Source organism: Schistocerca serialis, chromosome 5 (assembly GCF_023864345.2).
Source record: "Schistocerca serialis cubense isolate TAMUIC-IGC-003099 chromosome 5, iqSchSeri2.2, whole genome shotgun sequence".
Lineage (NCBI taxonomy): Eukaryota > Metazoa > Arthropoda > Insecta > Orthoptera > Acrididae > Schistocerca > Schistocerca serialis.
In genome coordinates, this window is record NC_064642.1 from 425,901,700 (window position 1) to 425,973,788 (window position 72,089).

The window sequence follows — 72,089 nt, forward strand, 5'->3', positions numbered from 1 at the left end:
GGGGAACAACTCATTCAGAGGAACTTCAATGTGGGAAGATTTTCAGGAAAAATGTAAGAGATATTGGTCCTAAGTACTATCATAGTTCATTAGGTACATATAAGAAGCATATTGAGTGGCGTCTGACTAGATCTAAGTATTTAGATAACCCGCTAGACAAAAAATATTTTGGTTTAGGCGTTAGTAAGGAGATTGTGTTATTTCACACATACAGAAATATTATCTTGCGGGTTGACTACTGCAGAACAGTTACTGACATTTGTAGAAAGTTTGGATGCCCTGAATAACGAAAGAGGCGATTTTAATCACTTAGAAAATTGGAATACAGGAAATGAAAATACAGGAAATGAGGGTGAACGTTACGCATCTAAATTTTACAGGAAAAAATAATTGTTGTTGGAGGGATAGGAGATCAAATATTGGTCGCATTAGAAAGCGAAAGGAGCAATTCACAGATTTATTTAACCAGTGAGCCAAGCGCCATTGACACTGCCGTAGAACAGAATGCATCCTATTTCAAACAAAGTAGAGATACAAATAATTATCCAATAATACTGTAGTATCGGAAAACCGGCCACATCCTAGGACGTGGCCAAGATCCAGGATGTAACAAAACTGTCGTAAGCCCATATACAACAAAATTAATTGCATTCACACATATGATACCTACAAGAGAATGGTTATTACAAGAAAATAATATAGAAGAGGAGGAGCAATTAAAACCAGTAATCAGGGGAAAGATATTACAGATAAATGTAGATATTTATATAGATTCAGGAAGCAAAATTTCACTAATTTCACAAGAATACCTTCGCACTCTCAGATATAAGAATAAATTCCCATATTACCGGTGAGAGGAGTATATATCATAGGAATAGCGGTTAGTAGAGGAAAACAAATTAAAGAGAAAATTAGGCCTCCACTGTTAATAAGTGATATTGAATTTATTCAGACTGTTTTAGTAGTACCCAATGTGAACCTACAGATATTCTTAGGCCTAGAATGGTTATTAAAATATAAAGTAAAGCTTGACTTTGTTATTAAATTGTTATGCTGGACCAAGCAAGGCTCTAATTATATTACTCTATTTAAAAAAGTAAGCTGTTAATTATTGGAGATTTATTACTTGTTGCCACTGCTCGGTTAGTGAACGGTGAAAAAGAAACAGAAAATCTGAAGGGGTGGCAGGAACAAATAAAGTTAAATCTCAGATATCTAACCTGTTAACTGAAGAGCAACAACACGATTTGTATACGATCTTAATTAGATACGAGGGCGTATGTTGTGAAAAACCAGGATTGACTGACGATTGTTTGTCAATTTAAGGTCAAAAATAAGGAACCACTTTTTTGCAAACCTAACTTAAGACCAGCAGTATATAATGAAATGTAGAAATTGTAGAAAATAAGATACCAGAAAGAAGTGTAATTGGACATAACAACCTCTTGCTTGTTGTAAAGAAACCAGCGGGAAGAGTGCGATTAGTCTTAGATGCACAAATTTTAAACAAACATATAGAGACAGAAAGAGACAGTCCTATATCTATTGATAATTTGTTAACGAAATTCGAACAAGAAAGGTATTTTAGTTCAGTTGATTTGACCGCCGGGTCAGCACGTCCGGAGAACACTGTGTATTATTAACTAAAATGCTAGAAAACTTTCAGGAAAAGCGTATCACAATTAAGTTAGCAAAATCGCATTGTGGAAGGGAAAAACTGATATTTCTAAGATATTTAGTATAGACGACACGAATAAGACCAGATCCCGAAAGAACAGAGACCATAAAAAACTGTCCAGAACCATGAAATGTGAAACAATTACGCTCTTTTGTGGGATTCGGATTCTATCGTCGCTATATTCAAGGCCAATCCACTAATGATCCAAGATTATTGTCATTACTGAATCAAAGAACAGAATGGATATGGGATGAAGAAGCATCCAAAGCATTCTGTAATATTTAGCAGGAATTTGTACATGCACCAAATTTGCGATATCCGGTAACGACTGAAGCCTTTCAGTTAGCAACCGATGCTTCTGAACATGGTATCGGTGTGAATTGTTCCAGTGAATAGAATCCTGAGTTAGGAGATCATAGAACAATAGCGTTCGCTAGCAGAAGTCTTGATAGACGTGAAATAAATTATACAGCGACAAAAAAAGGAATTATTAGCAATTGTGTGAAGCATAAAAAAGTTTGATACGCTATTTGGGGGCTAAGGAACATAATATATTCCGATCATCAGGCGTTATCTTTCCTTATGGAATGTAATTTATTGAGATGGGGATTATTCCTACACGGATACCAAATAGAAATTAAATACGTAAAGGTTTCGGAAGATATAGTAGCAGTTGCATTACTTTTAAATTTGAATGACGTAACAATAACTAAAGGACCAGGAATACTACTCGGCATTAATTACTTGACAATAAGTTATTCAAACTATGAGGTAAAGAGGTTAGTGTTAAGAATAAAACAAGATATAAGGACAAATATATATTTTAAGGAAAACTTACAAAAATGTGAAAAAACACCCTTGTTGTTAAAAGATAAATGTAACTGGACGATAAGCGAAGAAGCATTATTTTGGAAGTTATGTAGTAATAATGAACAGTGGAAGCTATGTGTTATACAACTCCTAGAGAATGAATTAATAAAATTCCTGATAAAGGACATGGAAATTTTGGAATGCACAGATTATTAAGCATATGAGTAAATTTTTATTATTTTAAGAAATTAACTCGAAAAATAAGAAAAATAATTAGAACAATTGAGATATGCCAGAAAGTTAAAGACGACAGCAACCATTTATCTTATAAGATTTATCCTGTAATACTAAAAGCTCTATATGATCTTACATCAGCAGAAATTTTTTTTGGAGGACTATCAATAGGAAGAGGAGGAGTGACATAATTTATTGTCTTAGTGGAATGTTGGTTAAAATATGTAAAATTATATCCTATAAGGATGGCGACCATACACACTGTAATAAACTGCTTGAAATAATATTTTATAGCTATAAGGAAATTGACTGATAATGGATCACAGTTTACAAGTAACAATTTTAAAGAACTTTTAGCTTGGGAGGGAGTGGAACACGTGTGTATGTCGAAATACTAACCAAGCTAGAACCTATGTGAGAGGATTATGAAGGAAACTAGATTCATGTAGTACATGTTGCTCTGAAAAACATATAACTTGGTTCCAATGATTCCAGAGTTCCAATTAATATTTCAAATGTCAACAGAATTGTCCCCTGTAGAAGTTTTAAACAAGAATTTTATTGGAGAACCTCTGCTAAAGATATTTAAATGGCCACCATTAAGAAATATACATTCTCAGGAAGTTAATAAGATAGTAAATGACAATTTGAGTAGGCAGGAAGAACTAAGAGTACACAAATACAACGAGAGGACACAATACCATCATTTAATATAAATGATTCAGTACTAATAAAAGAGTCTTGCCAGAGTTCATATATAAAGAAATAAATGAATAGCTTTGTCCCAAAATAAGCTGGACCTTTCAAGATAACAGGGATACCACATTCCAAAGCAATATTTCTGATCGATCCCAAAATGGGATGCGAAAAAGAACTTTATAACATTGTACAATGAAAACGTTTAAGTCCTCAGGATAATTGCTTCACTTTTTCTGCTTTAGTTTCTTATGAGGCAGTTTCTTCCTCTTTAACTATTCTATTTTCTTTCAACTTTCTCCACTATCTTAGAGAGATTTTGTCAACATGAAGGGTATCTGTTAATAATATTCATAAGTCGTTAGAGGAAGGTAATGATTTACTATAATAATTGAAGAAAATATTAGAGTACAATAAAATGAAGCATTTGTTTGTACAGTCTTTATAAAAAATAATCCAAATAATTTTATACATTTAGTGTATGGCATTTTATGTTTTTTCGTTCCATATTAACAATAGGTTGTAGAAAACGTAACTACTGTAGTGAGTAATATATTTTTGTAAGTTAATTAGTACCTGTCAAATGTGGGTACCCACACAGTTGTTAAGATCGACAAAAGTGGTTGACAAAGACGTTAGCACAAATGACAATATCTAAATTTGCGAACAACGTTTGACTACCAGATCTCTACTGGCTATCCATAGGGGTGGGTTAGAATCAATTTTGAGGGTCTGTGACGGTGAAGCTGTAACAGTCCACCGTGTAGGGAATGCCAACGATTTCCTCCCTCTGGCGTCGCAGTCAAGAACCTTAGCAGAAGGACAACCTTGGGTGGGTCATGGGAAGGGAATCTGTCTTTGGGATCCTAATGCACTTATTCTTATACTCCCTTTCCTTTCTTCTTCACTCTCCGTAGCATAGCTGTAGCGTTTCCGCCTGTCACGTAGGGGGCCCGGCTTCGATTCCCAGGAAGGGACTGGGTGTTGTGTGCCCTTCATCATCATTTTCATCATCATTGACCCACAAGTCGCCGAAATGGTGTCAGCTAAATGACTTGCAATACGGTGGCCGAACTCCCCCGCATGGGGCTCCCAGCCAACAATGCCATACGCTCATTTCATTTCATTTCATTAGGAGTGTCAATTCTGTCCTTCCTCTTTCCATATGAATATGTTACTATCGCTATAAGCTTCCTCTTATCCGGACCATATAGCGGTAATGACATCCTGTTTTCACAGGAAAAGCCGAGAGACCATGACAAAAATGACACAGTGACACGGACTAATGTTTTTTTCTCGTTAAGATATTCAGTTTTCTCTAGTAAGCTGAATGGTTGTAGCTCAAATTAGTGGCGTCGCCTGAACGGGGGGATGGGGGGAGATAAGATACAAGGAGGTATAAGTTAAGAAATACAAAGTGACACACTAATAGAAGCTAGGTTATTCAGAGGCACTTATATAACACATAAATTGTAACAGATTGAGAAATACAAGTGATAAGAGAAAAGGAGGAAGGAAGAAACTAACATTTTATATAAATTTTGGGTAAGATCACTATGCTGAGGAGAAATCTTCAGTATCAGAAATAGTAAAAGCTGTATGTTCAGAGACTAGGTATATGGTTGTAAGCATGAAAGTGGAGTGTATCCGGATTTGTAGAGAGATAGGAGGATGAGATGGTAGATTTACCTAGGAAAAGGGAACCTATAACTGAGGTGAGGTGAATCCAAAGAGGAAGGATTTGAATCAATTTTGTAGGAGTGAGAGGGTAGGATTGCCTATGAAAGAGGGAACCTATACCTAAGGTCAAGTGGGTACAAGACAAGAAGGACATGAACTGCTTTAAAAAAAACAGTGAAGACAATGAAGGAACACTTACCTTGCAATGGCAGCACAGCATGTTCAATGTATCTGTCCAGAGACTTACATGAGAATGCAGCGAATATAAAAACACACAACTAAGAAAGTGAACTAAATGGAAACAGGAAAGTTACCTTCAAAATAATTCAAGCATAACGACTTTCCGGAATCCGACTGATTCCTTAAGACTTTTCTTTGTTGATTACATGTAGATATAAGGGGAAACTGCATCTTGTTTCGTTAAGTTTAATTTTGCGATACTAGCAACCTTTCGAAAATACAAAGACAGAAATCTGAACATGGTCAGGAAACAAGTGGATTTTAAATCATGGTGACTAATGTAAGAAAATTGAAGACGACTGTATGCATCAATTTTATGTTCAAAGACATGCCTTGAATTGTGGTCACATGAGACCTCAACATGCAAGTGAAATTAATTTATGGGTTGCTTATAAGGTAAACCACACTGTCTCTAGGTGTGGTACATGTTGCTATAAAGCATAGCAACATTTCTCACTTTCCTTTTACTAGACTGATGAAAGATTGGCATGTGACAAACGTGACTTTATGTAGCAGCGTAAACAGTATCTACTGTGCTCAGATTTGTTGTAATTTATGTGCAGATGTGAGAAAGAAAATTGCAGGCGCAGCACAGAAAGCGACGACGGACGTTTAATTTGGACTGGCCAGGAAGGCATTACTTGAACTTTGCAGTGGTGATTTCGGGGTGCGGTGGATTGCAAAGATCCTGACGACAATAGACAAGCACTAAAGAAAATGAATGTTGTTATGTAGACTCTGTCCTATGCTATCTTGAGTTAAGTACGAATTTTTGGTTTTGGTCAAGCACTGAAGCATCATATATGAACATGTTGTCTGAAAGCTTTGTTAATTATCAGTTGTTGTGAGTTGAGAACTTATTTGAATATATAAGACTTATGGAAACCGTGTTTTGTGATTTCGTAGTGAGTTGTTTAAATGTAGAAGCTCTGTTATAGCCTTCACCCCTCTGCAGTCGGAAAAGAAATAGCGGTCCAACACATGGCACTGCATAGCAGGACCACAACATCAAGAGAAAACAAGACGACTCGGAAATTCGGAAAAGAAGGTAGCTGTTAGTACAGGGAACAAGTAAAGACTTGGCATCTCGCAATATATCGATCACTTAAAATTAAACCGCAGCATGAAAAACACTTCAAAATGTTTAGGAGTAAGATTCCATAAATGATTTTTGAGATTTTTGTAGGTACGCTAGAAGTTTCACAGTCGAAAGAACCATGTCAAACAATCTTCGAAAGAGACGTGAAACCCCAACACAATACTTTTATCTACATCTACATCTACATCTACATGATTACTCTGCAATTCACATTTAAGTGCTTGGCAGAGGGTTCATCGAACCACAATCATACTATCTCTCTACCATTCCACTCCCGAACAGCGCGCGGGAAAAACGAACACCTAAACCTTTCTGTTCGAGCTCTGATTTCTCTTATTTTATTTTGATGATCATTCCCACCTATGTAGGTTGGGCTCAACAAAATATTTTCGCATTCGGAAGAGAAAGTTGGTGACTGAAATTTCGTTAATAGATCTCGCCGCGACGAAAAACGTCTTTGCTTTAATGACTTCCATCCCAACTCGCGTATCATATCTGCCACACTCTCTCCCCTATTACGTGATAGTACAAAACGAGCTGCCCTTTTTTGCACCCTTTCGATGTCCTCCGTCAATCCCACCTGGTAAGGATCCCACGCCGCGCAGCAAAATTCTAACAGAGGACGAACGAGTGAAGTGTAAGCTGTCTCTTTAGTGGACTTGTTGCATCTTCTAAGTGTCCTGCCAATGAAACGCAACCTTTGGCTCGCCTTCCCCACAATATTATCTATGTGGTCTTTCCAAATGAAGTTGTTCGTAATTTTAACACCCAGGTACTTAGTTGAATTGACAGCCTTGAGAATTGTACTATTTATCGAGTAATCGAATTCCAACGGATTTCTTTTGGAACTCATGTGGATCACCTAACACTTTTCGTTATTTAGCGTCAACTGCCACCTGCCACACCATACAACAATCTTTTCTAAATCGCTTTGCAACTGATACTGGTCTTCGGATGACCTTACTAGACGGTAAATTACAGCACCATCTGCGAACAACCTAAGAGAACCGCTCAGATTGCCACCCAGTTCATTTATATAGATCAGAAACAGCAGAGGTCCCAGGAGGCTTCCCTAAGGGAACACCTGGTATCACTTCAGTTTTACTCGATGATTTGCCGTTTATTACTACGAACTGCTACCTTCCTGACAGGAAATCACGAATCCAGTCGCACAACTGAGACGATACCCCATAGGCCCCCAGCTTGATTAGAAGTTGCTTGTGAGGAACGGTGTCAAAAGCTTTCCGGAAATCTAGAATTACGGAATCAACTTGAGATCCCCTGTCGATAGCGGCCATTACTTCGTGCGAATAAAGAGCTTGCTGCGTTGCACAAGAACGATGTTTTCTGAAACCATGCTGATTACGTATCAATAGATGGTTCCCTTCGAGGTGATTCGTAATGTTTGAATACAGTATTTGCTCCAAAACCGTACCGCAAACCGACGTCAATGATATAGGTCTGTAGTTCGATGGATTACTCCTACTACGCTTCTTAAACACTGGTGCGACCTGCGCAATTTTCCAATCTGTAGGTACAGATCTATCGGTGAGCGAGCGGTTATATATCATTGCTAAGTAGGGAGCTATTGTATCAGCGTAATCTGAAAGGAACCTGGAAAAATGGAAATGAGCGTTTGGCGTCATTGGCCGGGAGGCCCCTCGCGGGGCAGGTCCGGCCGCCATATCGCAGGTCTTATCACATTCGGCGCCACATTGGGCGACCTGCACGCCGGATGGGGATGAAATGATGATGAACACAACACAACACCCAGTCCCTGAGCGGAGAAAATCTCCGACCCAGCCGGGAATCGAACCCGGGCCCAGAGGACGGCAATCCGTCACGCTGACCACTCAGCTACTGGGGCGGACAAAGGAACCTAATCGGTATACAATCTGGACCTGAAGACTTGCCTGTATCAAGCGATTTGAGTTGCTTCGCAACCCCTAAGGTATCTACTTCTAAGAAACTCATGCTAGCAGCTATTCGTGTTTCAAATTCTGGAATATTCCATTCGTCTTCCCTGGTGAAGGAATTTCGGAAAACTGCTTTCAATAACTCCGCTTTAGCGGCACAGTCGTCGGTAACAGTACCATCGGCACTGCGCAGAGAAGGTATTGACTGCGTCTTGCCGCTTGTATACTTTACATACGAAGAGAATTTCTTCGGATTTTCTACCAAATTTCGAGACAATGTTTCGTTGTGGAACCTATTAAAGGCATCTCGTATTGAAGTCCGTGCCAAATTTCGCGCGTTTGTAAATTTTAGCCAATCTTCGGGATTTCACGTTCTTCTGAACTTCGCATGCTTTTTCCGTGGCCTCTGCAACAGCGTTCGGACCTGTTTTGTGTACCATGGGGGATCAGTTACATCTCTTACCAGTTTATGAGGTATGAATCTGTCAATTGCTGTTGCTACTATATCTTCGAATTTGAGCCACATCTCGTCTACATTTGCATAGTCAGTTCGGAAGGAATGGAGATTGTCTCTTAGGAAGGCTTCTAGTGACACTTTATACGATTTTTTAAATAAAATTATTTTGCTTTGTTTCTGGTGAATTTGGAAGAAACGGCATTGAGCCTAGCTACAACGACCTTGTGATCACTAATCCCTGTATCAGTCATGATGCTCTCTATTAGCTCTGGATTGTTTGTGGCTAAGAGGTCAAGTGTGTTTTCGCAACCATTTACAATTCGCGTGAGTTCGTGGACTAACTGCTCGAAATAATTTTCGGAGAAAGCATTTAGGACAATCTCGGAAGATGTTTTCTGCCTACCACCGGTTTTGAACAAGTATTTTTGCCAAAATATCCAGGGAAGGTTGAAGTCCCCACCAACTATAACCGTATGGGTGGGGTATTTATTTGTTACGAGACTCAAATTTTCTCTGAACTGTTCAGCAACTATATCATCGGAGTCTGGGGGTCGGTAGAAGAAGCCAATTATTAACTTAGTTCGGCTGTTAAGTATAACCTCCACCCATACCAATTCGCACGGAGTATCTACTTCGACTTCACTACAAGATAAACCATTACTGACAGACACAAACACTCCACCACCAATTCTGCCTAATCTATCTTTCCTGAACACCGTATGAGACTTCCGTAAAAATTTCTGCAGAACTTATTTCAGGCTTTAGCCAGCTTTCTGTACCTATAACGATTTCAGCTTCTGTGCTTTCTATTAGCGCTTGAAGCTCAGGGACTTTCCCAGTACAACTACAACAATTTACAACTACATTTCAGACTGTTCCTTGATCTAAGCACGTCCTGTACTTGCCATGCACCCTTTGAGATTGCAGCCCACCCCGTACTTTCCTGAGGCCTTCTAACCTAAAAACCACCCAGTCCACGCCACACAGCCTCCGCTACCCGTGTAGCCGCCAACTGAGTGTAGTGAACTACTGACCTATTCAGCGGAACCCGAAACCCCACCACCCTATGGCGCAAGTCGAGGAATATGCAGCCAACACGGTCGCAAAAGCGTCTGAGCCTCTGATTCAGACCCTCCACCCAGCTCTGCACCAAAGGTCCGCAGTCGGTTCTGTCAACGATGCTGCAGATGGTAAGCTCTGCCTTCATCTCGTAAGCAAGAGCGGCAGCATTCACCAAATCAGATAGCCGCTGGAATCCAGAGAGAATTTCCTCAGATCCAAAGCGACACACGTCATTAGTGCCGACATGTGCCACCACCTGCAGCTGGCTGCACCCTGTGCTCTTCATGGCATCCGGAAGGACCCTTTCCACATCAGGAATGACTCCACCTGAAAGGCACACGGAGTGCACACCTGATTTCTTCCCCTCCTTAGCCACCATATCCCTAAGGGTCCCCGTTACGCACCTAAGATTGGAGCTCCCAACTACCAATAAGCCCACCATATGCGATTGCCCGGAGCTTGAAGGCTGAGAATCATCTTCTGAAACAGGGCCGGCAGCTGCATCTGGCTCAGCCAGAGACATTACCTGAAACCTGTTTGTCAGACGCACCGGGGAGGCTTTCTGATCAGCCTCCGGGGACGTCTTTCGCTGCCTGCCACGCCTTGGAACGACCTCCCTATCAACCACAGGCGAGGGCTCAGCCCCACTGCGGGCAGCAACCGGGGCAACCACAGTGGCAGACCGATCTGGGGACAGACGGGACGAGGTTGACATCCCCGTGATACCCAAGTCCGGCTCCCCACAGTGGTGCCCATTGGCAACAGCCTTAAGCTGCGTGATCGAAGTCAGCGCCGCCTGCAGCTGTGAGCGAAAGGATGTCAACTCAGCCCTCATCCGAACACAGCAATCGCTATTAACCTGGAAGACTGAGTGATCCAAGTATAAAGAGCCCTTTTGTTATACCACGTTGTTTCTGATATTCTAAGACAAATACAGTATGCTTACTCCTTGTTCTTGCATTTTAAATATAGTATGCTTACTTTTCCTTGTCTGAAAAATGTTGAAGGTTGTGCACAACAGAATATATAAACATTTATGCTATTGAATCTGACTGTGTTTTTGATAGGAATCTGATTGCGTTTCTGAATTGATTCTGACTGCAAACGAAAGTTATTTGTCGTTTTTGCGACTTGCATACAACACTGACACTAGCAAATATCTGGAATAGTTGTCTTCTTTGACTGGAGAGTCCTACTGCGACTCCTGTTAAGTAAGCACTCTGTTCTTTGAACTTAAAAATGAACTGGAACTGTGATTTGTCGCATCGATTATTTATTGATGTAAATTTGCTGTCGTAGGATTTAATTGACATGAGAAATATCAATAATCACTCCTTTTCCATTAGTTGTATTTCACTGCAGTTGTGGCACCAACTGTTATTAGACACTGTTATCTTGCAGCACGTTCACGATGTTACATCCGGTCAAAATAAACTTGTTCACGGTAATTTATGTTCCCTCGTCAGTTCTCTCTTACGCACTCCTTATCTTGTCTTCGCACTGTTAATGAACTCACTTAATGAACTCACTTGTTCTTCACAAGTCGATCACGCTTTGCTACAGTCACCAGTTCGTCCGCATCTGTCGTCTCCACCGATCTTCCGTCACTGTTTCTTGCCACCGTGTGATGATTTGAACTTACTACAATGTGTCTGTTCATCTGCTCTAACGATGTATTCAATACTCTTAGCTCATGATTGAGAAGCTCATTTCCAAAAGGTACCAAATTCGAAAAACTGAAAAATGAGATAACAGGCGGCAGCACTACTTAGAACAATTACCTATGTAGTAGGAACTGTTATATATGCCACAAAGTACTATGTCTATTGTATATTCCCCCTCAAGACTTGCTGTTCGTGAGGAAGAGTACCAAATCCAGTCTTATTTCCTTTGCAAAATGCACCAAATCCCAGCACCCAATCGGTGCTCTTCTCGGTAATGACGTCACACATTGTATTATGGCGTCTGATACATCAGATGAATACTGTGAATCACCAACAGAGACTCCAGAACAACACTTACCGAACCTAGCTCAATACTCAGTCAAAATGTACCAAAACCATTTTTTTTATGCAGTGACAATTAAACAAATAAACATTTAACAGGGATACTTGGCGTAATGTATGTCAACATCTGTCTGAATATAACAAAACTACAAAATATATTCTGATGCTATTGTGATTGTGCAAACATTTTTTTCTTTCCTATTAAAGTACATTTTATGGATTTGGTACCTTTTGTAAATGAGCTTCTCAACTGTCTTTTCTGTGTGATGCATTTTTCCAACCAACTTCTACATACTCTGGGGTTTGAGTTCAGATTTACTTAACTGTACTATAAGGAATAAAAATATCTGAAAACTGCACTGTCTTCTTGTGGTGATAATTCAAACTGACCACAAAATACAGACAATACCGTGGAATAATTAGCATCCTCCAACCAGCCTATACGATGAATAGCTTTTAGACGACAGAAAAATACCACACATAAAAAAGATGATACTACGCAGTTCATTTTAAAAATTCAACATGTTTTGGTAGTTGCATCCGTTTTTGCTACAAAGTTTCTAATACTAGTATGCAGTTCCTCTGTTCCCCCGTCAAAATTCGAGCTTTTTCCAAAGAATGTATCACTTCTCTCCCAGCTAAGGTGACATTTGGCCCCAGATTGTATAACAAAACCGTAAAAATTTGTTTGAAGGATGGAATTTGCTTGCAGTTATTGTACGTGATTAGTACTCTTTTTTTTTAGTTTTTGGGTTTTGATGGCCTCGGGGTACCCATCTCCCTATCCTACTAAGACCAAATTTCACACAGCTCATTTTTAGGCGAAATGGAACCAATCTGGCGGGTAGCCCAAAAATATTCGAAAACATCGTTGGTTTCCCTTTATCGTTCCGCAACTTCCCATTTGCTTGCACGAAAAGCTGAATCAGCACCTGTCAACACTGAGCGAGATGCTGAGCTCAGGAAGAGGATAAGATGTTAGTATTATTGGAGTAAAAAGAAAATAAATAAAAAAATAATGCAGTGAGAAAAGTGTGGTGTTAAGTGACAGAAATTTTTTATTATTATTTACATACGTTATCAAATCGCTGCTTTTTATTACCTGAGTAATCATTGATTGTACATACTGTATTGCTTAACAGGTACTTTTTAACTGTCTTTTTAATTGAGTTTGTTTCAGTAATGTCTTTAATCCCCTTGCACATTTTATCGTACAATTTACACTGAGGTGACAAAAGTCATGGGATACAACCTAATATCGTATCGGACCTTCTTTTGCCCAGCCTAGAACAGCAGCTCGACGCGAAATGAATGATGTCCCCTGCAGAAATATTGAGCCCCAGTGCCTCCATAGCCATCCATAACTGTGAAAGTGCTGCTGGTGCAGGTTCAAGTGGTTCAAATGAGTCTGAGCACTATGGGACTTAACATCGGAGGTCGTCAGTCCCCTAGAACTTAGAACTGCTTAAACCTAACTAACCTAAGGACATCACACACATCCATGCCCGAGGCAGGATTCGAACCTGCGACCGTAGCAGTCGCGCGGTTCCGGACTGAAGCGCCTAGAACCGCTCGGCCACCGCGGCCGGCTGCTGGTGCAGGGTTTTCTGCACGAACTGACCTCTCGATTATAGCCCATAAATGTACTTTGGGTTCATGTTGGGCAATCTGGGTGGCCAAATCATTTGCTCCAATTGTCTAGTACGTTCTTCAAACCAGTCGCCAACAGTTATGCCCCTGTGCCAATTCTGTCGTCGTTTGGGAACTTGAAGTCCATGAATGGCTTAAAATTGTCTACAAATAGTCGAAAATAACCATTTAAAGCCAATGATCGGCTCTATCGGCTCTAATGGACCAAGAACCCAGTCCATTAAACGTACACAGCCCATATCATTAACGGAGCCGCCAGCAGCTTGCACAGTGCCTTGTTGACAATCTGGGTCCATAGGTTTGTGGGATATGCACCACACTCGAGCCCTGCCATAGGCTTTACCAACTGAAATCGGGACTCATTTGACGAGGTATGGTTTTCCAGTCGTTTAGGGTCTAGTCGATATGGTCACGAGCCCGAAGAGGCGCTGCAGCCGACGTCCTGTTAGCAAAGGCACTCGCGTCGGCGGTCTCCTGCTACAGCCCATTTTGTCGAATTCCGCCTCACTGTCATAACGCATACGTTGATTTCTAATGTTATTTCAGGCAGTGTTGCTTGTCTGCTAGCACTGACAATTCTACGCAAACACTTCTGCTCTCGGTCTTTAAGTGAAGACCGTGGGGCATTGCGTTGTCCCTGGTGAGAGGTAATACCTGAAATGTGGTATTCTCAGCACACTCTTGGCACTGGATCTTGGAACATTGAATTCCCTAAGGGCTCCCGAAATGAAATGTCCCATGCCTCTAGGTCCAACTGTCATTCCGATCTTAAAGTCTGTTAATTCCCATCGTGCTGCCATAATCATATCGGAAACCTTGTCACATGGAGGACAGCTCCGCCAACTCCATCCATGACTTTGGTCACCTCAGTTTAATTCCTTGGAAGAAAAAGCTGTTTTGAGTTTCATGTTTTTTCTTTCTTTGTAAATGTGCTAGGGGCGTTCAGTATGTAATGCAACACATTTCTTTCTGAAAGCAGGTTGGTTTTATTCAGGATTCGAATACACTATTTTATTCCCCATTCTGCTGGCTACAGACTATATTTTTCTATATAATCTCCGGTCAATGCGACGGGTCCTGCTACGCCTTACGCCACCTCACTGGGAGGACCTGTATACCCACATGCTACCATTCTACTGGTCGATGTCGGAGCCAATATCTTCCTGCATCAATGACCTCCCCATCATCCACGTACTTCTTCCCGCGGAATGTGTCCTTAATTGGGCCAGGCAGATGGAAGTCGGAAGGTGCGAGTTCCGGATTTTAGGGTGGATGAGGAAGAACAGTCCAACGAAGTTTTCTGAGCTGGTCTTGGTTACGCAGACTGGTGTGAGGCTTTCCGTTGTCCTTGAGAAGGAGAAGTTCGTTTGCATTTTTGCGGGGACAAACACGCTGAAGCCGCTTCTTCAATTCATGACAAAAAATAAAAACACCCACAGCCGTTCTTATGATTTTAATTTATTTTGTCGCTATCAGTTTCAACGCTTCATTGCATCATCTTCAGGCCTGTATGCATAAAACATTAAAGATAGCATTATCAGTTTATCCATCAAGTTACATAGAACCAGATTAAAACAGAATGAGAACAATGGTAAGACTCTACAATGAATTTACATCGTACATCTGACAGAAAGAACAGAGACATCCATTGTCACATACCTAAAATGTACCATCGCGAATTTCCACTCAATACATTGTACAATTATACTATCTATTAAAACTTCTTTCAATACTATTCATATTTTTTTTATTTCACAGTCGGACATGCATTATCCGCACAATCCTGGAATAACTTACTGTAAGACAAAATAACTGTAAAAGGTGATGAATGGAAGGAAACAATACCTCACAAAGAAGTAAAAAGAAGGAACATGACCTATGTATCAAAGTATAAAATGCTTATATATACACAGATCAGGGGCATACACTATGTCATATCTATAAAATGAACGCCCAAGACGTGTGGTATAAACTGGATGCAGGACCCACATATTACACGTCCTTGTTTCGCACTGGAGGAAGCCCATAGAATGGAATGGAGATTACGAGGAATAATAGGCTGTGTAGATAAAGCAGCATTCTTTCGTGTGTATAATTCTCATTATGTTCAGTAAAGAGTCGTTGAAGAAAAAAATGCGGTGGATTACTTTCTGTACAACACTTGCAAAAAGACACTAATCGCGTTTGTGAAGGAAGCGACAGATACGAGGTAACGCCTGATAGATATGCAGCACATCCAACGTACAGGTAACGCAGGTACAACATTAGCTGACAAAAGGAACTAGTTTTCAATTACTTATGCTAATTTAAGCAGCCTACAGTAACTTTATAACTGCCAGCCCATGTGCCCGAGAGGTTCTAGGCGCTTCAGTCTGGAACCGCGCGACCGCTACGGTCGCAGGTTCGAATCCTGTCTCGAGCATGGGTGTGTGTGATGTCCTTAGGTTAGTTAGGTTTAAGTAGTTCTAAGTTCTAGGGGACTGATGAGCTCCGGTGTTAAGTTCCATAGTGTTCAGAGCCATTTGAACCATTTTTTTAACTTTATAACTATTAATTAGCATCACAAACAGCTCGAATAGAACGTATGAAAGACGCCCACAAGGAAACTGTTCATGATGCAAACATTCATATGCGAATGCATCATATACCGTGTACTACCATTAAACAATCACACACAGGGATATTAAGTAGCCCGCAAGGATGCAGTGTATCATGAAGCATGACAATGCTACCTTTAATGTTTTATACATACGGGCCTGAAGATTTCGCAAAGAAGCGTTGAAACTGTTAGCGACAAAATAAATTAAAATCATAAGGACGACTGTAGGTGTTTTTATTTTTTGTCACGACAGTAAACGGCCGTCGTCCCAGAGACCTCCTGCTAAAAGGATGGACATACAAAAGGTTCTTCAATTTCCTGAGGGTAGTGCAACACACTTCCCAACTGATCGTTGCGCCATGAGGGAGGACATCAAACAGAATAACTTTCTCGGAGTCCCAGAAGACCATCCCCATCATTTTAGCGGCTGATTGTGCAGCTTTGAACTTTTTTTTCGAATGCGACGCCACTCCGTGGATTGCTGTTTGTCTTTTTTTCGCTTCAAAGTGATGAACCCATGTTTCATCGCCTGTATTGATGTTCGATAAAAAATTGTCATGATCAGCCTTGGAAGATGCAAGCAGTTCCGCACACATGGTGCTTCAGTCTTTGTTTGCTCTTTTTGGACTTCAGCTAGGCCACCTTTGAATACCGCAACTGGTGGACGAGTGTATCAGCACTGCCTCAAGAGACATTCAGTTGTGCATCGAGGTGTTTGACTGTGATCTGTCGACCACCTCCAATGAGAGTATCCGCACATTCCAAAATTGCCGGAGTCGCAACTGTGCACAGCCGGCCAGCAGGCGGGAGATGGGGCAGGTTTGCGCGACTTTGTTGCCATAATGACAGACCCGCCGTGTTTTAATTCACTGCCAGGGCTCCGCAGACATTCTGTAAACACCTATAAATATCTGGTTTCCCACCAAAAGAAACTTAATTGCAGCTTTCGGCGGCGCGGTTCCATCCGTCCCTTTACGACGAACCTGCACCTACCTGCGAACATTGTCTCAGCAGATCATCAGTAGGGAAGCCGAGCGAAACCTCCTGTACTTCGACGTGAACCAGGCTGCAATTAAAGTCACTAAATCTACGTTTCGGGAGAAAGTTTTCACACGAAATGAAAGGCTGGAAATTTTGTCCTTAATTAATATATACTGAAACTAAGGTGAACAAGTATCACTGCCAAGCCCGTGCTAGTCTTAACGCAGTCACTCACCATCCCTTTCACTCACGTTAGCAAGTTTACGGTATTGCATTTCCCGAAAACGTAATAGCTACAAAAATGCGTATTGTTTTTGGTTGAGAATGTTCGCCAAATATTAAGTCTGTCGGTACCTAATGCAGTCACAGTTTTTAGCCACCGACCTGCTCAATACGCCACGCGGAATATATGTCTTTTCTCGTCACAAAATTCACTTATAAACTCCGAAATTTCTACACACCCATCGGAATAATTATGCCGTCACTTTACCACACTTTTGATGTATGAAACACTGCTAGATCCGGCAACTTATTATTTCAATCGGAGCTACTACTACACACGTCCGAACTCTTTCATGGCTAGGCTCCGACTCTTCTCTAGAATATTCTAAGTCTTCTCCACCAGCAGAGAAAGGCGCGCGAAGAATATTGCTTTACCATTGGTCAGTTTACTCAACAGCCAACAGCAAAACAACCTTCTCCCGCGTCAGTCCGCGCTTTTAATCAATAACCAATCGCAAAATAGTAAACCTAACGACTGCAATTTTTAACGACATCTGCTGAAGTTTTGTTTATGCATAAAGTTATTTACTATTGTTATTTATACCTGAATTAACTTTCTCTTTACCATAAAGTTACTTTACAAATATATTCTACAAAAATCCCCTTTGTCCACATCCATACTTCTTCGAAATGTTCCCACACTAAATCCCACTACATAACTCGTTAAACAATTATCTTCATATTAAACTTAAAGCACACTCACGCATCATTAACACTGCTAAAACACATTTATAACATTTTACCTACACAAAAAGACACAATAACACTTTATGAAAATACTAGAACAGTTTATGAAAAACATTCTATTACTTTAGTGCACTCTAGTGGGCACAATCGAAACTAAATCAGTCCCCTATCCAGTATTGTCCTCTATCGGCTGATACATAAACTATGTGCGCTTCCAGTCTCGCGTCACCATCTGTCACTATCCAGCTCTGAGACACATCTCCCACTACCGCCTCGAAGGCAGGATCGGTATACGGCGCTACGCCTCTAGCTCTATGCTTGGAAGGCACCTCCATCACAGACGCCATATGAAGGCTACGCTTAGCGCCACCGCTTATCGGAGCTTCATGAATATATAGAGGAAGAAGCGGGGATATTGCAGTATGTCTCACAACAAATTCCGCTTTTGTCAACCGAAATTGGCCGAAAAGAAGTGTTGAGTTACTTATTGAACGCCCCTTGTAAGTTCAGTCTAGGCCTTTTGTGGTGTTCGTGAACAGAGCTGGTTGTGCAGTATCTGTCAAGATTATTTTCGATGTGAATAACTGATTGGTAAACGTACTTACGGCGCAGTACAGCTGCGCTGCAAGGTGCTGGGAGCCTGTGGCGAGTGTTAGCGAGTCTCAGAGGGCGGGGCGTGTGTCGTGCCGTAGGCTGGGTCCGGAGTGGCGCGACAGATGCTTCATACTGGGCTACGGCGTCGCCTCTCCCGTGCAGAACGACAGCCACGTCGCGCGCTACATGGTGCAGCGCGTCTGGACGCGGATCGGCTGCGTGGATGAGCCTCCTTATGAATCCTACTTGTGCGCCGTCAAGGACGTCTTCAACAAGGCCAGTAAAGCGGAAACGAGGTTTCTGTTCATTTGCTTGGAACTACGGGACGTTATACACTGATGAGCCAAAGCGTTATGACCACCTGCTTAATAGCGAGTTGGCCCACCTCTTGAGTGCAATGCATCTGTGATTCTATGTGCCATGGACTCGACAAGTCTTTGGTATGTTTCTGAGGGTACCGGGTGGTTATAGTCAAAGTGCAGCTACTCACGGGCTGTAATTATCGTATGGTAGTAAAACTTGGAAGATATACTGATGCGTTAATGCGGAACCGATTCACGGGGAAAAGAATTAGTTCCAATTTTGACCACCAGGCGCAGTTCTGGCGCTCTACAACATCTCGTCCACACATCTTCAGTACTCATATTGAACAAACTGTGTAAACTCTGGTTAATAATAAAATCATCATTATGACTTTCTCACTTGTTTGATCTTTGCTGCCCACACTGCATTACTAATCCACTACATATGTAAACATTTCTATACGTCTTTCGTGAATTCATAGCAACAGAGATGCTCCTGGTTGCCAAAATTGAGACTAATTTTTTTCCAGAGTAAATAGGTTCTGGATTAACACATTCGAATATGTACCGAGTTAAGCTGCCATACAATAGGAACCGGTGACCTCGCTGTTTGCCTCCCCATCCCCCACCCCTCACTCCCCAATCAGGCAACCACACAATAGCTACATCCCACACTGAACCTCTGTGAGTAACTGCACTTCAATTATAGCCATCCAGTATGTGGAAGCAGACGCCTACGCTCAGTTAACGCTATTCCCGTAAATTATGGCCCGCTATTTTGCAGGCGCAGTGCTGGCGCCCGACAGCATCACAGATGTGTAGCACCGGCTTCAGATCAGCTGAGTTTAGCTGCCAAGGCATCGATGTGAGTTCAGTTTCATTCTCCACAAACTACTGTATCACGATTCTGGCCTTCTGATACAAACTGTAGTCTTACTGGAAGACGCCATCATCGTCGGGGAAGACAGCAACCGTTGATGGAAACGGGTGGTCCGAATTATGTTCACTTACTCCACAATCGTCACGGGGCCTTCGATTACTACCACAGACCTCATTCACGTCCAGGTGAATGATCCTCATTGCATAGTACAGCCCCCACTGTTCTGTGTTTATACACTACTGGTCATTACAATTGCTACACGAAGAAGTAATGCAGATGATAAACGGGTATTCATAGGACAAATATATTATACTAGAACTGACACCAAAGTGAGTTCACCACGACGTCGCCAAACACGGATGCGACCATCATGCTGCTGTAAACAGAACCTGCATTCGTCCGAAAAAATGACGTTTTGCCATTCGTGCAGCCAGGTTCGTCGTTGAGTACACCATCGTAGGCGCTCCTGTCTGTGATGCATCGTCAAGGGTAATCGCAGCCATGGTCTCCGAGCTGATAGTCCATGCTGCTGCAAACGTCGTCGAACTGTTCGTGCAGATGGTTGTTGTCTTGCAAACGTCCCCATCTGTTGACTCATGGATCGAGACGTGGCTGCACTATCCGTTGCAGCCGTGCAGATAAGATGCCTGTCATCTCGACTGCTAGTGATACGAGGCCGTTGGGATCCAGTACGGCGTTCCGTATTACCCTCCTGAAACCACCGATTCCATATTCTGCTAACAGTCATTGGATCTCGACCAACGCGAACAGCAATGTCGCGATACGATAAACAGCAATCGCGATAGGCTACAATCCGACATTTATCAAAGTCGGAAACGTGATGGTAGGCATTTCTCCTCCTTACATGAGGCATCACAACAACATTTCACTAGGCAACGTCGGCCACCTGCTGTTTGTGTATGAGAAATCAGATGGAAACTTTCCTCATGTCAGCACGTTGTAGGTGTCGCCACCGGCGCCAACCTTGTGTGAATGCTCTGAAAAGCTAATCATTTGCATATCACAGCATCTTCTTCCTGTCGGTTAAATTTCGCGTCTGTAGCACGTCATCTCCGTGGTGTAGCAATTTTAATGGCCAGTAATGTATTTAGAGCTACTGTTAGCCTGGATGACAGTATATCCAGACGGGTTTACGTAACTCATAGAACAAGAAGCCTGATTCATATGTACAAGCGACATTTTTTCATTAATTTATGGTCCAGTTTCAATGATCCCACGTCCGCTGCTGTCGTAATCGATGCTCTTGTTGGGTCGACAAGGGAACATGTGAGGATCAACTGCTGTGAAACCATGTGTTTAGCAATGGCCGCTGACCAGTAAGTTCCTAAATGCTTTTTTTGTGACTGCACCAGTATCGCACTTTGTCACCAGATCTGCCGTGTCCCGCTGTAGTTTAGTCTCCAGCCTCCACCTTCTGTAAGGAGGCGTGGTCGCCAACACCTTGTCGTCTATTCGTGGTTTCACCGTCCTTCAGCTACTTCCCATAGATGCTCACGACAGTAGCACGCAGATAGCCGACCAACCTCGTCGCAGCCGACCAACTTCGTCGATCCAAGATGCTCTTTCTTAGGCACCGGCCATAATAATACGCTCTTTGTGAAAGTCGTATATATTAGTGAATTCTCCCACTTGTGGCCCGTATCGTCGGCGCAATGATTCCCCAGTCATCTCCACTTTACTTAAGTTCTTTCCTTAGCTCAGCATATGCCCATAACCCTATCAGGCAGTATTCGATCTCACGGTGGGCAGTGGTCATAATGTTTTAGCTCAATAATGTATCTCTCACATGAATAAATATAGAAACTTGGTGTGCATACAGGATTATATGAATATTATAAGTTGACCTGTTTATAGCCCTTGTTAGTGGTGGGTATCTTTAATTGGATACTTGAGTTAATTAAATTACTTTGAACCTATAATACTTGATACAAGTAAATCATCATTCATCAAATCAGTGATTAAACAATGCATTTGACTACTAAATCAAAACATTGATCTCAGTGAATACAATATATTGCCCGTAAGTAATCAAATTTCACAGAGAATGGATTTAACTATAACTGAAATCAGTAAACCAACAAAACTTCCTCGCACATTAACACTCTGGACTCAAACTCGGGACGTTCACCTTCCATTGGTAAGTGCTCTACTGGTTGAGTTACGCTATCCCCACAGATTCGCTTCCGCCAGTACATATCTCCTCCCTTCCAAACTTCACAGACGTTCTTCTGCGAACCTTGAAAGGCTAGCAATCCTGGAAGAAAGGGTTCTGCCGTGACACGGCTTAATCACAGAATGATGGATGTTTCCAAAATGAATCTTTGACTGTGCAGTGGAGTTGGCGCTGATATGAAACTTCCTGGCAGATTAAAACCGTTTGCTTTAGAGCAGGGCTTCCAAACGTGTGGTCCGCGGACCCCTTAGGGGTCCGCCGGCTCTTTCTAGGGGGTCCGCGGCCATCCTTCACCAAATCGTGTAAAATAATGAGTAAAATTATTAAATAAAAATGTGAAAATCAAATTCATCACTTTTTTCCCCTTGTGAAAGAAATGTGTACTTTTACTTCAGGTCGTATTCCCAAGCAGCTTTTGCGGTTCCTAAGTGAGAACGCATACACAGTTTAGTGCCGGAGAATGCGGCTTCTCTGATCGCCTGTTTCGTAACAATACGGTGGTCGTTTGTGCGCCGGCTCACGGCGGTAGATGCGCTGAAACCTTTTACGCATGCGCGGAGCGAGCTTTCTCGACCAATTACAGCACTCGCTGCCACGTATGCGGCCCCCGGCATCATTAAACGTTAAACTTGCTTTGTCAGTGCACTACCTATTTCAGAAGTCGATTTTGACCTTCAAGTTGTTTTCATTCATCTCTAAACCAAAGACTATTGATACTTCCGAGGGGGGAGGGGGGGGGGGTATCATTGGGAACATGGAACTTGTATTAAGAAGCTTTCAGTCCCCATGGATTTTCGACTGAAGAAGGGGTCCACCAGTTGAAAAGGTTGGGAAGCCCTGCTCTGGAGCACTTTCCCACGAAAGGCTAATGTACCGAGGTCGAGTCTCCGTCCAATATTTTTTAACTGCCAGGAAGTTTCATATCAACACACATGGAACTGCAATGTGAAAGATTCATTCTGAAGAAACTAACGTCTTGGCAGGCTTGGATAAAGGATCTGAAATGATAATTGAAAGTTAATCGATATCTGAACAAAACGTTTATTTTAACAGAGGTCGAATGGTGACTGCTGCAGGTTAATACAGAGAGACAGAAAATACTACAGAAGGATAAGCGTGTGCATATATTGCCACGGTTGAAAGCATGTACTTCTATCCTCAAATAAGTCTTTGAAATGAAGATTGGAATCACTGAACATCGTTGCAAAAACTTCGCCTTTCTCCACAGTTTGCTTCGCAGTTGTGGCTGGATCTCACCACACTTACAGTCAGCATGTGGCGGCTGAAATCAGTCACGGGACTGGCAACAACAACTCGTCTCTGCCTCGGTCTAAGTTCAACTCCACTGTGTGTGGGCCTCTCGTCCCTGATGAGCAGAAGTTTCGAGAACGAGGACTGGAAGTGAAGCCTAGAAGCGCAGAAGTTGAAATCTCAAAGAGATGTGACTATCTGCAGAGCGCTACCGACAAGAAAAAAATTGAGTTGTTTGTTTTTCGGCGTTGCGTAATTTTGATTGGTTGAATACCAATTATTGTGACTGCCGATCAGTAGGATTTTGTCTTGAAGATGCTTGCCTCCCTTCTTAACTCGAATTTCATGTGGTTAACCAATTAAAAAACTTGTGAGTTCTGGGGATCCAAAATGTGTACCGTTTACTCCCTCACTCTGCCCACCTTCGCTCACTGGCCAATGCGAATGGATCCCTGTAAGCACTGTTACGCTCTCTGCTTCTCCTCTTAGATTATTTATGTGAACCACTAAGAGCAGTCTTTACATTTCTTTAGTCATTCACTCTGGCGTCACCCGGGTGGATGTCAGCTTGTCGCGCACTGTAAAGAAGTCCCAACTTCCTGTTCCCGTTCCACTTATAAGATGTTATCTTAACAATCATTATTTTTCGCCGAAGTTTGACTTCCCCGCTGGTTCTCTCTACAATAGCAGTTCTTCCGGGGCTCTGGCCACTAAGCGGCACGCACCCCGTGGAAAAGGCTTGCTATAAACCTCTGTTGTGCAGCACATCCCGTAGATGTACTACATACTTCTGGCTCCATGATCGATGCCAGTGCGACTTTCTTTTCTTACACCCACTCGACTAAACATAGCCCTGGCCGACTTTTACCTGCCTCACATTTCCTGTCACGCTGGGAGGCAAGGGGCGATTCTGCGAACAGTGCTGCTGGACTGGACTCGGACTTGCTGGAGTTTTATTATTGCCTGAGTCGAGTCCCTCATCGTCAGCAGTGTTCATCCTGCTTCCAGTGGTCCCTCATTTATCTATGAATGCAATTTAACATAGGAACCCAAAATATAAGTAGTTATGTGTTGGCAATCACTACTAATAATTCAAATGTCTGATGGTCTGCTTAACAAGAACGACAAGAAACACATTTCAAATTACTTGAACAGTCAGCATAAAAATTCAGCTCTGGCACTAGCAGTTTTTAGTATCAGTGGGTAAAGTTCAAGGGCGTTGCCAATATGCTTGAAGCAAGTATTATAACACTAACGTGCCATGAAACACGCTAATGTTACCCTCTGAGAGGATTTCAAAGTACGACCGTGCGTGAGTCTATTGGAAAAGGGCATTGGACTATAATTTCGAATTTTGTGAAGTTAACAGTAAAACTAAACAGGCCTTAACCATGGGAGTTAACAGAAGTGGTAAAATTATAAGTGAATGAAAAAAAAACGAACGGTCACCAACCTAATTAAGCACATTAATTTGGAAATATGAATTTGAGAAAACTGGATATTAGTTATTGAATTTACTTTTGTTGAGATTTGCCATTGAATAGCAAACAGGATACGAACTGACACTGAGTGTAGCAGCAGTTACCATTAACATACGCACAAGTAAATTATGGGGAGCAAAATTGCACCGAGCTCATACTAATGACGGCCACAATCAATAGCATTACTTAAACTACTGAAACATCATTGCATGAAGTGTAGAACTAATTTAGGACATGTGACTGATATGAATAACACAAATAAAGATAAATAATATCTTAAATACACTGTTTAAGCTCCTCTGCATATAGCAATTTTCTTTAGTAACAGTAATAGTTAATTTTTTTCTTAATAGGAGGAGAATATGATAGGTACGCATAAACTCGTATACTTTCACTAGCCAAGATTCTTTTGTTATTGCAAAAGCAAAAAACTATCTCTAAAAGCTAATCATTCACTTAAATTATTTTGCAGGGTATTAAAGTGCATCACTGGACTTAATTAACTTCAAAAGGATCCATTCATGATGGGTACCAGAACTACACTATCTTTGATAATATGCGTAACTTTACTTCTAATAGTACTACCGCAAATCGGTTCATTAAAGATTTATATGTACTTGTACTTTAATCACCTGTGAAGCAAGTATTCGTGGCAATAATATTTACACAATCTTGCACTGTAATCGTACAAAACTATATTTTATAATAAACTAAGGATATGTTTTCAAAAGCCTAACCAACTTCATTTTTATGGTTTTAGATTTTAAATAATTAAGGTTTTTACTTTCCTATTGATTGACCCTTGAATTTTTATACTTAAACTTCCTACCTTAACAATTTCACTTGTAGTAGTCCATAAACAAAGTACCCAAATTTTACTCTTACTTTAACTATGGCACTCCTTTTACTTTAGACAAAATATCACTTTTAAACGCATGAATTGTTCATTTAAATCAGGATATTCGTTTTCCCCCCCCCCCCATGAAATATAGACCTTGCCGTTGGTGGGGAGGCTTGCGTGCCTCAGCGATACAGATAGCCATACCATAGGTGCAACCACAACGGAGGGGTATCTGTTGAGAGGACAGACAAACGCGTGGTTCCTGAAGAGGGGCAGCAGCCTTTTCAGTAGTTGCAGGGGCAACAGTCTGGATGATCGACTGATCTGGCCTTGTAACAATAAGCAAAACGGCCTTGCTGTGCTGGTACTGCGAACGGCTGAAAGCAAGGGGAAACTATGGCCGTAATTTATCCCGAGGGCACGCAGATTTACTGTATGGTTAAATGATGATGGCGTCCTCTTGGGTAAAATATTCTGGAGGTAAAATAGTCCCCCATTCGGAACTCCGGGCGGGGACTACTCAGGAGGACGTCGTTATCAGAAGAAAGAAAACTGGCGTTCTACGGATCGGAGTGTGGAATGTCAGATCCCTTAATCGGGCAGGTAGGTTAGAAAGTTTAAAAAGGGAAATGGATAGGTTAAAGTTAGGTATAGTGGGAATTAGCGAAGTTCGGTGCGGAAGGAACAAGACTTCTGGTCAGGTGTATACAGGGTTATAAATACAAAATCAAATAGGGGTAATGCAGGAGTAGGTTTAATAATGAATAAAAAATAGGAGTGCGGGTAAGCTACTACAAACAGCATAGTGAACACATTATTGTGGCCAAGATGGACACGAAGCCCACGCCTACTACAGTAGTACAAGTTTATATGCCAACTAGTTCTGCAGATGATGAAGAAATTGATGAAATGTATGATGAGGTAAAAGAAATTATTCAGGTAGTGAAGGGAGATGAAAATTTAATAGTCATGGGTGACTGGAATTCGGTAGTAGGAAAAGAAAGTGGAGGAAAAGTAGTAGGTGAATATGGATTGGGGCTAAGAAATGAAAGAGGAAGCCGCCTGGTAGAATTTTGCACAGAGCATAACTTAATCAAATCTAACACTTCGTTCAAGAATGATAAAAGAAGGTTGTATACATGGAAGAAACCTGGAGATACTGACAGGTTTGAGATAGATTATATAATGGTAAGACAGAGATTTAGGAACCAGGTTTTAAATTGTAAGACATTTCCAGGGGCAGATGTGGACTCTGAACACAATCTATTGGTTATGAACTGTAGATTAAAATTAAAGAAACTGCTAAAAGTTGGCAATTTAAGGAGATGGGACCTGGATAAACTGACTAAACCAGAGGTTGTACAGAGTTTCATGGAGAGCATAACGGAACAATTGACAATAATGGGCGAAATAAATACAGTAGAAGAAGAATGGATAGCTTTGAGGGATGAAGTAGTGTTCGCAGCAGAGGATCAAGTAGGTAAAAAGACGAGGACTAGTAGAAATCCTTGGGTAACAGAAGAAATATTGAATTTAATTGATGAAAGGAGAAAATATAAAAATGCAGTAAATGAAGCAGGCAAAAACGAATACAAACGTCTCAAAAATGAAATCGACTGGAAGTGCAAAATGGCTAAGCAGGGATGGCTAGAGGACAAATGTAAGGATGTAGAGGCTTATCTCACGAGGGGTAAGATAGATACTGCCTACAGAAAAATTAAAGAGACCTATGGAGGAAAGAGAACCACTTGTATGAATATCAAGAGCTCAGATGGAAACCCAGTTTTAAGCAAAGAAGTGAGGGCAGAAAGGTGGAAGGAGTATATAGAGGGTCTATACAAGGACAATGTTCTTGAGGGCAATATTATGGATATGGAAGAGGATGTAGATGAAGATGAAATGGGAGATGTGATACTGCGTGAAGAGTTATACAGAGCACTGAAAGACCTAAGTCGAAACAAGGCCCCGGGAGTAGACAACATTCCATTAGAACTACTGGCAGCCTTGGAGAAGCCAGTCCTGACAAAACTCTACCATCTGGTGAGGAAAATATATGAGACAGGAGAAATACTCTCAGACTTCAAGAAGAATATAATAATCCCAATCCCAAAGAAAGCAGGTGTTGACAGATGTGAAAATTACCGAACTATCAGTTTAGTAAGTCACGCCTGCAAAATACTAAGGCGAATTCTTTACAGACGAATGGAAAAACTGGCAGAAGCCGACCTCGGGGAAGATCAGTTTGGATTCCGTAGAAATGTTGCAACACGAGGCAACACTGACCCTACGGCTTATCTTAGAAGCTAGATTAAGGAAAGGCAAACCTACGTTTCTAGCATTTGTAGACTTAGAGAAAGCTTTGACAATGTTGACTGGAATACTCTCTTTCAAATTCTGAAGGTGGCAGGGGTAAAATACAGGGAGCGAAATGCTATTTACAATTTGTACAGAAACCAGATGGCAGTTATAAGAGTCGAGGGACATGAAAGAGAAGCAGTGGTTGGGAAGGGAGTGAGACAGGGTTGTAGCCTCTCCCCCATGTTATTCAATCTGTATATTGAGCAAGCAGTAAAGGAAACAAAAGAAAAATTCGGAGTAGGTATTAAAATCCATGGAGAAGAAATAAAAACTGTAAGATTTGCCGATGATATTGTAATTCTGTCAGAGACAGCAAAGGACTCGGAAGAGCAATTGAACGGAATGGACAGTGTCTTGAAAGGAGGATATAAGATGAACATCAACAAAAGCAAAACGAGGATAATGGAATATAGTCGAGTTAACTCGGGTGATGCTGAAGGAATTAGGTTAGTTTTGCTATTTGAGGAGCAAAATAACTGATGATGGTCGAAGTAGAGAGGATATAAAATGTAGACTGGCAATGGCAAGGAAAGCGTTTCTGAAGAAGAGAAATTTGTTAACATCGAGTATAGATTTAAGTGTCAGGAAGTCGTTTCTGAAAGTATTTGTATGGAGTGTAGCCATGTATGGAAGTGAAACATGGACGATAAATAGTTTGGACAAGAAGAGAATAGAATCTTTTGAAATGTGGTGCTACAGAAGAATGCTGAAGATTAAATGGATAGATCACATAGCTAATGAGGAGGTATTGAATAGAATTGGGGAAAAGAGGAGTATGTGGCACAACTTGACTAGAAGAAGGGATCGGATGGTTGGACATGTTCTGATGCATCAAGGGATCACCAATTTAGTATTGGAGGGCAGCGTGGAGCGTAAAAATCGTAGAGGGAGGCCAAGAGATGAATACACTAAGCAAATTGAGAAGGATGTAGGCTGCAGTACGTACTGGGAGACGAAGCAGCTTGCACAGGATAGAGTAGCATGGAGAGCTGCATCAAACCAGTCTCAGTTGATGATGATGATGTTTGGTTTGTAGGGCGCTCAACGGCGCGGTTATCAGCGCCCGTACAATTTCCCAACCTTTGCTCAGCCCAATTTCGCCACTTTCCTGGATGATGATGAAATGATGAGGACAACACAAACACCCAGTCATCTCGAGGCAGGTGAAAATTCCTGACCCCGCCGGGAATCGAACCCGGGACCAGTCTCAGGACTGAAGACCACAACAACAACATTCGTTTTTAGTAGCACTGAGGTGAGGACCCTGAGTAGGTTCATGATCAGGATTGAAGTTATGGTTCGAACACGAATTGACGTTTTATGTAATTATTATTGAAGCAACACACAGATTAACAGGTCCACATTACGTTACTGAAAGTATGAAGTCTGTGAAGCAGTGGTGAAGATTAGTGGCAGGCGAAATGCGGGCTAACTGTACTCACGGCTCTTGATGTGCGAGTGCTGTATAAAATCTCTTCTTGGCTTCGGATTTTTAACATATTAGAGCCATTATATAATTCCGTGAATACCAAGTAATAGCCAGATACACATCCGAGGCAAATCCCTTCTAATGCAGCTTCCAATTTCCTCTCTTAGCACCGTCGAGGTGTAACGTGCTAAGTCTAGGCACACTCTCCGTGCTGTTCACACATAGGAGCCTCTCAGTTCGACCGCCACACCCATCTTTTACATCGCGCCATGCCACTTTCGTTGCGGAGGGACTTCCCTACAGTGTTTACATGTTACAAATACAAGTGCCCTAAGCACGTAAAGCTTTGAACAAACATACGTCTTTCGTAAACATATTCACATTACAATAATTTAAAATTTCAACATATTCTTTTGCTTTTTTCAGATATACATTACAAAACACTAATTTTCTTGTCATGCCTCAAGGAGTTCAAACAAACCACACTTCATAAACTACAGATACACAGTTACTTAAAATAAACCTACTCCTAAGTACAGTATGTGCTGAGCAAACTTGTGGGCAATGGAAGAGGTGGAACGTGGTACGTCAGCCATGTTAGAAAGCTGCTATGAAAGAAAAAGAGAGCTTCAATGCAAATTTAAACGTAGACAAAGCCTCAGTGGTATTATGTTAAATCATAAAACGGATAAAAGTCAACTGTCCTGACACTCTGCTATCATAACGGCACTGAACCTGAGAGTGACAGAGAAAAGTTCGAAGTGTGAGTACTAAACGTCTTTTTCCAAAACTGTTTCACAGACGAAGATTGCAATGTAGTACCTCCTTTGAATCGTCACAGTAACAGCAAAATGGTTGATATCGAAATACGTTACCATGGGAGGAAAAGATACGGAACTCCTTCGACAGAGCAACTTCACTGGACGTAACGGGATATCAGTGCGATTCTGTATAGTCTATGCGATAGAACTTACCCCTCTTCTAGCAGCAAAGTATCGTAGGTCTCTGAAACAGCAAAGAGCTCCTAATGGTTGAAAAAAAGCGCAGGTCATTCCTGTTTTCAAGACGCACGAAACTATAGGCCTATATCTCTCATGTCGGTCTGTTATCAAATTTTGGAATACGTTTTTTGCTCGCATATTATATCTTTTCTCGAGACCAAAAATCTCATCTGTAAGAATCAAGAAGAGTTCCGAAGACAAAGATCGTGCGAAACCCAGCTCGCTGTGTTCGTCCACGACACCCAGAAAGCAGTAGATACCGACTCCAAAGTAACTGTGGCGAAACGCAGAAGGACCGTGGCGAAACGCAGAAGGACCTATGGAGGACCGACCCATGATCCATGGAGTGGCCTCAACATAAAGCAGATGTAGCGTATTGTGTGTACATGGACGGTGAAACCTACTATTGTGTGATTACACGTTTGCAGAACAATCACAGGAAGCAGTTACTTCCATAACATATTTTGTAGTATGCATACAGAGCAATTTAAAGTGAAGCGACCACATAACAGTAATCACAGGAGAGACAAATAGCAAACAGAGGTTCTTTGGAAGAATTTACGGGAAATGTAGTGTGTCAACAAAGAAGGTAGCATACAAAACCTTTGTTCGACCGATACATGTGTACTGCTTGCCAATATGGGAGCCATACCAAATAGGATTGACAGAGGAAATAGAGAAGACCCAAAGAAAAGTACTACATTTCGCTGCTGGTACATTTAGTAAGCCCGAAAGCATCACAGAGATGATCAGCCAAGTCGCTGCAAGAGAGGCATTCTGAATCAGAGTATGATATACTGTTACAGTTCTGAGAGAGTATGTTCGTAAAAGAGTCTACAAATATATTGCTTCGTGGTACGTATGTCTCGCGAAAAGACTATGAAGCAGTCTGTTTCCAGATAAATAAATTTTGGGTCTTCAAAATGCGTTTTAGCAAACTCTTAATGAAAACGGTAGCTGTGGAGTTTTGATACGTCCAGCACACGCATACTGACATAAACAGGTTTCGTGACTGTATTGCAACATTCGCAATATATAGAATGAGCCACAAAATCTTAGTGGAAGATGGTTGCTCATTTAAAACTTTGCTTGGCGATCGAGTGTCTCACTCCACGACCCCCTGTCCAATGACTGACTAATTTAGTATTGCAGAGTTTCCTGATATTTCCCATTGTCTTCTCAAAAAGCAAGTTATTCATTCATTTGTAAAAATCTTTATCTAAAGCACAGGTCAAGAATGATATTTTATGGGTATTTAAGTACATATACTCCTACATCCAAGGGCACTGGTTGAATTTAATAATGCAGTTGACTCTTCTCAGTTCGAAGACCAAACTGAGATATTGCTAGAGGTTCCTATAGTGTATGATACACCTCTATTTGGCACGTAGCATTCTCATGAGATTGTGATGGGAACCGTTTCGGAGAACTTGATACGCTGCGCATAGTGGCAGATTGAAGCGCGCATCATGTAAACTATTAGAAAATGCCAAGTCTGCTTCCAAAACATATCCTACACCACAGTCATCTGTAACATCTGAGAAACCCAAACTGTAGGATTCAGCATGTGTCAACTACCGATACCCTCCAATAGTGAAAGTTGTTGCATGACGATCCCATATAAATACTAACTTCCAAATCCAGGATGTAACTTGAATCAATGGATGTTTTGTCATGCAATACATCCATTCGTGAGTTATTTGGTTCAGTGGTCTATGAGCACTTTAACGAAGTCCTCCATGAATTCAGCACTAAAAAAACAACAGCACGTCGACGAAGGTTGAAAGTTCGAGCTCAACAACTGAGAATAACACCCGATGTCAACCCAGGTATAGTGCAGCAGGAGGCAGTATCCGACTTGTACGTTTCGATGCAAGCACCCCTTAATTACTCGAAAATGTCTGCAAGGAAGTGTACGTATGTGTCCATGCGAAATTAGAGGTATTACACTCCTGCCAAAAACGCAACATGTGCTTATGTTTGGCGTCTGTTATTGCATTACCAGTAAGCTTAGCAGAGAATTCAGAGATACCAGCCAGTGCGGTTTCGGTGAGTGCACCCTATAATCCAGATATTCAAACAGGAAGACTCCTTTCTTCGTTTCAAAGAGAAACTTTGCATCATCAGGCCGTGCAGCTCGAGGGAGATGCATATCCTCCTGATACATGGTTTCAATGCGTTTCTAATGCATTGCCCGCATGAATAATGGCGAATCCAGGAAGCACAGCATAAAATTATTAGTTGTTCTCTTCAAAAACGAGATGTGTTTTTCTGTGCTTTCACGTACGACGTGAACATGGTCATTGTACAGCCCAAAACCGACCTAGTGCTAAGTAACGAAATGAGTATCATACCCACTCAAGCTGTGGAGGGAAGTGAGTACGTGGTATGGGAGACTATAATCTTGACTGCATGAATTATTTACTGCACTCGAAATTTGCAGGTTAGATGGCAGTGATCCATAACAGGTTTTTGCGAATGGCAGCTCATAAATATAGCAGTCAATTGCTTTACTGTACTCAGATTTAACTTCCTGCAGAATAAAGGGTTGTTGATGCAATAGATATCATAAACTTCCTCTGTAAGTACATGCAGCTCAGAGAGCAACCATTTTGATGGCTCTTCCCCATCATATGATTTAAAATAAGTACGATTTGAGACATATGAATATACAACCTGATACACGCGGAAAATAGTACATTGTTCAGTGAGAGTTGTATGTCAGACAGTGGAGTCACCTCCACAGTGTCATACAGGAATGAAATTGCATTCAGGGTCAGCACATACTGCAAAAGGTGCTCGCTCTTCGTGTAAAAAATTCGTAAATTTTAATAGTTTTTGTGCGTCAGTAGGCATCTCTACACGTACTGGGTCCTAGGCAGAGCAATCTCTGAAATGCTTCACCAATTATTTCCTTGATCATGTGCATTCAGTTGAGAAGAAATTAGGTGGGACATGGTTCTGATTCAGCAATTCAGCAGTAATGTTGCTTAGCTCCTTCAGGGATAAGCGACAAATTCGCCTAATTATATTTCGCGCTGACCTGCGAATTGGGAAAAGTGAAGATCTGTGTTGGGATGTTATAACTGAATAAGCAATGTACCAGAAAATGTATTTCGTACAATAGCTTTCTACAAACTTGTAGTATATTCATGCTATCAGTATCTAAATATGTACTACTGTAATAGGATGGCGCTACGACAGATATGTAACAACAGAATTAATATATATATATATATATATATATATATATATATAATTTATTAATTATTTTTTGAATGTTCACGATAAATGTACTTAACTTTGTGATAGCTTGAGGTACGACATTTGAAGTCCTGTATCTAATACAGCTGAACGTAGCTAACTTAGTTGTCTCTGGCAATCTGTGAGTTGGCACTTCTACTGAAATTTAGTTGCAGAAAATTGTAGTTAACTGTTTCTGTTGCTCCGTAAATAGCGACTGCTAAATTGGAACTACCATCACCATAGAAGAGATGGAACTGTAGTAGCTTCTGAATGGAACTGCCACAAATGTGCTCTGTAGTGTACCGTATTTTACAGACTGTAAGGCGCACTTTTTTCTTCGAAAAATTGCCTCCAAACTTCAGGTGCATCTTATACTCGAAATTAATACAGAAATGTCCTGTGTTCGATTTAAAATTTCCACCAGTGTTAAAAATGGCCATATATTCGGCGGTGCGGGAAACCTATCTCTATCTGGCAATACTGGATTCACTTGACAAGAGCAGTGCACCAATGCTATGAAAATGAGTTGCGGGGATTCACAAGCTTGCTAACACTGTCTCCCTACCGCCCCGCTATCACGAACCCACAGCATTGCAGACTACGGTGCCAGTGAACTTGAATTGAATATGATTTGTGTTATCGGTAACAGTGAGGTATTTTTGACAGTAGTTGGTTTCGTAATGGAAAAAATAAAAGGTTTTCATATGTTGTGGGATATAAATTGTAAGTAATAGCATGTTCAGAAGAAAATGTAAACAGAGTAGGTGAGCTGCATTTCAGCCCTCCACCAACAGAAAAAAACCATTCGCAATTGTCGGGCTAGTAAAGAAAAACTAAAACAAATTAGGAAGACTAAATGTGCAAATAGAGGACTGAATGCAAAATGGCCGAAACTAGAAAATGACATATTGAAATGGATTCAAGGACACCGTCAAAATGGTATCGGAATTAATACAAAAATCGTTCAAATAACGCTCGTAAGTCAACGCTACAGTGGACCTTAACAGACTTTTAAAAATTTTCAAATGTGTGTGAATTCCTAAGGGACCAAACTGCTGAGGTCATCGGTCACTAGACTTACACTCTACTTAAACTAACTTATGCTAAGAACAACGCTCACACCCATGCCCGATGGAGGACTCGAACCTCCGGCGGGAGGGGCCGCGCAGTCCGTGACATGATGCCTCAAATCACGCGGCCAATCTGCGCGGCCAGACTTTAAAGGTGGGGTTGACTGGTGCTATAGGTTTATGAAGCGTCATAGACCTAGCATGCGAATCAAAACAAAAAGATCTCAGAAAATTCCACAAGAGCATGAATGGAAAATATAATCTTACCATCGCTACATTATTCAGCGTCGAAAGCAAAACAGTGTGGAACTAAGCCAAATAACGAATATGGACGAAACTCCTCTGACATTTGATGTGCAGAGTAAGAGAACTGCCCAAACCTTCTGGAATGCTCCCAGGTGTTGTTATTCACGTACATGACAAGGGTTGGATGGAAAAAATATTTTTTATTTAAGACAACGGGTTTAGAAACTCTTAGCTGTCATCTTCAGGTCTTAAACATTTTTTTGTAGTAAAACATGTTCAATTTACGTTTACATGCTTTACAACAAAAATGCTTAAGAGCTGAAGATGACAGCTAAGCCTGTTGAAACCGGTTGTCTTGAATTAAAAACATTTTGTGCGTTCTTGACTTTTGAATGGGTTTTAATAATTAAAACAGGTCGCCCTTCAGTGTTCTCATAATGAGAAAATTCAATCAATATTTTACCAGTTTAATTACGAGGATTCCTGGTATCCTTATCAAGCGGGCCTCTATGATTACAGACTCCACTACTGTGTCGGCTTGCTCCTCGTATATCGTTATGTAATTGCTTCACTGCGGGCAAAGTCTTCCAGGCGCTCTGACCGCGGTTGGAAGAGGAGAAATTTGCTGTCCTTTAACTGGATAAACTCACAGATCGGTGATCCCCCCCCCCCATTTATCAGTTTACGTAGGCTGTTTTAACAGCGCTTACTTTGGACCAATGAGATGATTCTCTCTCTGGAACTAGCGAGAGAGGTGTTGCGCGGCCGAGGTTTGGTCAGTATTTCATGCCATGGTTGCAGTGTAGACGTCGGCCCTATGGTTCCTGGGTCTGTAGCGCCGACAAACCCACCCAGGTTCTAGTCATTAATATCTTTTCCAGCAGTCACTGTTCCTGTGTTGTTCGCATTTTGAATCAGTTTGGTAGTAGGTTAACTGATCTTTGGAGAAAATGCTTATCGACAGATGTTTATCGATCTCTAATGTCGCGTTTTTATATCATGTAGAGAGAATGATATCGTAACCTGTGTGAGCCTATGACTATGTATGTAGGAGGTATTTATTTTTACTGCACTGTGGCCATTGCTGAGTATCATTTGTATGCGGCAAGAATTTACACACTTCGCATTATGTCCACATCTATTTAAGCCTCTTATAGTGATGTTGCACTGTAATACGGCGAGAATTATTCTCGTGTATACAATTAATATTGCAGGGTTTACTTTGTTTAGACATCGCAATTAGATCCCTTCAATCGATCTGGGAGCGCTACTGGCTAAAATGGTGTTAGCCACGCAACTTTTAAAACATGATGGTTGGGGGGAGGAGGGTGAGCTTGTTTCTGATTGGTCTAGAGAGAAAGAGGGACGGCAGCGGTGGGGATTATTTGGCGCTAAAAATGTTAGCAACGTTCACCTGAAAAAACATCGGCACGTCATGACAAGTTATGTTGTGGTGAGACGTCACCTCCTTGAATGAATGAGCATTATTTGTGCTAGCTACTGGGTCTCTCGCATTGGAGATGATTACCCATATATATATTTTTAACAATGCAAAATAATCTGCTGTTGCTGGGGAGAAGGTAAGGGGTACGTCAGGAAGACGTGTGGAGCTTCTCCGTTCACAGCCTGGTGGTCCCAACTGCTCAAGACGTTCCATAGCCTACCAGCATTATGCAGTGATTACAGGGGAGGAGTTCGTCGTAATCTATGTGTGTTTTTGAGCTCTCTTTCATACTTCCACTGACAGGTTCTGTTTGCCATTATTACCACGGGCGGAAGATCGCTCAGTCAGAACTAATATAGTGGCCATGTTATCCAGCAGCCCAGAGAGGATTATTACGTAACTTTTCCGGTCATTGCTGGATAGTGTGTCCACAACCATCCTCCAAGCAACTGTGTTCACGACTACACCCCAGCACGTCGGAGTCTGAGGGGAGGGCTATCCTGCGGGCGAAATGCTTTTCGCTCGTGGTGTTGCAGATGTGGCTTAACTCTCTAGAGGCGTATTTTGTAGGGCTGTGTTATAAATATGGTATCTTTGGTAGGAATCATCGGAATTTTACTATGATGTTACATGCTCTAATAATTTAGTGGGGGTTTATCTCTTGCAGTGTGGTAATGCCAATACATTACGTTTGGTTATAAACTGATAGTACCAAAAGAATTTTCTATGACATAACAGACATGATGTCCCTATTTCTACCAGTGTACTCTTCTCAACACTATGATGTCACACACACACTAGTAACGGAGTGGTAGCTTAGCAGTGATACATAACTCGAGATAATGGTGCATTCTGATTGGCTGAGAGCATCATGACGCCGACGTGAAGCTATTCGACATTGACGCGACGTCGTTACGCAACGTGTCGTATTAGTGATACTGCCACGTAACTCACGTAATTGGGTAACATGCGTACAATTTTGGAAAATATAGAATTATGAGAGCAATTACATATCTGTCTGGGTGTGTTGTCCGCTGGTGCATCTAATGACGAAATATTAATTTGTTATTAACAAATAGATACAACCTGCAACCTATCCATATAGTGCCCACTCAGGTGTCCTAGTTATAAAAGATGAAGTTGGAAGGGATGCTCCTCTATCAGTGATATCTAATTAGGGCATTTATTGCACTGTGATAGCCTGAGAGCATCATGACGTCGACGCGACGTCGGGAGCAGTGGGATGGATCTTGCATAGTTCGACAGAATACATAAAACAATGGAAAGTCCAGAAGAAAATACCAAAATGGGTGAGAAATACGTTAAATTGGGGAAAATACGAAAAATACTGAAAAATTCGTAAAAATGAGAGTACTTACATAATTGCCTGGGCATGACCGTTGCTAGTGCCTCAGATGACATGATATTAAGATGGCATCAACAAACAGCGATAGCCCAGAACTCAAGTTAGGTGGCTTAACGTAACTGATTATCAATAAAGACACAATGTGATCCTCTCTCTATGGTCCTCCGCTCTAGAGTAACCCCACCCGCTGAGTTATAAAAGATGAAAGTGTGGAGGGGGTGCTTGATCCTCGTTGGTCCAGGGGGAGGGGTGCAGAGGGTAGGGGAGGTGAGAGGAGTGGAGGGGAGGGGAAGGTGCTGGTATTTCCCTGGGATGACCTTGGCTAATTACCAGTGGTTCCCTGGAGGAGAAGGAGTGGTAATGACCTTGAGTATAAGTCACCCAAGTGTGTAACCTGACACAGAATGTCATTACCTTATCAGCAGTTCCCGCTATATACCAACTAGACTCTAGATTCTAGCATTTAGCAGTTAATCGCGCTGAAGACGACCTCTGTAAAGCCGGTAGAAACGTCAGTGATATAGTTGTTTGTGTTCATAATGACGCTGCTTAACATCCAAAATGATTTTACTCAAATTACGCTGGCCGCAGAAGATGTCCTACTATCCTACAAGTAATCAGTTGAAACAGCTATCAAAAAGAAAAGAAAGTGGAGTAAAAGATCATGTCATGTCTTCGAACCTTGAACGATGTGTGAATACTTGAAACACCATGAATTTAGTCCTCTTTAACGAGTAGATGTCCTAATCAAACTACTCCACATCATTATATCAGTCTTCTGCATTGCATCACAATATTACCACCGCTGGACCAATGTTCACAGCAGTAAATGACTCGAAGCTGTAATGTTCACTGTAGTATAAAACACACTCTATCAACATCCATTTCCTCACTGTGAGGTCTATAAACAGACAACACATCACCACACTGATTGCAAGCTGCACACAAGAATCATCAATCGAAAGTGCACAATCTTGGAGCTATACTCAGGCATAGTTCACTGCTGCGGATGGTTTTGCTGGTGGCATCTCGACCTGCACGGCGGCTCTCTTCGTCGATTTGCACGGCATGGTAGGTGTGTCATGGGGTGGGATTATATAGATAAATCTCTTTGCTGCATCATGTCATTAAAGAGGTCTATTACAATGGTTAACATCATGGGTTTCCTTGCAAGTGTGGTTTGGCATCACAGCCCACACATTAGACAGCAATCTCACGACACCAAAGAACGGATTGTCCACTGAGCGGTTCCAAGACGTACTCTAGAAAAGAAAGTTCTCTCACGAGAAAGGGCTTGTTGTGGACCATGCATTGCCGTTCTTCATGGCAAGTAGCACATATCATTTCCACAAGGAGAAAATTTGTCATAATTGTGGAGGCTACGCAAAAAGCTTGTTGACACACTTGCTGTGCATGGTCATATTCAGATAACGCTGTTGCTGCGAGTGCTGCATGGCTGCAAATTAGTGTCTCTACCATGAGTCTCATTTTCCCTTCTTCCCCCTTCGTTAAGGTTGTAAGTCGCGCAGTCACAAGTCGTCAGGTACACCATCTAAGCGCTGCTGCGGTGAAACATCCCGAAACAGATCACTGTCTCCATCCCTGCTGCTGCCTGTGGCTAGGATGAGAGAACTCCTGTCCATTTCACTGTTGCTCGCTCATCCCAGATATGCCGCCGGCAAATGCCACGACACTGTCTATGGTCTGTGCTGCGCATTGTTCTGTCGTGTCACTCTGTGCGTCAGTGCTCCCGCCTCCATCTGCTCCATTCATCTGCACACGCTTCTACAAACACGCTTACCATCTGTGCTACTTAGGCGTTCCCACATGTATACACGTATTCACTCGTCCAACAACTTCCACGTCCTTCGCTACCGTTATATCTTACTACACTCTTACAAAATCTTATGACCTTTGCTGAGTTTACCCAGCTGTCTGACCAAAAAAAGTCAATTGTCTTAACAAAAGAAACTTCTATACATAGCAGTGACTGAAGAGATAACACAACTGAAAAATTAAAAATTTTAAGAATGCAAATATTTTCTTCTTACGTTAGCTTGACTTAAAATCATCATTATTTATTTTACATAGGACCAACGACTTGCAGATAGGTTCTCACTCTCCCATTCACGTATTCACATGCGTGGTGGTTAACTATTAAACTCTATTACTACTTGTCAATCTATATTTATACTCACCATTTCACGCCTCGTGCAGATTCCACTGTGTTAAAAATTATTCATACAACCTGTTTCTAGTTTTTGTTAGCTACTTTGTTTGAATGTGCATCACCCATCACCATACACTAACGTTAATGTAATACGCTATACATAAGATCTCAATATGGTTACACACTCTGTCTCCATTCCACCTGTATTCTTCTCTTTCCTTTATGTTTACATGTTACTAGCCACGTCGCCTGGTACTCAGAATTTATCACGTTTTCTTCTTGGTTTCTTTCAACTAATGGTTATTTCCTTCTTTCCATTACATTCATCATTCCCTCCATCATCATCTCACCAACCCTGAAACATAAAACAAATTTAGGCGCATGGCGCGAAGTCATATTATATCATATTACATTCACTTCCTCTTTTAGATGATGTAGCTAAAACAGTCTTAAAGTGCACAATACAAAAAGTTTTACATAGAAGGCACTAGTACTTTACCAAAATGCTTCGTCAGCTTAGCTTCTCTTTGCTCGATCTGCTGCCTAATGCCCCGATTTGATCATTTCGATGGGCGCCTCGACTGCCTATTTGTTCAGCAGCATTAGAAAACTGCCTGCAAAATCTGTTCTCCTGCTGCGGGCCCATAATACTACTCGTCGCATACTGCCTAAGATTGGCGATCCCAACGCTCTCTGGAGAGTGCAGCTCATTTCAGTACTCCCTCAACCAACTACAAAATGGTCAACGCTTTCCCTGATGCAGACAGAAAACTCTCTTCTTCTCTTCCTAAAGTCAATAAGTGCCTGTCATCTCTGTCAACAATTTCCCTCTCTCTACCTCGCATTCAATTTGACCAGGCGTGTCACAGCTCAGTTGAACTCCTTAGGACAAAATAGTACCAATATTTCATATTATCTCCCTGCTTTTTCACCACATTATTATGAGGTTGCGTCCTTGCGTAGCCTCTCTAACACTCACACAATTGTTTTTTCTTGAAAAACCTTACTACTTCAATGCCCTTTCCTTTAACCATCGTCATCCACATTATGTTTCAGCCTATCTTCTGCAGCATGTTTTCAGAGTGTGGTATGACTCTTACCACCTCGCATATTATTTTTCCCAACTCAACTGCTAACTAACAACGTTACCCATTACCTAACATAAGTACCAAATTTTATCTATGGCCACAACTTTTTACCTTCCACTTAATGGAACCACTGTTACACACAAATTTTTACGCCACAACCTACTCAACCAAAACCTATCTTTCTCTCCCATACTAATTAAAAATCCTGCTGGTTTACCACATTAATACTTCCCCAAAAATTTACAGATCTCCACGTTCAACAAGGTGTGTCCTCAGATACTGCTTAATATTAATTCCCATGGTGTCTGACATACGATTTGTAGATCTTAATAAACTCTAGTTCCAACATGTTCTGGTGTTATAATTTTCCAAACCTACAATGACTCTACATGTAGTGAGAAGAATTTATTTATTTGATAGTCGGGAGGGGGGGGGGGGAGATCGTTCTAGTACCTTTTGTCCACCCTGTATACTCAAATGATAGCCTGTCAACTTGCCATCACCAAATCGAATACTGACTGGTGTTCCTTTCCTTAAAACAATCTCCCTCCTCTGACTTAAATCCAAAAATGCTCACTCTTCTAAATAAAATTCAGGTCAAAGATAACGCTTACAAATAATTTTGGTATAACTAAGAGATGTCATTCCAACCTATACCATTGACATTAGAATTCCAATTATACTTCTCAGATCACTTCTGTGTTTTTCCCGACGATTTTTCCCGTAAAGTTTGTTTTCTGCACATTACATATTGGCCAATCATGCTTTTCCAGACATATTTCTTGTGCTTTCTATAAAATCGCTGACACGTGACTCCCACTATCCCATATCACATCTACATTAATACCTCCTCAATCACGGTATGTAAATTCCTCGTTTCTATACTCTCCTTCTCTTCCAATAACTCCTTCCGCATGTTGTCATATCTGATCCATCGTACATTACTGAAGCACTGATCCTTATCCTCATCTTCATCATCGTCATCTTCCATAGTCCTGTGTTGTACTTAAATTCGTGTAGTCGATTCCTGTCATTGTGGTGGCACATTGCCAGACTCTGCTCTCATTTGGGATCAGATGACCAAAGTTCAATGATTTCAGGTCCCTGCTTTCCTTATTGTGCTATCCCATATCACTTTTCCTCTGATGTTATTGTTATTATATACTCTGAAGTTATCCCAATTCCTCCTATTTCGCTTAACTTGTCCACGGGAATGAAACCTTCATTTCTCTCTCATTATACGTTCGCTATGGCGTCAAGCCATACTGCTTATTCTTTATTCCTCAAGTACTTGCACGATTCTCATTAATAAAAATTGCAAGCCTCACAATAAGGACTTGAGCGTCTGCTCATTATCTGTACATCTCTCCACTAACATCTGTTGATAGCGATACTTTCATATCGATATTTTGCTAAACTAGCAATGGAGCCTTCACTTCAGGTGTATGGAGTTTCCTTGGCACGCAAAGAGATGATAAATTTCTGAATGTACTGGTATTACGACAGTGCACATTGTGGTGGGGAATCGAAGGGCTTGAGAAGTAAATAGGGCAGGCAGTCTGCTGACAGTAGCGCAGAACTCACGATCGCCCAGGAATGACGAATACCAACTTGGGAAGCGGCAGCTTTTCCTGTCGGAAAGTGCCTGTGTGTCGGATAGCCACACAGTCACCATTTCTTGAAGGCCTTTCCATTGCTTGTTTGGAGTGTTTCAGTGTGGTGAATGAGGTTACTCCACCAAGTGTACCTGCGGAAAGACAGCTGTGACTGTCGTCCTCATCTCGAAAGGGAGCTCCTGTATGCTGTGATACATCTTAACGGGTATCTGTTGATCCCAAGGCGAGTGAAGATACTACTATATTAGGTCAGTCTCAACAGTGCCCGTGAAAGCTCCTCTGCCCCATTATTTGCATGTTTATGTTGTAATGCTCATTGAGAAATCGGGTATCGGCATTGCTGTACAATATGTCACGTTTATGTGTTCTTTTTATTCAAGCTTCTAAACGGGTGACCAGTGATAATTTGAGTGTATTCTTGTGATTTAAGTTTATCAATAAATATTACACCTCTTGAGTAGTAACTTGCTGTAAACAGCTTTTGTGTTGAACTGCCTGAATCGACGCTGGGCTTAAGTGTGTGTACCTTTGCGAAGGGGACCATGGAGTTAACTGTTTATTGGAAAACTTATTCAATAAATTCATTTATGCTGTTAAATTGAAGGAAAGGGGCAAATCTGGCGCTTTATCTTAAATTGTATGTAAGTGTTTCATGGTGTTTTGCTATGTGTGGTAATATTGTTCTTTACCCTGTTTCAGAGCTCTAAGACCTAATTGTTGTATTGTATTTGTTTAAATCTGGTGGGCAGCCTATTGGGACCTTTCCCAGATGTAAATGTGTTCATACCAGCTTCTGAACGAGATTCTTTGACACCTGTCACAACCATGCCTTTTGGTATAGTAAATAATGCCTGGCTCGTAATTTATCTCTTGTTATTCGAACTCTGACAGTTGTTAAATTTACCGACTTGCTCATAGGCACTCGTACACTATTTTGCTGTTTTATTTATTGACACATTCAAATGTGTTATATATATATATATGTGTGTCTTATATATATATATATATATATATATATATATATATATATATGTGTTATATATATATATATATATATGTGTGTGTGTGTGTGTGTGTTATATATATATATATATATATATATATATATATATATATATATATATATATATATATATAATCTAATTGGCACCCTCGAACTATTTTGATTTTTCTGTTTTAATTTTTTGGCGCCTTTAAAGAATTTTTTGATATTGTATGGTCTGGTTGTCTCGTTTCCTTGTCACTGCCTGTAAATTATTTTCATGTTATAGTATTTGATTAATTGTTGGAACTTCCAGACAAGTTAACAAGTAGCTAATGCGTGCTTAAATGTACTCAGATGACCAGTGTGTGCCTTTTGTAAACTATTTACTAAAATAAAATTTCTAAAATTTTTCTGCTGAGTTATGACTCAGTCATATACCACATCCTTACCATTTCAGTGGCAGGAGACTGTGGTTATTCGGTGGATGGGCAGTTGCACATGGTGGTAGTGGACGAATGGTGTTTTTGGTAACTATTGTTGTCATTGATTTTGCAGAGTATATGCCATACGAGCAAAAGATGCGATGTGACTGGCTTATTTAAGAAAGAACTGCCTACAGTATGAATTAAAGGAATCAGAGGAGGAAGTATCACTCAGTTAGGTCAATGTGTGCAGATTGCATTAAGTTGTCTGGTAAACTTCACTGCAGAGATATTTGGGGAGGCAAGTGCTGCCTGCTTCGCTTGTAGGAAGTTGGTTTCTCATGTGCAGAAAAATTTTACGCTGCTAGTTGGCGCGTCTTCCTTTCAGATGCAAATTTTTCGTTTAGAGGCACTATTAGATCATGTCAGTAATAGGGTTTGTGATGTGTGTTGGTTGATGTGGGTCCCATGTTCTTGCCAGATATTCAGGTACTGCAAACACGAATTTCGTTTCTCACCCTGCAGACCGAGGTAAAAGCAATTAGTGCTGATGGTTAACAAAGTGTAGATACGATTGAGGGTCCAGACATGAGGAAGGACTTCAGTAAACTACCGAATTCACTGATTATAGTTCTCCAAAATATTCATATGTTACTATTAAAAGTACTAATCAAACGTTGAAGTTATTATGGTTAAATATTAGATCGCAAAAACAGGCCAGATTCGCCACAGCATTGTGTTTCAAATGATTTATATGTTAACAGTCAGTCGATTAGTAAAGCTAATTGATGAAGTCTTTCAGGCTGATGGCTCGCTAGATGGGTTCCAGAAGAAATTTATCTTAGAAAATCTAGGAACTCGTAGATGCCAGGAACCTATTGACCAGTTTGTATATGGTGCAGGCGGCTAATGACTCTTTAGGAGATTATATTGATAGTGTACCCGTGGCAATGATGCCACTCCGCTTGAACGTTTCCCGGGGTGAAGACGTTCTTAATACCTTAGAAGGGATGGAACCAGAAGTTCGGCCGAGGGTGTTATTTACTGTTAAGCCGCATACATTTTCTAATTTAAATCAAATGGTTATTGGCATTGAGAATATCCGATTTGGTGACGAAAAGCAGGATGTTGGGGGTCAGAGCAGCGAGGGTAGTTAGGAATAGATGCTGGTTTCAGTGGCCCAGACAGAATGCAGAACTTATCCTATGGCATCTGCTTCCGATGTCGCAAGCAGGATCGTTTTGTTAAGGTCTGCGAGGACCTGTGGGACTGGCATCCGAAGAGTTGACGCTACCAAGTGGCGCCTCGGTGTGTTAGTCGCATTTTGCCGCCAAACGGCTATTGTAAAGTGTTTGCCATTGATAAGGTGTGTTTACCTTTTTTGTGCGTCACCTTCGGTTCAGAACTGATTTGTACATCGCTTGATTCTGGCAGTAACGTTTTTTTAGTTGATGTCAACTACTACTGCAATTATCGCAGAGTAGGAAAACATCCTAGTTTACAGGCTGTGTGCGGGAACTGCCATTCTGGATCGAATGGTTTATTAAATGTTTTGGGGCAAGCTCGTTTTTTAAATTCAGAATTGCAAGTTTTACGTGATCCTTAAAATTTATTGTCGCCAAAGAACTTACTACCAAGATATTGTTGGGATGTGAGTTTTTAATGTGCTGCTCACTAGGTGCCGGGTTATGTAGGGCAAGGTTTTTCCTTTAAATTACAGGTTGAAAAGAGATATAGAATTTGTAGTCACTTCAGGAGTTCAGGGGTTTCTGATGTACTTAATGTTCTGGCTGGTGATACTAATTTCAACATAGATCATTTAGTCAAACCGGAGCCCGTGCGGTTATTATGGCTCCTGGGTGAGTTTCCTGACGTCTTTATGGACAGATTAAGTGTTACCAACGAAATCTAATATCAGATTCAACTAACTGATTCAGCAGATTAAATACCGTCTTTCGACGTAAAAGATGCGGGAGTTGTGAAGAATCATCAATTACCTACTAGATGATGGCGCTATTAGACCATCTACTTCGCCTTATGCGGCTGCCATGTCTATGGTGCTGATACCGAATAATTACTTTGCATTATTTAAATTAGAAGGTGGTGTTGCAATCTGTTCTTCTTATTTACCAGTATAATTACTTCATGTGGTTTCAGGGACTCGCTTGATCTTAAGCAAGACTATTACCAATACCCCTCACTGAAGTTTCCTAGATTTTAACAGCAGGTTACAACATTTCTGAATTTAACTGAGTTCCTTTTGACCTCCCTCTGACGCGGCAGTTCTCTCGTTTTTGGGACATATCATATCAGCTAAGGTGATTAATACATATATCAGTCCCGTGCCCAAGCTGTTTGTAAGTTCCCATTGCCCAGGCACCAAAGCGGCATTGACCAGTTCATAAGCATGGTAAATTTTTTAGAAAATTGATCCCCAGTTTTGCACAACTTGAGGCCTCGCTTCATTATGTGCATTAGAAAAATGAGAAATTCCAGTGGGCAGATTCTCAACAGGCAGCCTTTGATGGCTTGAAGCAATACTTCTATTCTGGGCATTCCCGCTTTCAACTTGCCTTTGCTTATGCAGACAGACACAGAATTTTGGTGTTGCTCCCATTTTGTTGCAAGAACATGATTGAGAGCGGAGGCCTTTGATGTATGCTTCGAGAGCCAAGTCAGCTGCTGAAAAAAATTATTCTGTTTAGAAGCTGGAAACGTTGGCCGTCCTCTTCGACCTAAGAAAGTTTAAGTTTTACCTGGAGGATAATAAATTTGGACGAAAATTGATAACGTGGTGCTGAGTTTTACTCCAGATAGGCTCAATTCGCTTATAGAAATTGCAACATGAGCACTAGAAATATTGACCTTCTGGTCTGAAGTTATATATATATCTGGACGGGAGGGGGTGGGGAGGCGATTCAAAACTGAATCGTGCATATGCTTAGTCACATGTCTCAGAAGAATGTTTTGGAATTTGCTGAAGAAGCAAAGGTACTGGATTTCACGGTAGCTGCAGCATTTCTCTCTGAGATTCTTTCAGTGTTCGTTCATCTTAAGGAGAGACAACAACAAGGTAGTGAGTTGGGTGAGATTTGGCGAAGGCTGGAGGCTGGTGTCCCAATGAACACCTTTTTCTTGAGAAGGGGGTGCTATGTTACCATATTCAATACAATAGGAAACTCGAGGTCTGTCTTCCTGAATACTCAATCCCTGTTGTCTTAAACTATTTGCACCATTCATTGCGTGAGGGGAATCTGGAAATTTATAAAACCAATATGCAATTTCAGGAACACCTGATCTGGAAAAGCATGAGCTTGAATATTAATAAATTAGTAGGCCAATGTCAGGAATGTAAGACAGTTAAACCTAACACTAACACTAAAGGGTTTTTTTGCAGCCCACCAGGAAAACTGGTGGAGGTTCTTAAATTATAAGAGCTTCTTATGCTCAATAGGTATATTCAAACTTATTCGTCCCTGGCTCAAACAGTCAGTGAGGTATCTTTCAAGATACTCTCTGGGTAAAAGAGGGAGACGTCTATGGCTAAAATACCTTGCACATTTCCTTGTACTCAGTTGGGCAGAAAGTAGGCGGAACATGCTTTTGATCCTCATGTCGTGTTGCTTCTGACCCTCACAGAATAGCAGTAAGTCTTTGTGCTTGGGGCGCTGACCAGCTAACATGGAAAAGTAGAGGGGTCCAGCTACTTTATGCTTCACTTCTTTGTTCTGCACAGTGTGCTTATGGCCATTATCTTCTGGATTGTCAACAACTAAGGTGTATATGTGATTTGAATAATCAGGGGCTCTGTGCCTCGAACTTTGGAAAGTCCTCGAGTTTTACGGACAATGACAAGACTCGCAAATTGTTATGCCCACAAACATCAGATATTTTTTATTTACTTGTGCGTTCTGAATGAATACCTCTTACTATCGCTAGCCAGAGATGACCACGTGAAGCAATATATATCCCTCTCATCTAGATTCTGAACATTAATAGATGCCTGTTTAGCGGCAATATCTTTCGGAAGCGAGATGCAACTGTACCGTGAAGAGGACTGTAGACATGCAAGTGTTTATCAAGATCGAGTGCAAGGCTGAGTGCCTTTCCTGACCACCTTTCCTACACGTTCGAAAAATGGCTGAATATGACACTCTTGACAGAAGTTCGAAGCACTCTGTGGTTGAATAGTCCCATGATATCACCACTGTCCTCTCCTTTCCTGTCCTGATCCTGCCCACAAAAGAGCCAGCAGCCACAGAGTAGACCAGTGTGGCTGCAGGACTTACTTGGTGATCCGTAAAAGAGCAGACAGAGGTACTACTCCTAGGTTCAGAGTGGTGCTGAAGCGACGTCCGATGTTATGTACATCCATAACGCTTGCAAGACGGTCCAGTATGCAACTGCGTCATCAAACGAACTGGTTTCATCAGCCCATAACATGTTCATGATTATGATGAGAGAGCCTGCAGCATTGGTGTTTGAGGACATGGCGAACACATCGTCTACGGACCAGCGTGGGGTGATGAACACATCATTGTCTGGTCAGTTGTCGGATCAGTAGCTGCAGGTACAAGCTACATGCATGTACGAGGTGCATTCAAGTTCTAAGGCCTCCGATTTTTTTTCTAATTAACTACTCACCCGAAATCGATGAAACTGGCGTTACTTCTAGACGTAATCGCCCTGCAGACGTACACATTTTTCACAACGCTGACGCCATGATTCCATGGCAGTGGCGAAGGCTTCTTTAGGAGTCTGTTTTGACCACTGGAAAATCGCTGAGGCAATAGCAGCACGGCTGGTGAATGTGCGGCCACGGAGAGTGTCTTTCATTGTTGGAAAAAGCCAAAAGTCACTAGGAGCCAGGTCAGGTGAGTAGGGAGCATGAGGAATCACTTCAAAGTTGTTATCACAAAGAAACTGTTGCGTAACGTTAGCTCGATGTGCGGGTGCGTTGTCTTGGTGAAACAGCACATGCGAAGCCCTTCCCGGACGTTTTTGTTGCAGTGCAGGAAGGAATTTGTTCTTCAAAACATTTTCGTAGGATGCACCTGTTACCGTAGTGCCCTTTGGTACGCAATGTCCCAGAACATGGACACCATCATTTTTTCAGCACTGGCGGTTACCCGAAATTTTTTTGGTGGCGGTGAATCTGTGTGCTTCCATTGAGCTGACTGGCGCTTTGTTTCTGGATTGAAAAATGGCATCCACGTCTCATCCATTGTGACAACCGAAGAAAAGAAAGTCCCATTCATGCTGTCATTGCGCGGCAACATTGCTTGGCAACATGCCACACGGGCAGCCATGTGGTCGTCCGTCAGCATTCGTGGCACCCACCTGGATGACACTTTTCGCATTTTCAGGACGTCATGCAGGATTGTGTGCACAGAACCCACAGAAATGCCAACTCTGGAGGCGATCTGTTCAACAGTCATTCGGCGATCCCCCAAAACAATTCTCTCCACTTTCTCGATCATGTCGTCAGACCGGCTTGTGCGAGCCCGAGGTTGTTTCGGTTTGTTGTCACACAATGTTCTGCCTTCATTAAACTGTCGCACCCACGAGCACACTTTCCACACATCCATAACTCCATCACCACATGTCTCCTTCAACTGTTGATGAATTTCAATTGGTTTCACACCACGCAAATTCAGAAAATGAATGATTGCACACTGTTCAAGTAAGGAAAACGTCGCCATTTTAAGTATTTAAGACAGCTCTCATTCTCGCCGCTGGTGGTAAAATTCCATCTGCCATACGGTGCTGCCATCTCTGGGACGTATTGACAATGCACGCGGCCTCATTTTAAAACAATGCGCATGTTTCTATCTCTTTCCAGTCCGGAGAAAAAAAATCGGAGGCCTTAGAACTTGAATGCACCTCGTACGACCTCCACAGGAGTAATTAAAAACATGATATACGCTACATTAGTAGCATCCAAATAAGCCCAAGAGTCCCGTTTCATATTATTATTTGCTGCAATGTCTTGTAATATCATATCTTGCCGATGTATCACAATAATATCATCCAGCGAGTGTATGAATGAAAGTCACTGTTGACTCCGAGATTGTCCATGGTACGACTGTGATTTCAAATGAGATGGTGTGACCACTCCGTTCCTCAATGATGGTGCCAAACCAGACTGTGATGGTGTTTGTAGGCGTGGTGAATACATCGTACATGAATCGGGCTGGGACGACAAATGCTTCATTAACTTGTCAGGTCGTGGCGTAGTTGTTGTTGCAGGTGCATCTCCAAGTCTACACACGTCCCTCATATTTGCACCAGAAGAATTAGAAGAAGAAGAAATTAAACATAGAACGCAGCTGCAACAAGCACACAAAACATAGAAAAAAAGAAAAGAAAAGAAAGTACCTGTAGGATCAATAGGATGAAGTCGGGGTCAATTATTACCTCTTGATGAAAGCTCATTTGCGTTACACCATTTCTATTCTGCTGATTCATTTGGCGCTGCTGATGTTGCTGCTAGCAAGTATCAGACTGGAATGACTTGTCACACCAAAACGACTCTCGATTACACCCGAAAACCACATTCCTTTGTTTATTTCAACCAATGAGAAACGAGTATTCGTGTCCCTGGTCATGTGGTTTTCTTAGGGATGTGACACCTGCTCATGTATGTGCATAGGTAGCGATATCTTATTCAATTTGTGCCAGTGTTTTAAATAAAGGATTATATTTCAGTGCAGGTGTGCGCACTGACCTATCACTGGCTTCATCCGTCTGTATTTCGCCAATGAGCATTCACTCTCCTCCGAGATACTGAACTGTTTGTGTGTCGAAAGCAGTAAATTTCCCGCAACTGAAACTGTCAGACAGAAGAACCGAAAAATGGTTAAAGCAAGCTAAATTGTTAAAAGAACTAGACAAAATGCCGAGCAACAGTACTAGGTTCTAACATAGGTCATGCAGAGGGAGGCAATGGCATACCACCTCAACTAGGACCTTGCCTACTTGGCGGTGCGGTTTCCCGCATCGTCCCCTATGCTCCTCGGAGTATGGGACCTCATCATAATCATAGGTCATGCATGGTACCAATGCAACTTGTCGTGATTCCATCTGTTGTAGTAACGTATCCATGACTAGAGTGTTGGAATCATATCGGTTTACATTGCACCCAAACATTTTTCGATTCCAAATGCATATGTCTGGCGACTCATATCTATTGAGGGAGAATACTACAATACTCAGAACAAAATTACCTTACCGTTTCCTCACACACACAGAACTAGTAGCAGTATAACAATTTCGTCTTACCACCATATCACCATAGAATTTGAGAATTTTGTATAGGTAGCATACATGACTTAGATTAGAACGTAATACTTTTGCGCAATTTTTTGTCTAATTTTTTAACGATTTATCTTGCTTTAAAAATTTTTTCGATTGTTTTCTCTGACAGCATCAGTTGTGGGAAATTTACTGCTTTGGAAGCACATATAATTCAATGCTTTGGAGGAGAGTGACCACACTTTGGTAAGAGAGAAACGTACGAAGATGCTGTAGCGCAGATACTTTTCATATCATGATGCAGTAGATTAGGTGTACCGCACGATAGCTCTCCCGCCCTGTATCGTTATCCGTCAGCCAGTGAGTTCCTGTCAATCTGTCAACATAAAGTGGATCTGGATGGCGCTAAAAATGATTTTCTTCCATTAGTATGAGTTTTGAGTAACACGATACATTAAAAAAAAAAACACATCCACCTTACCCTGGCCTGATGGGTAACCATGTAGCAGCACACACACACAAACACACGCACACACACACACAGTGTAATTATTACACTCAGACGATATAACCGAAAGTGCTTTCAACTGGAGCCTTTACTCATATGTTTCGCCACTGATGTGGATAATCACATAAACTTCGTTTAGCTTGTGGAGGGTCTAATGCAGAATATTATCTATGTGTCTGTATAATTTTAATTATTTAGTGTGCAAATCGATTAGATCAACTCGTGATCGTATAAAATATCACAGAACGGTTTATAAGCACGCCTCATAGAGTGCTATTGATAAAAACATTCAGGTTTTTAGCATTTTTTTTAAACACACGCCAGAGACTAGTAATACCGTTCTGTCTCCAGATGATTTCCGCCAGGCCGTAAGCATAGGCCTCCTAATGCAACTAGATGGTATTAAACGCTCTCGTGAACCATCACTGGTGGAGCAAAAAAATTATTCTCGCTGCCTTCCGTTACAACTAATTTTATTGCGGAAGCAGTGTGTTGCGGGCTCTGAACGATGCATGATGATTACATTGATGATGTGCTAGCAAATGTCTGCAAAGTGCGCATTACTAAAATAGGTATGGCATTCTTTGACAACGGCATTCGTTGCATTGGTAGTGTTACATAGACACTGGTCATGGTGTGCCACGAGTCTCAAAGCGTTGGTGAATTCTTCTTACTCTGATAATGGAAGAGACGAAGTCTGTGTGGTAGACCAGTCCCTGCATCTCCACTGAAAGATAATCCTATAATTGAAAACACTAGCGAAAGCAGTGTGAAATATCGGTGCTGATGCACATCCATGAGCAGGCGCCATCAAGCTTAAAAAGCAGATTCGAATACTCGTTTTCCATTGGTTGAAAGAAGGAAAGTAACATGGTTTTCGGCTATGAATATAAGTCGTTTCGGTGGGAGAAGTCATTCCAGTCTGAGATTTGCTAGCAGTAACATCAGCAGTGCTGAGAGAATCACCGAGATGAAACACTATTATGTAAACAATGGTTCAACAGGCCCTAATAAGCGCCCCTGTTAAAAACGTTTGCTTTTGTTTTCTTCCATGTTAGTACGAGGTGTGATTGGAAAGTTTTAAGAATGGATCCGCTACTGCTTACTGGTTTGGCTGGCAGGTACACAGATCGTGGGGAGCGAGTGATTGCCTTGTCCTTGAACGCCCTCTGACAGGAAACTGCGTTTCCTTTATTCAGTTCGTTGTGGCAACTGTTCGAGTGCAGGTCTGTTAGGACTTGTTGCCGAATTCTGTCTACGTGAAAATAGACGTATAAAGGGAGCAACGAGTTCGTGTGAAATTTCGTTTTAAAACCGGGAAATCAGCTTCTTAGACTTACGAACTATTAAAAACAGCTTTTGGAGATAAGTGTATGAGCCAGTCAAATGTTTTTGTCTCGTTCAACAGATTTAAAAATGGCCGCAAATCATTTGAACGTAAACAACGGTCCGGCCGTCCTTCCACCTCAAACACGAATTAAAATGTTGTGGAAGTTCGCGACTTAGTGCGCTCTGAACGTAGACTTTCAGTTAGGGAGATGGTTGATTAACTTAAGTTTCTATTCAGTTCAGTCAATTTTAACTGAAGATCTGAACATGCGTCGAGTGTCTTCAAAATTCATTCCAAAAGTGTTGTCAAGTGATGAGAGACAATACAGACTTGAAGTGTGCTAAGAACTGATTAATCGGATTAAAAATGACCCAGGTTTGTTAAATAGGGTAATGACAGGTTACGAATCGTGGATATATGGATATGATCCTCAAACCAAGGGGAAGTCTTCACAGTGGAAGACTCCAGGTGCATCATGGCCGAAAAAAGCATGGCAAAGTCGGTAAAGACAATGTTGGTGTTTTTTTTTATTCTATCGGTATTATGCATCATGAATTTACTCCTGGAGGACAGACGATTAACCAGGAATACTAAAAATGTGTCCTTGAGCGTTTGCACGAAAATATGCGGAAGAAAAGTCCTGCATTGTGGAAAGACAGGAGTTGGGTGCTACACCATGACAATACTCCAGCTCATCATGCCTTCTCCATCGTTGACTTTTTGACCAAATTCAAAATTCCTGTGCTTCCACAACCGCCATATTCCCCTAATTTAGCCCCTGCGGACTTCTACCTGTTTCCTAAACTGAAATTTGTACTGAAAGGGAAGCGATTTTACTCGATTGAAGACATCCAAGCAAATTCGGGGAGCATCCTTAACACACTTCGGAAAAAAATTTCCAGGAATGTTTCCAAAAGTGGAAACACTCTTGGAGTCGGTGTGTTCAGTCAGAAGGGGACTATTTTGAAGGAGATGCATCACAGTAGCACGTAAGTACCACCACTGTACAATTACAAGCCCACTCTTAAAACTTTCCAATTACATCTCGTATCAACTCGCTGTAGCTGCTTGCTGATGATTAATTTCTTCTTCTTCTTCTTCTTATTCCTCTTCTTCTTCTGCTGCTTCTCTAACAGATGTGACAGATGGGTGTGAACTCGGAGGTGTGCCTGCAACAGCAAATTGCTTCAGGACCTGACAAGGTGATGATGCATTTGTTGTTCCAGCCCAATTAATCTGTGATGTATTCACTATGTTTACAAACGCCAACACAACTTGATTGGTCATCATCGCCATGGTTTGGACTGATGACACCTGCTCATTTGCCAACACAGCTGTGCCCTGGACCATCTTGCAACCAACAGAGGCCATTATTTCTAGACTCACTTGATTATAATATTGCGGTAGATCTGGAAGATATGATATTACAAGACATTGCTAGAAATAACAATATTACGAGTGGCTCGTGGGCTTATTCGGACTCTACTGACTTAGAAGGTGAATAAACTTCAATAGATGATTGTATATATCTCATTTTTAATTATGTGTGGTGCTAATCAATTTCTATCTTCGTTTGTGGATGAGATATTGGCTATATGCGGAAGTGACTTGCAGCTTCAGCTACTACTCCACCATGTGACCTGATACGATGCATTCGTCACCCCAGTCTGGGTCGCCGATGATTTATTCACCGTGCTCGCAAACACCACCTGCTGCTGGGTCAGTCATCATCATCATTATCATCATCGTGAATGTGATACAGGCTGATGGAACCACTAGTTTGCCGATGCAACCGTGCAATTATCTGTCTCTCAATTTTCACGAATCTACACAGTATCGGACCTCACTTCAACTTTATTCTGCACCTAGCAGCAGCAGTGCGCGTGCCCGGTCTGTTACGGCTCATCGATTAAGCCCAGCAGCCGCATTGGATCGCGGTATGGTTCCTGGCTCTTTTGGGAACAGGATCTCACAAGTCCGCATTTATAACTCTAATGTGGCCTACCATGACCCTGCCAGTTTTCTTCATGCATGTCAAGCTCTTGTGGAAAGGATACTCCATAAAATGGTCAACGACCTGCACTATTCCGCTATTAAGTGTAACACAGCTCTATACTGTGAGGTCACGAAAACCCAAAAGAGAGGGACCTGACGCTGCCAAGGAGAATAACATCATCCAAATTTGGAAGAGAACAGACAGGAAATCACGGGTCTATTCAGTCGCAGAGTGATTCGGAACTTTTCTCAGGAGCCATTTTTCCAACATGCATGAAAGAGGGCCGGGTGAGGCACTCAGCCATATACGAAATCTTGATGTGTAATTGCATATCTACGATCCACTTAATGTGAGATTCAGTTGCATCCCTCTTCCGCATGATATTGCCACTAAACAGGTATTTATAAATGTCCAAAATCCAAATGAAAGAGGCGTATATTGCATCACATGGTCACTTCTGGCTAACGACTCAAAACACAGCGTTCGTCCCGAGCGCACAAGTAAATATACTAGGTGTAGAAGCGTGAAACCGGAATTTTCGTATAGAAGGTGCTAGCCGTCAGTGTAGGACCCGAGAGACCGCGTCCGCAGCGCCATCTGCTTCCTGTAACGGCTGACGACGAATGTCAATACACAACAGCCCAAGTTCCATACATCGATATCTGTTTCAAACCCGTAAACGTATCGAGATTTGTGCCTATGAACTACAATTTGCGGACAGTATTGGTTTTCTGTTATCATTTGAAGAAAATTGCTGCAGAACCGCATCGAATGCTTGTCGAAGCTTTCGGCGAACATGCTATTGGGAAAACACAGTTCATAAAATTCAAAAGTGGTGATTTTGACGTGAGAAACGACGAGGGCGGGAAAGCACCGAAAACGTTCGAAGAAAACGAATTGCAAGCTTTATTGGATGAAGATGATACTCAAACTCAACAGGAACTCGCGGAACAATTGAATGTGACGTAGAAAGCCGTTTCTCTTCGGTTGAAAGCTATAGGAAAGGTGCAGAAAGTGGGAAAATGGTTTCCGCATGAATTGAATGAAAGACAGTGAGCAAACCGAAAGACCACTTGTGAAATGCTGCTCGCCAGATACAAAAGAAAGTCGTTTCTCCATCGCATAGCGACAGCTGGTGACAAATGGATATATTTTGAGACTCCTAAGCGTCGTAAATCATGGGTGAGTCCAAGCAAACCATGGACACCCACTGCAAGTCCAGATCGCTTTGGAAAGAATACAATGCTCTGTGCTTGGTGGAATCAGAAGGGTGTCATCTATTATGAACTGCTAAAACCTGGTGAAACCGTTAACACTGATCATTAGCAACAGCAAATGATTGATTTAAATCGAGCATTACGTGAAAAACGATCGGAACATGGAAAAAGGCAACACAAAGTCATGTTGCTTCATGATAACCCCCATCACACACAGCAAAACGGATCAGGGAAACGATCGAGGCGTTCAGTTGGGAAATACTAGGGCATGCGGCTTATTCTCCAGACTTGGCTCCTTCCGATTATCATCCGTTTGCATCACTGGTACGCCCTCTCTGAACAATGCTTCAGTTCGTATGAAAATGTACGAAAATGGCTCGCTGACTGGTTCGCTTCAAAAGAAGAACTGTTTTTTGGCGTGGCATTCATATCCTGCTGGAGAGGTGGAGGAAATGTATAAATAACAATGGAGATTATTTTGAATAAAATATTATTTATCAGTTTCAAACAACGGACTTGTAATTATTGCAACCAAATTCCTGTTTCATACTTCTACACCTTGTAAAACATCTGATGTTCTAGTGAATTTCAGTTCGCAAGGCGTCTCATTGCCCGCAAAACTACAGGATCTACCAAAAGTTGAAAGGCATAAACCTGATTATACAACTCGTGTAGACACTCTGGATGTTGACAAGTCAGAAAATGATAACACTGGGCATACTGAGCGAGACAAAGAAGTCAAACATAAAATTGTTTGACTATTGTACTTTTCCAAATTAGCTGGTCAATACCCCAAACACATGGACTTGTTCCTATTCTCCAAGGGTGGGAAGGAAAACTAAGTGTGGATCAAAAGCCGACGGAGCATCCAGCTTCTTGTAGCCCTAGTACACAATCTAGTTCACACTCAGTGAGGTGTTAATAATTCTTGACCGACATCAACTCACCACGTCCAATCTCAAAGGTAACTAACTTTCACGACCCTTACAGCGTGTATTAAAAACAAACCCGATTCGCATCCTGTTATTAGTGTTACTAGCTCCCCTCTTATCCGACTAGTGCGAAATATGACTAAATATCATCTTTAAGATGTAGAAACACGTCTACCAAATTTCGTTATGTTACGCAACTCCATCTCGGTTTTGCGACTTTTTTTTCCACCAGTGTACATCTCATGTGGCGTCCCAACACATAAAATTTACAATAAGAAATAAGTACCTATTAATAAATTCAAACTTATCTGTTAGTTCTTAGAGGAAAGACTCCATATACTTTAATTACCTTAATAATTTTTTTCGTTTATTACATTCTGCCACCCCATCTTAATATTTTTTTTTCATTTATTACATTCCTTCACGCCTAGACAGTGTGGTTTCACAAACAGTACGCGCACGAGAGAGTATCTTGCGTTCTCAGCGGCACTTGAGTAACAAACAGTAACTCCCTAACTTTGTTTTTTATCTGACAGACCACGTGTGAGGGCGACATGGGCGGCCCTTTGATGTGCAGCATGGCGCCCAACGGGCATGGCCTGTTCGGTATCGTAGACGGGCGCATAGCCATGCGGTCTCGGGTGATGGACCTGGACTGCGTCCTGCCCCAGCGAGAGAACCGCTACTTATCCACCGGCTACTATCAGTAAGTGCCCTCCAATTCCCCTGTCCCACATTACGCCTCGAAACGATTCCTAATTTATTGCTTTTCTCTTTCCCATGTATAGTGCGTTTTTAAAAGCAATTCCAGACCTCCCGACGGAAGAGATCTTTTACCCACCACTCGAACCTATTACTGACGACGAAAACCCAACTAATGACAAAGCGACGGAAGGTGTAAATTACGGACCAATCGCCACATCTCGGAAACCGATGGGAAGTATAAATCAAAGTCCAAATAAACCAACTGCGAAGGGTAGCGGCGCTCGGAGGCTTAAGGTAAGCGTCCTACTTTCTCTGCTGAAAACTATTCCAGTTTGCCATTCCAGGCTGAGTAATAGTAAACCACTAGAAAGTGATTAAAAACTTCTCACTCAAACTTTGGCGCTTGGTACGAGAGATGTAGCGCGAGGACCTTATCCGCTGCTCACTACATTTCGTTTAGAATGTATTTCGAGCGGAAACTTCTTTTTTTTCAGAGTTCAACCATGAGAAATTAGGGCACGCCTCATCTACGCGAACTCCTAAATACTGATATAATTTTCATTTGTGGAAACATTAAATATTCACTCGTTCCTTAGTTAGAAATCCAAGAACAATATTGATAGTATCTGGGAATTATTCGTTATTATTGTTGCGATCAGTCCGAAGACTGATTTGATACTGCTCTCTACACTACTCTATCCTGAGGAAGTCTCTTCCTCTCCGAATAACTACTGCAACCTCCATACTTCTGATCTTTCTTACTGTATACATCTCTTGGTCTCCCTCTACAATTTCTATCCCCATACCCTGCCCCAATGCCCTCCAGCACTATACTGCTGATCCCTTGAAGTCTCAGAAAGTGTACTGTCAACTGATCCCTTCGTCTAGTCAAGTTGTGCCACAGATTTCACAAATTTGTTTTCTCACCAATTCTGTTCAGTACTTTCTCTTTAGTTACGTTATCTACCCATCCAGTCTTCAGCATTCTTCTGTAGCACCACATTTTAAAAGCTTGTGTTCTCTTCTTGTCTAAACTGTTTATCGCCCGTACTGCACTTCCATACACAGCTGATGTACAGTTGCCAGGGCACACGTGGGAAGACCAGTAGTGGTTGGGATTACAGACAGGTGATGATGGGGAAGTACTGAGCGCTGGAGGGGAAGTGCCGTTTTAAACTGAAACCTACACTTACATTTTTTTCTATATATTTAGTGGAGCCCCGTCAAGCCCACACTTGGATGCTGACCATTCAAAAAGATCTACTCGCACCTCTGCTTTGGTTAGTACCTAGAAAGAGTTCGGGATGCAAATGTAGTGATTTATTTTCGCTTGTAACTTTCAGACAAACGTCATGAGTGGCAAATTTGGAGTAAAATCTATATGTTTCTCTTGTTGCCATGTTAAAATTTGCTTCTTTTGCCGTAACATAGCGGAGTTTACACAGTATCACGTCACTAACATGTTGTGCAGACGCAGTTGTAAGAAATTCTGGAACACTGGTTTATTAAGTTTAGTAAGTGAGGAACTGAGGAAAAGTAGGGTCAGTAGCCTATTAATAAGTACATCCTCGGTACAAATTAAACATGTAATGACTGCACTTATGTTGTTCCAAAACCCATAGCATTTCTCGTTTCATCAGCTATAAATAGCTCCTGAAAATTACAGTCTTTCAAAAAAAAAGGTTCAAATGGCTCTGAGCGCTATGGGACTTAACATCTATGGTCATCAGTCCCCTAGAACTTAGAACTACTTAAACCTAACTAACCTAAGGACATCACACAACACCCAGTCATCACGAGGCAGAGAAAACCCCTGACCCCGCCGGGAATCGAACCCGGGAACCCGGGCGTGGGAAGCGAGAACGCTACCGCATGACCACGAGCTGCGGACTACAGTCTTTCATCGGAAAAGTCTGTAGTTAGTAGAATAGCACAGTAGATAATGAAGTTCTGTATAATAACCATGTGGCAAAATACCCTCCTCTTTGTGTGCTATCATTTACCAAAATCTTATTCCGATATCTCAAACCGTTTATGAAATATGAAGAATGTTGTGGATATTTCACTCTTAGTTTTATCGTTGGCGCAGTGCGATCGCAAATGAATACGTCACATCAGATCAATTTACTCGAGATTGGTGACAGATAGAGACCTCTACCCAAGTCTAAAGAAAAATGCAATATGTTAGCTAAATTTCATATTCAGCAACATATTATGTAATATGTACCGAACGCAAAAACCAAAGCGACCCATTTTTTCATTGTAAACTTTCTCTAATTTCATGCAGCGTCTTCCTTACACGTAAAAATATCATAATATCTATGACCATTATCGAAATAATGAGGACATCATCAGGAACCAGACATATAAAGCTATAAGTAACACAAAAATAAATTTTTCTACCCAATAGTTTCTGTAAAATCGTTTGAGAAAGATTGCAGAGCGTGCATTCCGATTCTTTCATCACCGACTAGCCGAAAGGTGGCAACACTGACGCCCTTCCTTTCCAAACAAACGAATGAACTCGCCCGGCGCTTTGGACGAAAAATGGTCACAGCGCATTGGTCACTGCGTCCTGCACGGGCTCTACATGACTCCGCGCTACGCACAAGTATATCCTGTTTTTATATTGGTATGTACCTTTGTATAATTTTTGAACCACGTTCTGAAATATTAATGTAATAAATTTTTCGGTTATCGATCCATCTCCACTGTGCTACTTGAGGTTTTAGTAATTTTCAGGTTGTCTGATGATGATTATATCCAAATGCGTCGTTAAACAAATCAGTCACCACAAATGCTTTGGCTCCTGTATCTTTCTTGCAGCGTCCATATTAGCATTGTTCCAACGTTTAATGAGATTAATATAACTCAAATTAAGCGTTTTTGATCAACAAAAGTAGCACACAAATTTTCTTCCATAAAGTCTGAGCCGTTATCGTGTCACCATTTCTTGTAGAGTACCCTACCCAGTCTTCAGTCGGAGGGTAACGATGACGGCATCGCATGCTGGACACTGCTCCGTTCTTTCTTTGGAAGTTAATTATATTCCCTCCTCGTGCCAACACTAAAAGTCTATAAGACGATAATGTTATCTGGCTTGGGTAATTTAATGCCACGAGTCACACCACTAATATTTTTCAAACAATTAATTGCAGTGTCGCCTTTTAGCATGTGGCGAGAGAGAAAATACAACACTACTTCCTTTCTTCTATAGCTTGTTAGTCTGGGAACACAGATCTCTGTAACAGGATGGCTTTTATGTGTTAGTGCGGGCTAGAATTCCTGTTGAACAAGGTATAAGGCTAGCCGTGCACTTGGGAAACCTGTCCCTCGTTCCAATAAATATACTTCATTTCCACTGCTGATTAGTTCTATCCCTCGTATCAGTCATCTTAAACATTCCGCTATCTGTCTGACATTTTTTTTTTCAGAAATTTCCACGCTGTGTTATCTTACCTTGTTAGTCCAGCAAGAGTACTCCTATATGTAAAATAATTTTATCGTGAGGCCAGATAACAAATACTGGCTTGCTCCAACACTCCAAAAGTTATTCTATACTTTATCCTTCGGCCAAGTAACAAGTATAGGGTTGCTCCAACGTACATAATAACCTTACCGTTAGACCAAGGGACAAGTACAGGCTTGTATCACCTAGAAATGCTGTATCGTCAACTACACAGCTACTCCAACATTTAATACTTATTCACTTAGTACTTTAGGTGGCAAAGGAAATTAGCTAAGAAAGAAAATAACGATGTAACTTGGCATCTTTATAGCAATGTGTTTCGGTATCACTTCTACGTAAATGTGGTCAACCAGGGCAATCTTTGTAAGTCATAACACAATCCACGATTCTACTATTCAAACAATAGTGTATTTCGGACTATGATAATTTAGTACAGGGCTGCATTGATCTTTTATATTATTTCGGATCAATGCAGTGAGACGCTAAAATAACTGATTGCCACCGCTGCTTCTCGTAAGCTCAGTACCGTGGATGGTAGACTTACTGCAATCTATTGTTGTTCCAGTTTCAAAGTGATCTATGGCCTTTGTGGATATTATATATATAATGACTGAGTTAAAGTTCTGACATTGTGCAATGCTTATGAATTTCCAGTGACACAAATTTTCTAACTACTATAAATATTAAACGACTATACCTCTGACTCATTGAACATTAAGAAAGAAAACACAGATATGCTGTGAATTAACTTTAGCAAAAACTACTACTAATGCTTAAAACAAGAAACTTTTTATACCTTTAATGTCTCATTTGCCATTTACCCATATTATGTGGTTCACTGCTTTCTGTTTTGAAGTTATTGCCGAAATGGAAGAGGCTCTCTCAATAACGGAGTCGGAGATATAATTCGACCTATCGTCTTTTGATTATTGTATTGAGCGAGAACTTTTCTTTGTGTGTATTGTTTATCTCTTTACACCGCTCAAGGTGGTATTTAACCTTAATAAAAGAATGAGTTTTCTTTTCATTTGTGCGGCAAACTGATTATATCTCTGCTTTACTATCTCTTTTGAATGTGAGTATGACAAGACAGACAGACTACTCTTTCTAGTGAAGCTTATGTTTTTCAAACAGTGTTTGCTCATACGTTTTTCACAAGGAGGTAAAAAAGAAGGGTATGATGCTATAAACTTAAAGCTTTGCGTTGTTTTGAAGCCAATATGGACGGGGCCAGCCGGCATCTTACATACCCCAAAATATTAACAGACTACTGTTTTACGAATGCTTCTTGTTCATTATTTCTGTCGTGTGGGCGCATCAGCTGTTTTAAATACAGTGCTCACAGGAATAACATAGCTTTAGGAAGGCAATTTCGAATGTTTATCTATTCTTGAATACGTATTTGATTTAGTAATACGATACATTTGTCCTCGTTATTGTAACTTGTTTTTAGTTGATGTATTTCGAATAACCAAGAAGTGAAGAATGTGACGTGAAAAGCATGCTTTCGAAATCCATTTCATTCTACTTTTATTGTATTTGTGTCATTAGCAAATTAAGCTGGAACTGCGAAACCAGAGCTTATTTGCTCACTGGTGCTGTTTCTTGATCGTTATATTTTCGGCTCTCAGCTCGTGTACACAACATTTTTAATGTTCAGGCTTGCAAAAACTTACCTGTATGCTCTTTACCAGCCCATAAACGTGTGAAATGAGGAAAGAAGCAAGACATGCTATCATATCTTGTGCATGTCAACAAGATAGACGATTATCGAAATGTCAAAGAAACAGAACTGCTAAGAGGTATTACCTCCATGCAGAATAGAGTTCTTGTGTTTTAATGTCAGTGCAGTTTACACATCTTCTCAGTTTGAAATTTTACCTACGATGCGTCATGCAGTGTGTGACGAGTGACAGCAATTTACAGTGTAGAAAAATCATATAATATTTTTGAAGATATTCCAGCATCGTGCAATGCTATAATGTAATTACGGGAATGGTTTCAAACACTTAGACCTCGTAAAATGGATATTTTGCTTTAATTCTAAGTCTCCTTTTTTTTTTTTTTAGTAATGACAGCCTAACCTGGGTAGCACCTAACACAAATATGTAGCGCCGCCATTTTGGCTACAAGTTTGTAATTTGTAACGTATTGTTTATCCTAGGGGAACTCACAGAAAATCCAAGCATAATTTGTATTTATGAAAGCATGAAAAAACCGTCTGATGATGAATTGTAAAAAATTCGATACCTTTTGAATAAAGTAACCTGAAGCTAAATTATTGCTGGTTGCTGTACACCAGCAACAATTTACATTATATAAAATGCTGATGACTTAGTGATCAGTCTTGTCCAAGAGAAACTACGCCTGCAGGTGACTCTGAACGACATAGGCGGAAGTCATAGAGTAGGGCGTAAGACGCCCAAAACCAAGATCCATAATTGTGAAGTTCGTGTCATACAGGAAAAGATCTGAAATTTTCAGAGTGAAGAAGAAACCTGAAAGTAAGGTCTTACACGACGATTTCACTTCTGAAGGTTTTTATTTTATATAACAGGCACGGTCTCCAACCATGTCTATATATGACAAAATAATGATATAATATGATATAATGAACGCAGTAATGTGGATGAAAAAACAGGGCGACAAAACGAAGGAAATTAAATCGAAATTAATATACAAAATTAATTAGAAGTACAGGAACAAAGATTTCAAGTGGAGAAGGAATGATAGGAAGAAAAATGAGAGCGAATGAAGAAGTTGATATTATGATTAAAATTATGTGACAAAGGAATGGAATTAAAAATTACATTTAAATCAAATAATTGAGTTAAAATGATAATCAAAATCATTTTGATAAGGATTTAAAAAACTGTACCTATCGAGATTTTTTTCTAAATTATTTATTTATTTATTTTTATATATTTGTTGAGATCACATAGGACGCTCTCTAGGCGAAAAACAATTATGTATAATTACCATCAATAACAAACAAAATAAAAAGGGAATTATAGAATTTAAAGAAAACGCCCTCCTGGCAGAACAGACAAAATGGCATCCGCGTCCCGCCAACTTGTGGGTAGACGCACACTGAATCCCAAGGCAGTCAGGCATGTTCCAGGCACGTCTTCACGAAGAATATTGCATTTGCCAATACATTGGATCGAGTCCTGGTATTACACAAACTCACTGAAATCACCTTCTCACACCTGAGGCACCCCAGTTGCATGGGGGGTCGAAGAAAGCACTACCAAAAAAGTTGGCATAGTACTGACGATATCGCGGATGGTCCACGAGAAAAGTAAAGCGATCTTGCAGCAACGTCCAAAAATCAAGAACACTCTTTATCACATTCATGGAACAAATAAGAGATCGAGAGGCCTTTTATCCAGTTCACAGCGTTGGTCTTCGTACGTGGGAAGTATGTCTCATCTGGGAACAGAAGAGATTGCTGTGTAATGGCATGGAGAGCCGTACGTAGAAGAAAGGCAAGCATCTTCTGAATCAGATGCCACACCTCTGCAGAAGATCCACACATCAGTCGATGTTCGTCCGTATCAAGCATGTGACAACGAGGACACAGCGGCGAATCTGTCACTTTTATGGCATTTAGACAAAGTTGTGTCATGTATTTTTTAGTAACGACCAAATACCACGTCGCACAAGCGCTCGTCTCCAGGAGGACATGGTGCACAGAACGCCAAACCACGGGCCATGTGATCGTAGGATGTCGGCATTCCACAACATTCCTAGTATGATTTCTCATCATTAGGCGGTAAACATCACGTGCGGTGGGGTTTCTGGTACTTTGGCAAGTTGGCATGGACATAACTGTATTCGATGAAAAAGGTCCTGACATGTGAGAGCGAGAAAGAAATATCGGCTACGGCAACAGGTGCCAGAGGGAGGGGCCAGTTCGTCAATCAGGCTTCCCGATAATTCCGTTCGGCTGCGGGTCCACGACTTAACCATCGTACTTGCATAAAGGGCAGCTGCTCTCGCTTGGACGTTGACAAGGACGAGACCGCCATCTCGTGGAGGAAGTGTCAACGTGTCGTAGCGGACTTTGAGGATAAGACCCGCGCAAGTAACCGAACGCCGCCTGAAGTCTGTGTGCCACTGCCTTTGACATCGGTAAAATCTGTGCTAAATTGGGCAGTCGCGAGACTAGATGAGAATTAACAAAATCCACCCTTTGTAACATGTCCAATGCCCTCAGGAGGTTGCCACGAACGTTCGCGTGGATAGCTTGAAGCAGGCGTTTACAGTTAAATCAGATCGTGCGCTGTATATCACTCGTGAAGGTGATCCCCAAACATTTGAGTTTGTCCACTAATGGCAATGGAGTCACAGTCTCTGCTGGAAGACCTCCACCTACGGACATAGCAGTAGATTTCGTCAGGTTTACACGGCTGCCAGCAGCAGTCCCGTACTGGTTGATCCATGCCAATGCCTCTCGCACTTCCTCCTCCGATAGAACCAAGAACACCACCTCATCTGCATAGGCGCGGCAGATGAAAGCATTCCCCCTCATTGTTATCCTTGCGAGCCGGCTCCTCAAACCGTGCAACAGCGGCTCAAGGGCGATGACGAAAAGCAGCATCGACAGTGGACATCCTTGACGGACCGACCGCATGACATTGATAGGGTCCGCCACACGGCCATTGAGCAGCACTCGCAACGTGGCACCTCGGAGGAGGCGCAAGACGATGTGTATAAACCTGCCGGGAAAGGCCATCCGTCTGAGTACGTTTTCCAGAAAGGCATGACTCACTCTGTCAAAGGTGTGGTCGAAGTCCACTGTCACTAAGGCACCGGGACGGCGGCATGTCGTGGCCAGTGCTATGACGTCACAGTAATCGCTGATTACCGTCTGAATGTTACTGTCACCACCAAAGCACGTTTGATCCAGAGAGATGACTTTAGGAATGACGTGCAGAAGGCGAGCGGCAAGAATACGGTTAAAAATCTTGAAGTCACAATTTAACATGCTCAGCGGCCGATAATGCCCAACTCCCCCACCTCCCGATGGATTGGGGACCGGGATAAGCAAGCCTTCTACGAATTCGGGTGGGAGGGGAAGGCCAGGGTTCATCAGTTCTTCACACATCGCAGTCCAGCGTGAGCCCATGATGTCGTGGAATGTGCGGTGAAACTCCAGCGGGAACCCATCTAGACCTGGGGCTTTATTCGCCGCGCCCTAATGAAGAGCATCGGCGACGTAGTCAGACGTAATTGTCGCTGTGAGAATATCCGCAGCAGCCTCATCTAGGGTACCCATCAAGGAAAGGAGGACATAAGTCGTTACCGCTATGTTCTGGTCCTCTGCTGCATAGAACTGGTTGTAGTGATCCACAAAGGCTTTTAGGAAGTCATTCTGGGATGTCAATGGACGACCATCTGGCATGTCGAGGTCGTTGACCAGCTTTCTCCGACACCGCTGCTTCTCTCGAATAATATGATACGTGGACGGGGGCTCTCCTAGTACACAATCGTGACATCTTGCGCGTACTATTGTGCCTTCAAGGCAGTGACGCATAAGAGAAATTATCTTTGCCTGAATACGTTGAATTTCAATCTGTCGTTGAACAAAGGGGGCATGGTTTGAGAGTCCCCGGAGAATTGTGAAATAGTATTCCATGGTATGTCGTTGCCACAGCATTCTGTCGTGACCGTAATTCATCATCGAACGAAGTAAAGAAGGCTTGGTGCAGTCGAGCCACCACCGGAGTGTTGAAGGATACGCTGGAAGGCGTCTCACACAGTTGTTCCACGTCGTTTCTACGACCTACGACCTGCCTGCATTTCGGGTCCTTGAGATGGGCGACATTCAATACTCAAACCTACTACCGCCTGCATACTACGCTGCCAGACCATACACTAGACCATGCAACCAGACTACATAACTGATCTTTTTTAAAGCTGGTGACTCTCACACAAAATTCCGTTTTTTTTTTTTTTTTTTTTGTCAAACGAGATCTTACCAGCATGAACGGCTGCAGTGTCTGATGCCCGGGATCCTAACCTACAAGATCTTATAGATAGTTTCAAAAAGTCTATCGCACCGCTAGGGATCTCTCCTAGTCAGGAACTTTAAAGATTTGTTCATAGCGTGGATTTCGCTCGCATTTATCGCCTGAGTTTCCTGTGTCTTGGTCGTCACTGCTGTAGTGGTGGTGTGTACTGTGTGCCAGACCGTGTCTCGTGACTGGAGCGTAGCACTTACCTTAGCTTTCACGAGCGCGGCAACGTCGAGGATGGTGGGCGGTGCGGCCGCAGCTCTCAGTGTCTGCTCGACTCCGGACTGGCCGTTGGCAATACTGTGCGTTGTTCGACGATTATCCATTTCAAATGCTGTTCCAGGTTACAAATTTTCAGAATCAAACGGTAATATGACACTAGGCACTCGAAACACGATTCTCGTAATACACTGCCGAAAAAAGTACACCTGATCTGATGATGCCACCTGGGCGATAGTAAATGTACTGATAACGGTTTCAACGTCGTCCGCCAACAGATAGCGTGGTGGCATAGCTTCAAGCGCGCCATCCGAGTCTACCCTATCATAGGGAATGCTCACAGCCGGAAGGCTCAGTGTCGTGAAAAGATATGAAACAAGCGCAGCCATGACACGGAGACCCACTCAAGCCTTCTACAGCCAACTGAGCGAGTCTTAAATGGTTCAGATTGTGTCCTTCCGAGTGACAGGATGGTCCTTTCCGAGAATTGCCACCCAAGTTCTACATTTATACTCCGCAAGCCACCCAACGGTGCGTGGCGGAGGGCACTTTACGTGCCACTGTCATTACCTCCCTTTCCTGTTCCAGTCGCGAATGGTTCGCGGGAAGAACGACTGCCGGAAAGCCTCCGTGCGCGCTCGAATCTCTCTAATTTTACATTCGTGATCTCCTCGGGAGGTATAAGTAGGGGGAAGCAATATATTCGATACCTCATCCAGAAAAGCACCCTCTCGAAACCTGGACAGCAAGCTACACCGCAATGCAGAGCACCTCTCTTGCAGAGTCTGCCACTTGAGTTTGCTAAACATCTCTGTAACGCTATCACGCTTACCAAATAACCCTGTGACGAAACACGTCGCTCTTCTTTGGATCTTCTTCATCTCCTCTGTCATCCCGACCTGGTACGGATCCCACACTGATGAGCAATACTCAAGTATAGGTCGAGCGAGTGTTTTGTAAGCCACCTCCTTTGTTGATGGACTACATTTTCTAAGGACTCTCCCAATGAATCTCAACCTCGCACCCACCTTACCAACAATTAATTTTATATGATCATTCCACTTCAAATCGTTCCGCACGCATACTCCCAGATATTTTACAGAAGTAACTGCTACCAGTGTTTGTTCCGCTATCATATAACCATACAATAAAGGATCCTTCTTTCTATGTATTCGCAATACATTACATTTGTCTATGTTAAGGATCAGTTGCCACTCCCTGCACCAAGTGCCTATCCGCTGCAGATCTTCCTGCATTTCGCTGCAATTTTGTAATGCTGCAATTTCTCTGTATACTACTGCATCATCCGCGAAAAGCCGTATGGAACTTCCGACACTATCTACTAGGTCATTTACATATATTGTGAAAAGGAATGGTCCCATAACACTCCCCTGTGGCACTCCAGAGGTTACTTTAACGTCTGTAGACGTCTCTCCATTGAGAACAACATGCTGTGTTCTGTTTGCTAAAAGCTCTTCAATCCAGCCACACAGCTGGTCTGATATTCCGTAGGCTCTTACTTTGTTTAACAGGCGGCAGTGCGGAACTGTATCAGTCAGTTGTGCAAAGATGTTGGAATCTGTGGTCACGTGAACATTCTCACACCCATAGACGAGGTTCTGGACGTCCACGCAGCACAGGCGCCAGCGAGGATCGTCGCATTGTGAGGGTAGCAGGGGCAGGTCCCACAGCTACCACAGCACAGGTAAGAGGGCTTGTGAGCCCAGACGTGGTAACACGAACTGTTGTGAAATGGCTGTCACCAGTGGGATTATGGGCGCGCATACCTACAGCCCATCTTACACTCACGCCACAGCATCGACATGCACAGTTTGACTGGTGCCGTCAGAGGATCGCTTGGAAGATGGATTGGCACGCCGTGATCTTGCCTACACGTAAGTGATGGTCGTTTGCACCTGGTGAGTGCTGCCACGTAGAGAGTATTCGTCCAAGACACACTGCCCCCACCTCAGGCCTTATAGTCTGGGGTGCGATAAGCTATACCCCTCATTCGCCTTTGGGGGTTCTGGAGGCAACATTAACTAGTGCGTTGTTACAACAGGATAGTGCAAGTCCATATACTGCCTATGAAAGCAACGTGCTCTTCATGACATGCAGCAATTTCTCTTGCCGGCACAATCTCCGGACTTGTCTTCGGTCGAGCACATGTGGGATATGATTGGACAAGAAGTGATGTAATGTTGTTGGTTTAATTTGCTATGAAAGCGGTGCTGCTGTTCAAGACAATAAAAGCGGGTTAAAAGCCGTGAGCTATCTGGGGAAGTTAACCTTGCATTACTGCGCAACTGTTTCACCTGTGTATACAGTCTAGCTTACCAAATTCCCAACCAGAGTAACATTAATTATAATCTTTTAATAGTCATACGACAACCGGTGATATATATATATATATATATATATATATATATATATATATATATATATATATATGAGAGAATTTAAATAAAAAGAAATAAATCCGTTTATATTTGGAAATTTATTTTAACATTGATCATTGAAATTTCAGCATCTTAAACTACATTCATAACTAAACTGGTGCCTTATAAACACATCAAATATGGAGCCAAAATTGGGAGACTGCATACAACAATGCATTCATAAAATAACACACGAAGAACGTTGAAACATATGCAAGAGGAAATTAACCACAACCAAGCGATTCAATTTTCACCCAAAGAAGTTACGTTCGTAGCACAATCCTGTCCGTCATGTAATTACCACACACTGGTATACTAAATTCATACTAACTCTCTGTGAAATCTTCCCAAAAAGAATAGCTGAGGGCTACTTTGATGATTACACCACATGCTTCACGTGGTCAACTTGGTTTACACAAAGAGTGTAACTCCACAATAATTTTGATAATTAAAATAAGTTAGATCGAAAAGCAATTTACAAAAGAAAAACCTCGAACTGGTTACTATCGTCTTACTATTAACCTGATGGGTCAAACAATTGTATAAGCACGTGGTACTGGTCTCACAAAGTACACCACACGTGGGTTGAACACAAAGAAAAGTTGCTATATTGAAAAATATTGTCAAGACGAGATGGTATAATCTCACGCACATTCGCATTTAAGATTGATGAACTTAGAGTTACTGATCAACACGTGGTTCCACTTTACTCACAAAGTAGTAACAAAGCAACTACCGGAATATATTCTGAACTTCACACTCGAATTACACTGCGTTGCAATTTAAGATAACATTAGATACTTTAAAACTAAACCTGAAATAAAGGTGATTAAATTTTCAGTTAGGCTGAACTTACGAAATCCATAGTCCTACGGACTTAGCAGACACGCGCTTAACCGGAGATCTTACCACTTCAGACGCTCGCCGTGGACAGACTGCCTGGTCCCTTCCTGAGGGTGTCTCACAAATACAAGCGGAAGTGGCCAGAGAGGCAGCTTCCTATACCAACATCACAAGGGACGGACAGGACCATACTAAGGGTAGAAACCTCTTTGCTTTTAGAAAGCGTAGCTACCTGTTCTGACGTTGGTCCTACTGTTCTCTAGCAGACAGGCTTGTCTGCTACCCTCAAGCATGCAACTAGAAATACATTTGCTCATTCATCCTCTCACACAGAAGGGAAGGGGGATGACAGTATCTTATCATATACAGTATATAAAAGAAAGCGGATGTAGGTTCCGCATGAGACTGTGTGACATAAAATACATATAAACTGTGTTTTAAAGTGTAGTAGTGTGACAGATCGTTCTTGTTTATGTGTAAAAGTAACACGTTCCACTACTCAGTCTCCTCCCAAATAGTCAGAAACGCCACAGTAAATTTAGAAGGGGAATTTATGCCGTAAATGACAACAGATTTAGGAAATTAACATGAAAGGAATCCAACAGAGACCTTTCAGTGACTCGTGCGACTCGTCATCTAACTCTTACAGGAATTCGCGACCAGGTCGATCAGCCATTACATAACGTATCCCAGGACAGTATTCGACATCTATACGATCGACTAGATACCAAAGTGAACGCCTGAATTGCCGCCCATGGAGGCTACACCACGTTCTAATATGGGTGTTTCAGCATGAGTCGACACCTCGTACCTCAGAACCGCTTCTGCTATTGATCTGTAACTGTAAGCATTTCATGTACTCCATACGCACTGCTGCAACAGTCAATCTTGACTGAACTAGAAACCTCTAAAATTGTTTCAAATGGCTCTGAGAACTATGGGACTTAAGTCCTGAGGTCATCAGTCCCCTAGAACATAGAACTACTTAATCCTAACCTAAAGACATCACACACATCCATGCCCGAGGCAGGATTCGAACCTGCGACCGTAGCGGTCGCACGATTCCAGACTGTAGCGCCTAGAACCACTCGGCCACC